General features: G+C 45.8%; 2 protein-coding genes and 1 pseudogene across 2 annotated transcripts; 1 reads left to right on the top strand and 2 right to left on the bottom strand.

The window, feature by feature from the left end:
• The first annotated feature begins 38054 nt into the window (after positions 1 to 38054).
• Positions 38055 to 39438, top strand: LOC109731625 (uncharacterized). Its single transcript, XM_020290796.4, has one exon. The coding sequence runs from the start codon at positions 38164 to 38166 to the stop codon at positions 39277 to 39279; it is 1116 nt and encodes a 371-aa protein (XP_020146385.1). The 5' UTR covers positions 38055 to 38163; the 3' UTR covers positions 39280 to 39438.
• LOC109731624 (purple acid phosphatase 18) lies at positions 39326 to 42465 on the bottom strand. Its single transcript, XM_020290795.4, has 5 exons — positions 42132 to 42465; positions 40547 to 41215; positions 40055 to 40243; positions 39856 to 39944; positions 39326 to 39766 (listed from the first exon to the last, which is right to left on the bottom strand). The coding sequence occupies exons 1-5, from the start codon at positions 42363 to 42365 to the stop codon at positions 39544 to 39546; spliced, it is 1404 nt and encodes a 467-aa protein (XP_020146384.1). The 5' UTR covers positions 42366 to 42465; the 3' UTR covers positions 39326 to 39543.
• Positions 42466 to 45444: 2979 nt separating this feature from the next.
• LOC109731623 (uncharacterized) lies at positions 45445 to 49798 on the bottom strand (annotated as a pseudogene).
• Between the last annotated feature and the right edge of the window lie 22291 nt (positions 49799 to 72089).

The following is a 72089-nucleotide window of genomic DNA, read 5'->3' as shown; positions in this document are numbered from 1 at the left end:
ATAGATTATGATTCTTTTAAACTTTTGTCTTTTCTTCTCGGTTTTACTGCTTGTTCCGATTTTTGTTGCATTTTTATTTTTCATTTAAAGATTTTTTGTTGCTTTGATAAAGGACATATAATTTTATTTGACCGGCATGTTAAATATTTTTAAAGTACATAACTACTTTTAAAACTTACTTGAGCATTTTTTGTAACACGTGAACACCTTTAAAATTTGACAAACTTTTTTTTCTAAGCATGAACAACAATTTTGGTGTATTAAGACATGGTCATTGCGGTTAATCCCGACAGTTGTTACTTCTACTCTATATTGATCACTATGGTTAATCATGATAATATTCCTTTTGATATACTTATATATACGTTGGCTTCATATTTTGTTCTTTCTTGCGTAACACGAGTACAATGTTTTGGTGAAGGTGGTATGTACACAACTATAGTTGATGCTTTGAGAGACCTGTATTTCCCAAGATGTAGTCCGTATTTCAACTTTTTGAGCCTTCTCTTCGCGTGAGGAATGTTAAAAAGAAGGAATGTTTTTTCCTCTTTCATTCTTAGCAACTAAAAACGATGATATTAGAAACTACCCAAGGGGATCACGTATGCGGCATTTACCCAGGTTTGGGTCGAAACATATGGTCGCCCTGATGGTTGAATGTTGTTTATGAGAACAGTAATTCACTTTTCTTAATAAATAATAGGACCTGGGGATTTCTTGGTTCATCATGCTATTGCGCTAGAATTGCATACAACATTTGTTTTACTCGCAAATACACTGCATGCGTATCTTTGCATTGATAGAAGGGGAGAAGTTACATGGTGCAATCTTCAGACCACATACACAGATAGGCGTCGCCGAGGATGCAAAATGACCAGTGGAAGGGTGTGCCCAGACCCAAAGTACAATGGTCGGGTTACATGCAATAGTCGGTCTAGTCCTTTGGTGTGAGTGGATGCCCAGTGTTGTGCCTCGTCAATGATTACAGCAATAAGCCTAGATGTGGAGGGGCGCGCACCATCGAAGATAGTGGTGTTGCGGTGCACCAGGTTTCCAAGCAGTGAGAATGACAATCGATGCCAAACCTTTACGCATTTTTGGGGGAGAAGAATTCATGGCCTTAGACCACCATCGAAAGAAGTCGAGAGTGCCATTAGGTGGATCACAGGTGAGGCGGCTCCAAGAGAGAATTTCATGCCACATGTTCCTGGAGAAGACGCATCCGACAAGCAAGTGGTGTAGAGTTTCCTCCTCATGCAAGCACAGAACACAGAGAGGCTCGTATTGCAGACCTCGGGAAGCAACACGATCTGTGGTCCAGCATCTTTTCTAGGAGGCCAACCAAACGAAGAACTTGACATTGAGCGACGCCTAGTTGCGCCAGATCAAGCGCCAAAAGGGGGCTATGGTAGATCCAAGGAACAGTGTGGTGTAGTAGGATTTAGCATAGTACGACCCATTGTGAGTCCAACACCAAGAGATCTTGGGGCTGTTTGGTTCTAGGCCTAACCATGCCACACTTTGCCATACAATGTTGCCACACTTGCCTAAGGTTAGTTCTTCAAAATGAGAGCCACAAGTTGGCAAGCCTAAGAAAATCTTGCCATACTTTTTGAGTGTATGTGATGTGAGACCCTAGTGTGGCTTGCCTACGGTGTGGCTTGAACCAAACACCCATCCAAGTGTTGGAAATATGCCCTAGAGGCAATAATAAATAGGTTATTATTATATTTCCTTGTTCATGATAATCGTTTATTATCCATGCTAGAATTGTATTGATAGGAAACTCAGATACATGTGTGGATACATAGACAACACCATGTCCCTAGTAAGCCTCTAGTTGACTAGCTCGTTGATCAATAGATGGTTACGGTTTCCTGACCATGGACATTGGATGTCGTTGATAACGGGATCACATCATTAGGAGAATGATGTGATGGACAAGACCCAATCCTAAGCCTAGCACAAGATCGTATAGTTCGTTTGCTCAGAGCTTTTCTAATGTCCAGTATCATTTCCTTAGACCATGAGATTGTGCAACTCCCGGATACCGTAGGAATGCTTTGGGTGTACCAAACGTCACAACGTAACTGGGTGGCTATAAAGGTGCACTACAGGTATCTCCGAAAGTGTCTGTTGGGTTGGCACGAATCGAGACTGGGATTTGTCACTCCGTGTAAACGGAGAGGTATCTCTGGGCCAACTCGGTAGGACATCATCATAATGTGCACAGTGTGACCAAGGAGTTGATCACGGGATGATGTGAGTTACGGAACGAGTAAAGAGACTTGTCGGTAACGAGATTAAACAAGGTATAGGGATACCGACGATCGAATCTCGGGCAAGTAACATACCGATAGACAAAGGGAATTGTATACGGGATTGATTGAATCCCCGACATCGTGGTTCATCCGATGAGATCATCGTGGAACATGTGGGAGCCAACATGGGTATCCAGATCCCGCTGTTGGTTAATGACCGGAGAACGTCTCGGTCATGTCTGCATGGTTCCCGAACCCGTAGGGTCTACACACTTAAGGTTCGATGACTCTAGGGTTATAGGGAAAGTATGTACGTGGTTATTGAATGTTGTTCGGAATCCCGGATGAGATCCTGGACATCACGAGGAGTTCCGGAATGGTCCAGAGGTAAAGATTTATATATGGGAAGTCCTGTTTTGGTCACCGGAAAAGTTTCGGGTGATATCGGTAATGTACCGGGACCACCGGGAGGGTCCCGGGGGTCCACCAAGTGGGGCCACCAGCCCCAGAAGGCTGCGTAGGCCAAGTGTGGGAGGGGACCATCCCCAGGTGGGCTGGTGCGCCCCCCCACCAAGGCCCAAGGCGCATGGGAGAGTGGGAGGGGGCAAACCCTAGGTCCAGATGGGCCTTAAGGCCCACCCTAGTGGCGCCCCCCCTCTCCTCCCCTTGGCCGCCCCCTTGGATGGGATCTAGGGCTGGCCGCCACCCCTTGGGGTGGGAACCCTAGAGGGGGCGCAGCCCCCTCCCCCCCTATATATAGTTGAGGTCTGGGGCTGCCCAACACATGAGTTTTCCGGTCTCTCTTGGCGCATCCCTACCTCTCTTCCTCCTCCTCTCCCGCGGTGCTTGGCGAAGCCCTGCGGGATTGCCACGCTCCTCCATCACCACCACGCCATCGTGCTGCTGCTGGATGGAGTCTTCCCTAACCTCTCCCTCTCTCCTTGCTGGATCAAGGCGTGGGAGACGTCACCGGGCTGCACGTGTGTTGAACGCGGAGGCACCGTTCTTCGGTGCTTAGATCGGAATCAACCGCGATCTGAATCGCTACGAGTACGACTCCTTCATCCGCGTTCTTGCAATGCTTCCGCATCGCGATCTACAATGGTATGTAGATGCACTCCCCTTCCCTTCGTTGCTAGATTACTCCATAGATTGATCTTGGTGATGCGTAGAAAATTTTGAATTTCTGCTACGTTCCCCAACAGTGGCATCATGAGCTAGGTCTATGCGTAGTTTCTATGCACGAGTAGAACACAAAGCAGTTGTGGGCGTAGATGTTGCCAATTCTTCTTGCCGCTACTAGTCTTATCTTGTTTCGGCGGCATTGTGGGATGAAGCGGCCCGGACCGACCTTACACGTACGCTTACGTGAGACAGGTTCCACCGACTGACATGCACTAGTTGCATAAGGTGGCTAGCGGGTGTCTGTCTCTCCCACTTTAGTCGGAACGGATTCGATGAAAAGGGTCCTTATGAAGGGTAAATAGAAATTGGCATATCACGTTGTGGTTTTACGTAGGTAAGAAACGTTCTTGCTAGAAACCTATACAAGCCACGTAAAAACTTGCAACAACAATTAGAGGACGTCTAACTTGTTTTTGCAGCATGTGCTATGTGATGTGATATGGCCAGAAGATGTGATGAATGATATATGTGATGTATGAGATTGATCATATTCTTGTAATAGGAATCACGACTTGCATGTCGATGAATATGACAACCGGCAGGAGCCATAGGAGTTGTCTTTATTTTTGTATGACGTGCGTGTCATTGAATAACGCCATGTAAATTACTTTACTTTATTGCTAAGCGCGTTAGCCATAGAAGTAGAAGTAATCATTGGCGTGACAACTTCATGAAGACACAATGATGGAGATCATGATGATGGAGATCATGGTGTCATGCCGATAACAAAGATGATCATGGTGCCCCGAAGATGGAGATCAAAGGAGCAAAATGATATTGGCCATATCATGTCACTATTTGATTGCATGTGACGTTTATCATGTTTACATCTTATTTGCTTATAACGACGGTAGCATAAATAAGATGATCCCTCACTAAAAATTTCAAGAGACGTGTTCCCCCTAACTGTGCACCGTTGCGAAGGTTCGTTGTTTCGAAGCACCACGTAATGATCGGGTGTGATAGATTCTAACGTTCGAATACAACGGGTGTTGACGAGCCTAGCATGTACAGACATGGCCTCGGAACACATGCGAAACACTTAGGTTGACTTGACGACCCTAGCATGTACAGACATGGCCTCGGAACACAAGAGACCGAAAGGTCGAACATGAGTCGTATAGTAGATACGATCAACATGGAGATGTTCACCGATGATGACTAGTCCGTCTCACGTGATGATCGGACACGGCCTAGTTTGACTCGGATCATGTATCACTTAGATGACTAGAGGGATGTCTATCTGAGTGGGAGTTCATTAATCAGATGAACTTAATTATCATGAACATAGTCAAAAGGTCTTTGCAAATTATGTCATACGCTTTAGTTCTACTGTTTAAGATATGTTCCTAGAGAAAATTTAGTTGAAAGTTGGTAGTAGCAATTATGCGGACTGGGTCCGTAAACTGAGGATTGTCCTCATTGCTGCACAGAGGGCTTATGTCCTTAATGCACCACTCGGTGTGCTGAACCTCAGCGTCATCTGTAGATGTTGTGAAACATCTGACATACACGTTTTGATGACTACGTGATAGTTCAGTGAGTAATGCTAACGGTTTAGAATTGTGGCACCAAAGACGGTTTTTTGAAACGTCGCAGAACATATGAGATGTTCCGAAGACTGAAATTGGGATTTCGGACTAGTGCCCACGTCAAGAGGTATGAGACCTCTGACAAGTTTCTTAAGCCTGCAAACTAAGGGAGAAAAGCTCAATCGTTGAGCATGTGCTCAGATTGTCTGAGTACTACAATCACTTGAATCGAGTGGGAGTTAATCTTCCAGATGAGATAGTGATGGTTCTCCTTAGTCACTGCCACCAAGCTATTAGAGCTTTGTGATGAACTATAACATATCAGGGATAGACATGATGATCCTTGAGCAACTCGCGATGTTTGACACCGCGAAAGTAGAAATCAAGAAGGAGCATCAATTGTTGATGGTTAGTAAAACCACTAGTTTCTAGAAGGGCAAGGGCAAAAGGGATACTTCATGAAACAGCAAATCATTTGCTGCTCTAGTGAAAAATCCCAAGGTTGAACCCAAACCCGAGACTAAGTGCTTCTGTAATGAGGAGAACGGTCACTGAAGCAGTACTACCCTAGATACTTGGTAGATGAGAAGGCAGGCAAGGTCGACAGAAGTATATTGGATATACATTATATGAATGTGTACTTTACTAGTACTCCTAGCAGCACCAGGGTATTAGATACCGGTTCGGTTGCTAAGTGTTAGTAACTCGAAATAAAAGCTGCGGAATAAACGGAGACTAGCTAAAGGTGAGATGACGATATGTGTTGAAAGTGTTTCCAAGGTTGATGTGATCAAGCATCGCATGCTCCCTCTGCCATCGAGATTTGGTGTTTGCGTTGAGCATGATTGGATTATGTTTATCGCAATACGGTTATTCATTTAAGGAGAATAATGGTTGCTCTGTTTATTTGAATAATACCTTCAATGGTCTTGCACCTAAAATGAATCTCGATCGTAGTGATACACATGTTCGTGCCAAAAGATATAAAATAGTAATGATAGTTCCACATACTTGTGGCACTGCCATTTGAGTCATATTGGTATAGAACGCATGAAGAAGCTCCATGTAGATGGATCTTTGGACTCAGTCGTTTTTGAAAAGATTGAGACATGTGAACCATGTCTATTGGTATATATGCATGAAGAAACTCCATGTAGATGGATCGTTTGGACTCACTTGATTTTGAATCACCTGAGACATGCAAATCATACCACATGGGCAAGATGACTGAAAGGCCTCGTTTTCAGTAAGATGGAACAAGAGAGCAACTTATTGGAAGTAATACATTTTGATGTATGCAGTCCAATGAGTGCTGAGGCATGCAGTGGATATCGTTATGTTCTTACTTCACAGATGATTTGAGTAGATGCTGAGTGTATTTACTTGATAAAACACAAGTCTGAATTATTGAAAGGTTCAAGTAATTTCAGAGTGAAGTTGAAGATCGTCGTGACAAGAGGATAAAATGTGTGTGATATGATCATAGAGATGAGTATCTGAGTTACAAGTTTGGCACACAATTAAGACATTGTGGAAAGTGTTTCACAATTAATACCGCCTGGAACACCACAGTGTGATGGTGTGTCCGAACATCATAACTGCACCCTATTGGATATGGTGCATACCATGATGTCTCTTATTGAATTACCACTATTGTTTATGGGTTAGGCATTAGAGACAACCGCATTCACTTTAAAAGGGGCACCACGCAATTCCGTTGAGACGACACCGTTGTCGTTTCTTAAAAGTTTGGGGCTGCGATGCTTATGTGAAAAAGTTTCAGGCTGATAAGCTCGAACCCAAAGCGGATAAATGCGTCTTCATAGAATACCCAAAACAGTTGGGTATACCTCCTATTTCAGATCTGAAAGCAAAAGTAATTGCTTCTAGGAACGGGTCCTTTCTCGAGGAAAAGTTTCTCTCGAAAGAATTGAGTGGGAGGATGGTGGAGACTTGATAAGGTTATTGAACCGTCACTTCAACTAGTGTGTAGCAGGGCACAGGAAGTTGTTCCTGTGGCACCTACACCAATTGAAGTGGAAGCTTATGATAGTGATCATGAAACTTCGGATCAAGTCACTACCAAACCTCGTAGGACGACGAGGATACGTGCTACTTCAGAGTGGTACGTGATCCTGTCTGAGATATCATGTTGTTGGACAATACTGAACCTATGAGCTGTGGAGAAGCGATGGTGGGCCCATATTCCGACAAATGGTTAGAAGCCATGAAATCCAAGATAAATGGATCTTTAATAAGAAGACGGACATGGACGGTAATGTTACCGTCTATGAAGCTCGACTTGTGGCTAAGAGTATTTCCACAAGTTCAAGGAGTTGAATACGATGAGATTTTTCTCATCCGTAGCGATGCTTAAGTCCGTCGGAATCATGTTAGCATTAGCTGCATTTATGAAATCTGGCAGATGGATGTCAAAACAAGTTTCCTTACCAGTTTTCGTAAGGAAAGGTTGTATGTGATACAATCAGAAAGGTTTTGTCGATCCTAAGGATGCCAAAAGGTATGCTAGCTCCAGCGATCCTTCCATGGACTAGAGCAAGCATCTCGGAGTCAGAATATACGCTTTGATGGAGTGATCAAAGTTTTTGGGTTTATACAAAGTTTGTTAGAAACTTGTATTTACAATAAAGTGAGTGGGAGCGCTACAACATTTCTGATAAGTATATGTGAATGACATATTGTTGATTCGAAATGATGTAAAATTTCTAGAAAGCATAAAGGGTTGTTTGAAAGGAGTTTTTCAAAGGAAGACCTGGATAAAGCTGCTTACATATTGGGTATCAAGATCTATAGAGATAGATCAAGACGCCCGATGATACTTTCAAAGAACGCACACCTTGACATGATTTTGAAAGAGTTCAAAATAGATTAGCAAAGAAGGAGTTCTTGGCTGTGTTACAAGGTGTGAGTATTGAGTAAGACTCAAGACCTGACCACAGCTGAAGAGAGAGAAAAGACGAAGGTCGTCCCCTATGCTTCAGGCGTAGGCTCTACAGTATGCTATGCTGTGTACCGCACATGAAGTGTGCCTTGCCATGAGTTGGTCAAGGGGTACAATAGTGATCCGGGAATGGATCACATGACAGCGGTCGAACTTGTCCTTAGTATCTAGTGGACTAAGGAATTTTCTCGATTATGGAGGTGAAAAGGAGTTCGTCGTAAAGGGTTACGTCGATGCGAACTTTGACACTAATCCAGATGACTCTGAGTAGTAAACCGGATTCGTATAGTAGAGCAATTATTTGAAATGGCTCCAAATAGCGCGTGGTAGCATCCACAAGATGACATAGGTATTCGTAAAGCACACACGGATCTGAAAGGTTCAGACCCGTAGACTAACAACCTCTCTCACAAGCATAACATGATCAAACCAGAACTCATTGAGTGTTAATCACATAGTGATGTTAACTAGATTGTAGACTCTAGTAAACTCTTGGACGTTGGTCACATGGTGATGTGACCTGTGAGTGTTAATCACATGGTGATGTGAACTAGATTATTGACTCTAGTGCAAGTGGGAGACTGTTGGAAATATGCCCTAGAGGCAATAATAAATAGGTTATTATTATATTTCCTTGTTCATGATAATCGTTTATTATCCATGCTAGAATTATATTGATAGGAAACTCAGATACATGTGTGGATACATAGACAACACCATGTCCCTAGTAAGCCTCTAGTTGACTAGCTCGTTGATCAATAGATGGTTACGGTTTCCTGACCATGGACATTGGATGTCGTTGATAACGGGATCACATCATTAGGAGAATGATGTGATGGACAAGACCCAATCCTAAGCCTAGCACAAGATCGTATAGTTCGTTTGCTCAGAGCTTTTCTAATGTCAAGTATCATTTCCTTAGACCATGAGATTGTGCAACTCCCGGATACCGTAGGAACGCTTTGGGTGTACCAAACGTCACAACGTAACTGGGTGGCTATAAAGGTGCACTACAGGTATCTCCGAAAGTGTCTGTTGGGTTGGCACGAATCGAGACTGGGATTTGTCACTCCGTGTAAACGGAGAGGTATCTCTGGGCCCACTCGGTAGGACATCATCATAATGTGCACAGTGTGACCAAGGAGTTGATCACGGGATGATGTGAGTTACGGAACGAGTAAAGAGACTTGCCGGTAACGAGATTGAACAAGGTATAGGGATACCGACGATCGAATCTCGGGCAAGTAACATACCGATAGACAAAGGGAATTGTATACGGGATTGATTGAATCCCCGACATCGTGGTTCATCCGATGAGATCATCGTGGAACATGTGGGAGCCAACATGGGTATCCAGATCCCGCTGTTGGTTAATGACCGGAGAACGTCTCGGTCATGTCTGCATGGTTCCCGAACCCGTAGGGTCTACACACTTAAGGTTCGATGACGCTAGGGTTATAGGGAAAGTATGTACGTGGTTACCGAATGTTGTTCGGAGTCTCGGATGAGATCCCGGACGTCACGAGGAGTTTCGGAATGGTCCGGAGGTAAAGATTTATATATGGGAAGTCCTGTTTTGGTCACCGGAAAAGTTTCGGGTGATATCGGTAATGTACCGGGACCACCGGGAGGGTCCCGGGGGTCCACCAAGTGGGGCCACCAGCCCCAGAAGGCTGCGTAGGCCAAGTGTGGGAGGGGACCATCCCCAGGTGGGCTGGTGCGCCCCCCCACCAAGGCCCAAGGCGCATGGGAGAGTGGGAGGGGGCAAACCCTAGGTCTAGATGGGCCTTAAGGCCCACCCTAGTGGCGCCCCCCCTCTCCTCCCCTTGGCCGCCCCCTTGGATGGGATCTAGGGCTGGCCGCCACCCCTTGGGATGGGAACCCTAGAGGGGGCGCAGCCCCCTCCCCCCCTATATATAGTTGAGGTCTGGGGCTGCCCAACACATGAGTTTTCCGGTCTCTCTTGGCGCAGCCCTACCTCTCTTCCTCCTCCTCTCCCGCGGTGCTTGGCGAAGCCCTGCGGGATTGCCACGCTCCTCCATCATCACCACGCCGTCGTGCTGCTGCTGGATGGAGTCTTCCCTAACCTCTCCCTCTCTCCTTGCTGGATCAAGGCGTGGGAGACGTCACCGGGCTGCACGTGTGTTGAACGCGGAGGCACCGTTCTTCGGTGCTTAGATCGGAATCAACCGCGATCTGAATCGCTACGAGTACGACTCCTTCATCCGTGTTCTTGCAACGCTTCCGCATCGCGATCTACAATGGTATGTAGATGCACTCCCCTTCCCCTCGTTGCTAGATTACTCCATAGATTGATCTTGGTGATGCGTAGAAAATTTTGAATTTCTGCTACATTCCCCAACACCAAGTTGATCAAATTTGCCTAACCTTAGGTGTGGCAACCTTAAGCAAACTTAGTCTCAAACCAAACAACCCCTTGTCTGGCACGGTGGTGAGGCTGACTTGCTGGATCCGCTGCCACAAGTCGACGTATTACACTATGGAAGTGGGTCCCAACGCGTCATGGATGTCTCCAATCCAGGTTAGATGATCAACGCTTTACAAGCCGCCGAGAGCTTTTGCGTCCGCGAGGAACGAAAGCTGTACAGATGGCACAATCTCCAAGATGGAGCGATCGTCAATCCAATGGTCAATCCCAAAACGGCAGGAACGACCATCTCTCATGGTCCAGGTCGTTCATGCGCGATAGAGATCTCGCACCTCGGGCTCACAGGGCAAGTGTACGTGTCACCAAGGCCAGAAATTGTCCTTTGCCTGAAGCCACAACCAGCGCGCGCAGGGCGATGCCCGTGCGCTGCAGATCCCAGACACCAAGGACGCGCCTAGCTGACCAGGCAACACCCTGCTTTGGTATCCTTGCATCCTTGCTAGAGAAAGTCACGAGGCACACTTGTGATTTTCTTGAGAATGGGCGGGGGGATCGTCATCACCATAAGGATGCACGTCGGCATAGCAGTGAGAACATGCCGGACAAGGGCCAGTCTTTCCCCACACGAAAGCAGCGACGCTTTCCAGGTAGCTAGCTTGCGGATGAGTTTGTTCACCAAGGACATAAGTGCGGTCAAAGAGACTTTGCGTGCGGACAAGAGTATTGGATGGAGAAGGTCGTCACCGGACAGGATATGGAGGCACTGATTTCGTCGGTAGTTTGCTGGTACCACCAAATTGGAGTGGCAGAGCATTTGGCGAAATTCGTGCACAAGCCAAAAGCCTTGCCCAACGCCTGCAGAATTGCGCGAATGGCAGCGAGCTCACCGTGATCCAGGTTGCACAAAACAACCATGTCGTCCGCAAAGAGCAAGACACTCGATGCGGTATGCCGCGTAGTGAGGCGTTGCAAGATTCCAGCACTCACCGCCTTAGATTCACGCGGTTACAAATTAATGTCGGATAAAAAAGATTTTGGATATATCAAGTAAAATTAATTTTTTGATATTTTACGTTTTCTATCCGTGACTAAAGATAGAAAACAACTATAGAACATGAATAAGAACTGATGAATAAAAGCTAAGTTTGTGTATGCCACATTTTGGGTAAGTTTTATCGCCATTTTGGGCAAGTTATGACTTTGACATCTTCTTCTTCACTCTCATCTGAGAAACTAAACGTTGGTACTCAAAAAAGACGGGCACAGCACCTACCGGTCCAATTCTCACGAGACAAACCGCAAAAGACGACGGCACCAAGCCACCAAGCATAATTCCAGTTAGCTAGCGCTTGTGTTGCCCACTGATATCCAAACCTGCCTATCGGCCATGGCTCCTTCCGAACCAACGGGCTAGTGCACCATCGTTAATACCAACGCCCCGACATCCATAACAAACTCTTTGTTTCTATCACCACCCTTGCCGCTAAGACTACTCACAATGGGAGTAACATAGGTAGTAACATCACACATATCTAGATAAAATAGATGATGTGGCAAGTAATAAATGAATAAAGAGTGGAAAGTGGTAACATAGCTAATTACTAATAGTAGTAGTAACATCACACATATCAAGGCAAGATGTGTCTATAGCCTAATAAATGAAGTGCTCCATGTTACCACACATATGTTACTCCCCACCATAGAGGTAGTAACATAGACTAGTAACATGTCAATGTTACTACTCTATGTTACTACCCATTGTGGCTAGTCTAAAACCACACATATCTTTGTACGCTTGCGCTCGCGATGCCCGTATTTATATCCAAGCTTAAGCCATGAGGTTTCAAACACTCGGCATCCCTCGGGTTTCTGCAGCCATGAGCAAGCCCCGGCCACTCCTCGAGCTGATGACGGCCGTGGACGCCGGCCTTGCAGCGGCGGACGTCGACGCAGCTAACGTGGCGTCCCGACGCCGTGGGAGCCGCAGCCGCAGCCGGTAGACCGCGCCGGTGGTAGTGGCAGTGCCGCAGACCCCGCCCGCGGAGACCGACGCCAGCTTCGAGTTCAGCGCCGCGATCAGCAACAGCTCGGCGTCGCCCGCCAGCATGGTGTTCTCGGCCGGCCAGCTCCGGGCGCACCAGTTCCCCGCCGTGCGGTCTTCACTGGGCGGCAGCGAGGTGGCGTCGCCGGTGCTGAGCTCATCCATGGGCGGCACGGAGCCGGCGTCGACCGGGAGCAAGAAACGTGTCAGCTTCACGGCGGACGGCGCGGGGAAGACGGCGGCGAAGCCCGGCGGCGCGCAGAAGAAAGGCGGCGGCCTGCTGGGGTGCATGGGGTCAGCGTGCGGGTTGTCGCGTGACGAGGTGGTGGAGCCGACCATGAACGCTAACCGTAAGGTTGCGTGTGCTTGATTTTTTTTCTTTCTTTTTGCCGGCGTGTGTGTTTGATTGCTGAATCTAACTCTTTCATAAACCAGTGAGAGGTTAATCACTTGATGAACCTGCTAATCACCGCAATGCTTTTTTAATCAGTGAGCTTTTGATCAAGAGTTTTGATTACAATCTTGCCTTAAAACCTCGGAAAGAAAAGGAGTTACTGTATAATTATGCCAAAGACATCTAAGCCTTGACTTGCTCGCTCTCTGAGCACAAAGATGTGCCGCGAAATTAGCATCCCTACGAACAAAGTTAAAACGTAAAGAACTAAAATTTGCACTCGATGCCTTAGCTTCATGCAGAAGAGCACCCACTTCCCTATCATACTTGTTATCTTCCCAAAGCTTTCTCTATCATACTCCCTCCGAAAAAAAAATCAGAGGGAGTACTTGTTATCTTCTCAAAGCTTGTTTACCTGTTGTGCGTGTCTCTATGTGCATGTTTTGTAGAGCTCGTTCCATGGCCATGAGGCCATCCCAACACCACCCCGAATAGCTTGTGCTTCTATTATCATGGCATTAGCAGCATTTTCATACCACGTACAATGCCCGCACATGCAAGAACTTGCATGTGTTATCTCTCTGAACCACACCCGTCGCGCCCATTCTTGACGACTCCAACAACGTCATATCGACATGTTGATTTTTTGTGTCTACTACATCTGAAGGTGTCCATTTCTGTTGAATCTTTGGTGCTTTAATTCGTAGCTCATTCCCTACTATAGACACGTCGGAGGTAGTATCAATCGCCCATCGAATCGAGGCCAAAATATCTCCGACTCTTTCGCCATGGCGCCGTGCATTGTATTCCATCTAGATTGCCCAACATCCATATTAAAGCATGCATACATTTGTCTGTGTGATCAAGACTCCTTCAATAATGTCCATGGCACAAGAGTCTGGGTGAAGAGACGGTACCTTGACACCCGCCAAAACAAACTTGCCCAACTGCACTCAAGCGACGTGTGATATGTTGTCTCTTGAGCCCCACAATCCTCACAAAAATCAATATGTCCTATATGTCGTGCTTTCAATATTGTTTTGCATGAAATTTAGTTTTTGGTAACTCGCCGCCACAAATTCCTCACGGGGGGGGGGGGGGGGGGGGGGGGGGGGGGGGGGGGGTACTCCAATCCCCATAGTTTCTTCCAAAAGCCTTGAACATCCCCCCTGATCCACCTGGAAGCATCTCTCTCTTTGATTAGCGATTACTGCTTTGTAGGCCGACCAACCCGAGAAGCTGCCATTTTTCTCAAGGTTTCATCCCCATGTATCTTCCATGTCTCTCCCAAAGGGCATCCTGCATATTGCATGCACTTCGGGGGGAAGGAAATTTATTTCTAAGTAATCAATGTTCCATTCTCCTGACTCCTATTGAATTAACTCGCTAACTCTATGCACTAGAGCTCTAGTTCTTCACCACTGGCTGGGGTTATCAGGAATCCATGAATCCTCCCATGGGTTGATCGATGAACCATCCCCTTGTTGGGAATCGTAGCATAATTTAAAATTTTCCCACGCTCACCAAGATGCATCTATGGAGTCTACTAGCAACGAAGGGAAATGAGTGCATCTACATACCCTTGTAGATCGCGAGCGGAAGCGTTCCAATGAACGTGGATGACGGAGTCGTACTCGCCATGATCCAAATTACCGATGACCGAGTGCCGAACGGACGGCACCTCCGCGTTCAACACACGTACAGTGCAGCGACGTCTCCTCCTTCTTGATCCAGCAAGGGGGAAGGAGAGGTTGATGGAGATCCAACAGCACGACGGCGTGGTGGTGGATGTAGCGGGTCTCCAGCAGGGCTTCGCCGAGCTTCTGCGAGAGAGAGAGAGAGGTGTTGCAGGGGAGGAGGGAGGCGCCCAAGGCTGTAGGTTGCTGCCCTCCCTCCCCCCCTTTATATAGGCCCCCTGGGAGGGGGGAGCGCCGGCCAGATCCCATCTAGGGTGGGGGGGCGGCGGCCAAAGGGGGGGAAGGGGTTGCCTTGCCCCCCAAGGCAAGGGGAAAGCCCCCCCACCCTAGGGTTCCCAACCCTAGGCGCATGGGGGGAGGCCCATGGGGGGGCGCCCAGCCCACTAGGGGCTGGTTCCCTTCCACTTTCAGCCCATGGGGCCCTCCGGGATAGGTGGCCCCACCCGGTGGACCCCCGGGACCCTTCCGGTGGTCCCGGTACAATACCGGTAACCCCCGAAACTTTCCCGGTGGCCGAAACTTGACTTCCTATATATAATTCTTCACCTCCGGACCATTCCGGAACCTCTCGTGACGTCCGGGATCTCATCCGGGACTCCGAACAACTTTCGGGTTTCCGCATACACATATCTCTACAACCCTAGCGTCACCGAACCTTAAGTGTGTAGACCCTACGGGTTCGGGAGACATGCAGACATGACCGAGACGCCTCTCCGGTCAATAACCAACAACGGGATCTGGATACCCATGTTGGCTCCCACATGTTCCACGATGATCTCATCGGATGAACCACGGTGTCGAGGATTCAATCAATCCCGTATACAATTCCCTTTGTCAATCGGTATGTTACTTGCCCGAGATTCGATCGTCGGTATCCCAATACCTTGTTCACTCTCGTCACCGGCAAGTCTCTTTACTCGTACCGCAATGCATGATCCCGTGACTAACGCCTTAGGCACATTGAGCTCATTATGATGATGCATTACCGAGTGGGCCCAGAGATACCTCTCCGTCACACGGAGTGACAAATCCCAGTCTCGATCCGTGCCAACCCAACAGACACTTTCGGAGATACCCGTAGTGCACCTTTATAGTCACCCAGTTACGTTGTGACGTTTGGCACACCCAAAGCACTCCTACGGTATCTGGGAGTTGCACGATCTCATGGTCTAAGGAAAAGATACTTGACATTGGAAAAGCTCTAGCAAACGAAACTACACGATCTTTTATGCTATGCTTAGGATTGGGTCTTGTCCATCACATCATTCTCCTAATGATGTGATCCCGTTATCAATGACATCCAATGTCCATAGTCAGGAAACCATGACTATCTGTTGATCAACGAGCTAGTCAACTAGAGGCTTACTAGGGACACGTTGTGGTCTATGTATTCGCACATGTATTACGATTTCCGGACAATACAATTATAGCACGAACAATAGACAATTATCATGAACAAAGAAATATAATAATAACCATTTATTATTGCCTCTAGGGCATATTTCCAACAGTCTCCCACTTGCACTAGAGTCAATAATCTAGTTACATTGTGATGAATCGAACACCCATTGCGTCCTGGTGTTGATCATGTTTTGCTCTAGGGAGAGGTTTAGTCAACGGATCTGCTACATTCAGGTCCATATGTACTTTATAAATATCTATGTCTCCATTTTGAACACTTTCACGAATGGAGTTGAAGCGGCGCTTGATATGTCTGGTCTTCCTGTGAAACCTGGGCTCCTTCGCAAGGGCAATTGCTCCAGTGTTGTCACAGAAGAGAGTCATTGGGCCCGACGCATTGGGAATCACCCCTAGGTCGGTAATGAACTCCTTCATCCAGACTGCTTCCTGTGCTGCCTCCGAGGCTGCCATGTACTCCGCTTCACATGTAGATCCCGCCACGACGCTTTGCTTGCAACTGCACCAGCTTACTGCTCCTCCATTCAAAATATACACGTATCCGGTTTGAGACTTTGAGTCATCCAGATCTGTGTCGAAGCTAGCGTCGATGTAACCCTTTACGACGAGCTCTTCGTCACCTCCATAAACGTGAAACATATCCTTAGTCCTTTTCAGGTACTTCAGGATATTCTTGACCGCTGTCCAATGTTCCATGCCGGGATTACTTTGGTACCTTCCTACCAAACTTACGGCAAGGTTTACATCAGGTCTGGTACACAGCATGGCATACATAATAGACCCTATGGCCGAGGCATAGGGTATGACACTCATCTTTTCTATATCTTCTGTCGTGGTCGGGCATTGAGCCGTGCTCAATTGCACACCTTGCAATACAGGCAAGAACCCCTTCTTGGACTGATCCATACTGAACTTCTTCAATATCTTGTCAAGGTATGTACTTTGTGAAAGACCAATGAGGCGTCTTGATCTATCTCTATAGATCTTGATGCTAATATATAAGCAGCTTCTCCAAGGTCCTTCATTGAAAAACACTTATTCAAATAGGCCTTTATACTTTCCAAGAATTCTATATCATTTCCCATCAATAGTATGTCATCCACATATAATATGAGAAATGCTACAGAGCTCCCACTCACTTTCTTGTAAACACAGGCTTCTCCATAAGTCTGTGTAAACCCAAACGCTTAGATCATCTCATCAAAGTGAATGTTCCAACTCCGAGATGCTTGCACCAGCCCATAGATTGAGCGCTGGATCTTGCATACTTTGTTAGCATTCTTAGGATCGACAAAACCTTCCGGCTGCATCATATAAAACTCTTCCTTAAGGAAGCCATTAAGGAATGCCGTTTTGACGTCCATCTGCCATATCTCATAATCATAGTATGCGGCAATTGCTAACATGATTCGGACGGACGTCAGCTTCGCTACGGGTGAGAAAGTCTCATCGTAGTCAACCCCTTGAACTTGTCAATAACCCTTAGCGACAAGTCGAGCTTTGTAGATGGTCACATTACCATCTGCGTCCGTCTTCTTCTTAAAGATCCATTTGTTTTCTATGGCTTGCCCGCTCATCGGGCAAGTCAGTCAAAGTCTAACAACATGATTTCCAGGACAGGGTTGCCGTACCACTCTGGTGTGGAACATGTCCTTGTGGACCTACGAAGTTCAGTGACTTGATCCGAAGCTTCATCATCATCATCATTAACTTCCTCCCCAGTCGGTGTAGGCACCACAGGAACATTTTCCCGCGCTGCGCTACTTTCCGGTTCGGAAGGGGTGACTATCACCTCATCAAGTTCCACTTTCCTCCCACTCAATTCTTTCGAGAGAAACTCCTTCTCTAGAAAGGACCCGTTCTTGGCAACGAAGATCTTGCCTTCAGATCTGAGGTAGAAGGTATACCCAATAGTTTCCTTAGGGTATCCTATGAAGACGCATTTTTCCGACTTGGGTTCGAGCTTTTCAGGTTGAAGTTTCTTGACATAAGCATCGCATCCCCAAACTTTTAGAAACGACAGCTTAGGTTTCTTCCCAAACCATAATTCATACGGTGTCGTCTCAACGGATTTAGACGAAGCCCTATTTAAAGTGAATGCGGCAGTCTCTAAAGCATAGCCCCAAAATGAGAGCGGTAAATCGGTAAGAGACATCATATATCGCACCATATCCAATAGAGTGCGATTACGACGTTCGGACACACCATTTCTCTGAGGTGTTCCAGGCGGTGTGAGTTGTGAAACTATTCCACATTTCCTTAAGTGTGCACCAAACTCGTGACTTAAATATTCTCCACCACGATCTGATCGTAAGAATTTTATTTTCCTGTCACGTTGATTCTCAACTTCACTCTGAAATTCCTTGAACTTTTCAAAGGTTTCAGACTTGTGTTTCATTAGGTAGACATACCCATATCTACTTAAATCATCAGTGAGAGTGAGAACATAACGATATCCTCCGCGAGCCTCAACACTCATTGGACCACACACATCGGTATGTATGATTTCCAATAAGTTGGTTGCTCGCTCCATTGTTCCGGAGAACGGAGTCTTGGTCATCTTACCCATGAGGCATGGTTCGCACGTGTCAAATGATTCGTAATCAAGAGACTCCAAAAGTCCATCTGCATGGAGCTTCTTCATGCGCTTGACACCAATGTGACCAAGGCGGCAGTGCCACAAGTATGTGGGACTATCGTTATCAACTTTACATCTTTTGGTATTCACACTATGAACATGTGTAACATCACGTTCGAGATTCATCAAAAATAAACAGTTGACCAGCGGGGCATGACCATAAAACATATCTCTCAAATAAATAGAATAACCATTATTCTCGGATTTAAATGAGTAGCCATCTCGAATTAAACGAGATCCAGATACAATGTTCATGCTCAAAGCTGGCACTAAATAACAATTATTGAGGTTTAAAACTAATCCCGTGGGTAGATGCAGAGGTAGCGTGCCGACGGCGATCACATCGACCTTGGAACCATTCCCGACGCGCATCGTCACCTCGTCCTTCGCCAGTCTCCGTTTATTCCGTAGTTCCTGTTTTGAGTTACAAATATGAGCAACCGCACCGGTATCAAATACCCAGGAGCTACTACGAGTACTAGTAAGGTACACATCAATTACATGTATATCACATATACCTTTGGTGTTGCCGGCCTTCTTCTTGTCCGCTAAGTATTTGGGGCAGTTCCGCTTCCAGTGACCACTTCCCTTGCAATAAAAGCACTCAGTCTTGGGCTTGGGTCCATTCTTTGACTTCTTCCCAGTAACTGGTTTACCGGGCGCGGCAACTCCCTTGCCGTCCTTCTTGAAGTTCTTCTTACCCTTGCCCTTCTTGAACTTAGTGGTTTTATTCACCATCAACACTTGATGTTCTTTTCTGATCTCTACCTCAGCTGATTTCAGCATTGAATATACCTCAGGAATGGTCTTTTCCATCCCCTGCATATTGAAGTTCATCACAAAGCTCTTGTAGCTTGATGGAAGCGACTGGAGGATTCTGTCAATGACCGCGTCATCCGGGAGATTAACTCCCAGCTGAGAAAAGCGGTTATGCAACCCAGACATTCTGAGTATGTGCTCACTAACAAAACTGTTCTCCTCCATTTTACAGCTGAAGAACTTGTCGGAGACATCATATCTCTCGACCCGGGCATGAGCTTGGAAAACCAATTTCAGCTCCTCGAACATCTCATATGCTCCATGTTTCTCAAAACGCTTTTGGAGACCCGGTTCTAGGCTGTAAAGCATGCCGCATTGAACGAGGGAGTAATCATTAGCACGCTGCTGCCAAGCGTTCATAACGTCTTAGTTTTGTGGGATTGGTGCTTCACCTAGCGGTGCTTCTAAGACATAATCTTTCTTGGCTACTATGAGGATGATCCTCAGGTTCCGGACCCAGTCCGTATAGTTGCTGCCATCATCTTTCAGCTTGGTTTTCTCTAGGAACGCGTTGAAATTGAGGACAACGTTGGCCATTTGATCTACAAGACATAGTGTAAAGATTTTAGACTAAGTTCATGATAATTAAGTTCATCTAATCAAATTATTTAATGAACTCCCACTCAGATAGACATCCCTCTAGTCATCTAAGTGAAACATGATCCGAGTTCAACTAGGCCGTGTCCGATCATCACGTGAGATGGACTAGTCAAGATCGGTGAACATCTCCATGTTGATTGTATCTTCTATACGACTCATGCTCGACCTTTCGGTCCTCCGTGTTCCAAGGCCATGTCTGTACATGCTAGGCTCGTCAAGTCAACCTAAGTGTATTGCGTGTGTTCCGAGGCCATGTCTGTACATGCTAGGCTCGTCAACACCCGTTGTATTCGAACGTTAGAATCTATCATACCCGATCATCACGTGGTGCTTCGAAACAACGAACCTTCGCAACGGTGCACAGTTAGGGTGAACACTTTCTTGAAATTATTATAAGGGATCATCTTACTTACTATCGTCGTTCTAAGCAAATAAGATGCAAAAACATGATAAACATCACATGCAATCAAATAGTGACATGATATGGCCAATATCTTTATGCTCCTTTGATCTCCATCTTTGGGGCACCATGGTCATCTTCGTCACCGGCATGACACCATGATCTCCATCATCATGATCTCCATCATTGTGTCTTCATGAAGTCGTCATGCCGACGATTACTTCTACTTCTATGGCTAACGCGTTTAGCAACAAAGTAAAGTAATTTACATGGCGTTATTCAATGACACGCAGGTCATGCAATCCTCCCATGGGTTGATCGATGAACCATCCACTTGTTGGGAATCGTAGCATAATTTAAAATTTTCCTACGCTCACCAAGATGCATCTATGGAGTCTACTAGCAACGAAGGGAAATGAGTGCATCTACATACCCTTGTAGATCGCGAGCGGAAGCGTTCCAATGAACGTGGATGACGGAGTCGTACTCGCCGTGATCCAAATCACCGATGACCGAGTGCCGAACGGACGGCACCTCCGCGTTCAACACACGTACAGTGCAGCGACGTCTCCTCCTTCTTGATCCAGCAAGGGGGAAGGAGAGGTTGATGGAGATCCAACAGCACGACGGCGTGGTGGTGGATGTAGCGGGTCTCCGGCAGGGCTTCGCCGAGCTTCTGCGAGAGAGAGGGGTGTTGCAGGGGAGGAGGGAGGCGCCCAAGGCTGTAGGTTGCTGCCCTCCCTCCCCCCCTTTATATAGGCCCCCTGGGAGGGGGGGCGCCGGCCAGATCCCATCTAGGGTGGGGGGGCGGCGGCCAAAGGGGGGGAAGGGGTTGCCTTGCCCCCCAAGGCAAGGGGAAAGCCCCCCCACCCTAGGGTTCCCAACCCTAGGCGCATGGGGGGAGGCCCATGGGGGGGCGCCCAGCCCACTAGGGGCTGGTTCCCTTCCACTTTCAGCCCATGGGGCCCTCCGGGATAGGTGGCCCCACCCGGTGGACCCCCGGGACCCTTCCGGTGGTCCCGGTACAATACCGGTAACCCCCGAAACTTTCCCGGTGGCCGAAACTTGACTTCCTATATATAATTCTTCACCTCCGGACCATTCCGGAACCTCTCGTGACGTCCGGGATCTCATCCGGGACTCCGAACAACTTTCGGGTTTCCGCATACACATATCTCTACAACCCTAGCGTCACCGAACCTTAAGTGTGTAGACCCTACGGGTTCGGGAGACATGCAGACATGACCGAGACGCCTCTCCGGTCAATAACCAACAGCGGGATCTGGATACCCATGTTGGCTCCCACATGTTCCACGATGATCTCATCGGATGAACCACGGTGTCGAGGATTCAATCAATCCCGTATACAATTCCCTTTGTCAATCGGTATGTTACTTGCCCGAGATTCGATCGTCGGTATCCCAATACCTTGTTCAATCTCGTCACCGGCAAGTCTCTTTACTCGTACCGCAATGCATGATCCCGTGACTAACGCCTTAGGCACATTGAGCTCATTATGATGATGCATTACCGAGTGGGCCCAGAGATACCTCTCCGTCACACGGAGTGACAAATCCCAGTCTCGATCCGTGCCAACCCAACAGACACTTTCGGAGATACCCGTAGTGCACCTTTATAGTCACCCAGTTACGTTGTGACGTTTGGCACACCCAAAGCACTCCTACGGTATCCGGGAGTTGCACGATCTCATGGTCTAAGGAAAAGATACTTGACATTGGAAAAGCTCTAGCAAACGAAACTACACGATCTTTTATGCTATGCTTAGGATTGGGTCTTGTCCATCACATCATTCTTCTAATGATGTGATCCCGTTATCAATGACATCCAATGTCCATAGTCAGGAAACCATGACTATCTGTTGATCAACGAGCTAGTCAACTAGAGGCTTACTAGGGACACGTTGTGGTCTATGTATTCGCACATGTATTACGATTTCCGGACAATACAATTATAGCACGAACAATAGACAATTATCATGAACAAAGAAATATAATAATAACCATTTATTATTGCCTCTAGGGCATATTTCCAACACCCCTACCCTCTTAGTCAGTCCAACATGCAGTGCCTCACGGCCATGCAGAATAGCTCCCCAAACATGTGACCTTCCCCTTCTGGTTTTTACGTCCACGAACTGATCGTTGCTGAAATATTTCCTTTTTAGTACCCTGACACACAAGGAATTGGGGTTAGTTAGCAACCTCCAAGCTTGTTTAGTGATCAAAGCCTGGTTAAAAGTGAGAAAATCGCAAAACCGCATTCCACCCTCCGATTTAGGAATAGTTATCTCCTTCCACTTTCTCCAGTGAATCTTCCTCTTATTTTCGTCTCCTCCCGAGAGAAACCTTGCCACCACACTCTTAAGCTAAGGCCTTGTTCGGTGTTGGGTGCTTGTGCACCGGTGCTTAAAGAAAGAGAGTATTGTTGCATCTCAAAGAAATTTTGTCACACAATGGAGAGTGCTTCGGATCGACGCTTAGTTGCTTTAAACTTGTCGCACCCATGAGGGAAGGAGAGTAGTTATCTCCCTAAGCATCGGCTGGAACCGAAAACCAAGGTTTTCTTCCGTCCCACTTCTAAGCACCTGTGTAAGCACTTGCAGAGAAAAAAGTCCTTTTTTCTCCGAGGCACCTATGTAAGCACCCGTGTTGTACATGGCCTAACAAGTGTGCATGCACTTTTCACTTTCCTGGCGCACACATCGTCTCTCACATGTAGCAGGAAAATCAGTGTGGTATCACATACAAACAAAATGTCAGTGACATACTGCAATATATTATAAATTTTAAAAAATAAGTTACTTTTGAACCGAGCGTTCAAATCAAACTCCGTCTTCACTGTTATGCTCACTTAACATGGTCTTCAAAACTAGATCCAATATTTACGTACTTCTACTTTTTTTTTGAAAAGCAACTTTGTCACATGAGTTTGTGGCACAAATATGTTTTTTCCATGTCGTCCCCATGAGTTAAGAATTGCTTGGACTAAAAGCTCAAAGCTCAAGCGAACTTTTAGTATATAGTTGAATGCATCCCATTAAAATGGTCTCTAAAATCCGCATTTCTCAATTTTCAAAGGGCAATGGTATTTTCTTTACATGTGCTATGGAAATCAAATTTGTGCTACAAACATATTTTTTTTCCACCAGAAATTGATAAGCCCACCATATGTTGTGAGTAGTCAAGGGTAAAAGGCCAATTTCTTGTATATAGATGTTTGCATGTCGTCAAATTGCTTTTCTACAATTTTCAGAGAACATACTAGTTTCTCAAATGCAAATTCGTATGAAGAATAAAGTTTTTCTTAGAAACTTGTTTTTCCATCACACTCATTTTGTATGTCATCCTTTTCCTCCGTGAATGTAGTTGCTTGCATATAATTAAAATTGTCTCTGTGGACTTTAAAGAGCATGCACTAGTTTCTTCAAAGCAATGTAGAAGAAAACATAAAAAAATGCACTAAAATCATGTGGGGCCCAGTTTTATTCAAAATAATTATTAACTTATTTTTTTGAACTCCCTCCGATCCAGTCGAGTACTAGAAAAGCATGTTCATATCAAAAACTTGTTGCTGGAGTTTGTTGCTGTTCTGTTAGCCAGTGATATTGGTGGGTCCGGTGGTTAAATGAAAACTATTTTTCACGTTCACAAAAGAAGTATAATAAACTTGTCCATTCTGCTGAACCTAGCAAGTTCTCGTGCGGCCCATGGGCCATGGTGTCGGCGGATCACCACCATGGCGGATCGAGGAGGGGAGGTAGGTCTTCCCACTCGAAAAATAAGGAGGAGAAAGCGACGATGAGCCGGCGGTTCCTGTACATGGTGCTCCAGGACGGCAGGGTGCCGGCCGCCCGATCATACACGCTGCACCGCATCGAGCCGTCGCTCCTTTTCTACCCCAAGGACTCACCGGAGCGCGCGGCAGCGGCAGCAGCCTCGGGCGCGACGGCGACAACCATGGAGGCAGCGGCGGCGGCGGCGGCAGCGGCGAGGGCGACGGAGAGGGCGATGTGGCGAGAGCCGGAAATTGCCGGGGAGAAGGCTCTACTGGAGCGCCCCATCATGACCTTCCCATCTCCCTACGTGTACATGGACTTCGCGCTCACCGGCCGCCGCAAGGACCAGATCGTCGCCTCGGAGCGCCGCGATTTCCAGTACAGGTTCGAAGTCCGGGCCCGGACCGCGCCGTCCTCTACGACGACGCCTCGCAGTCCGCCCGCGACCTCACATCGCCCGAGCGCGAGGACGTGCCGCTCGCCGCCGGCGAGGACGAGACGCCCGTCCGGGGTTTAATCCGTGAGCCCGCGTGCCGCCATGACTGGCACTGGTACACCTACCCGCCGTCGCCGCCTCCCTACCTGAGCGGCGACGCGTACGGCGCCTACGCGGCGCCGGTCGACGGCTGGTACATCTGGGCCTCCGCGCGCGGCCATGCTGGGACCTACTCCATGCACACGGTGACCGGCGAGTGGAGCAAGCTCAGCGACCGGGCGCTGCCGTTCCAAGGGCGCGCCGCGTGCGCCCCGGAGCACGGCCTCTGGTTCGGCTTCCCGGCCGTGGACAGCAGCCTCCTCGCCGCGTGGGACCTGCACGCCTCCGGGGGCGGCGCCGCCGCCGCGCCCGTCGAGGCGCGCGGCGCGTGGGAGGGCTTCACGGTGCCCCAAAGGAGCTGCAATCTTAAGTCGCACCTCGTGCACCTGGGCGACGGCGGTCGGTTCTGCGTCGCCAAGCTATTTCGGAATGATGTATCGTGGTCGAAGAGGTTCAAGCTAGCCGTGCTCACCGGCGTGGAGGTGGAGCGATGCGACTGCGGGGAGCTCCGCATGATCAAGCACCGGTCGTTCAAGTATAGGTTTGATGACGAGAAATCTCCCCATCTTGTACTTTAGGTGAGTAGAGTACTACACGCGCGCGCATCATTCCCACCCCCCCCCCCCCCCCCCCCCACCCCCCTCTTTTTTTTTTCAGGAAAACCCCCCTTTTTTCAGGAAAAAAGTTCCTTTTATTTAGTACTCTCTCCGTCCATAATGTAAGAACGTTTTTCAAGCTTGAAAAACGTTCTTATATTATGGGACAGAGGGAGTAGTTTGTAAGTACGTGCCACTTCCAATAACTTGTACTCCTACCATAGTTTCAAAGAAAAAATTGTACTCCTACGGTCCTACCATTGTTGTCGTATAACGAAATAAAACTAAATTCATCTTAATTAGTTCATTCATATATTTTTGCCAATTTCCTCAAGTCGGATGGATCTTAATGAGATACCACATCCTCATGAATTTATTTTGAATTGGGACCCTTTGGCTTAACTTTATCCTAATTATGTCAAAGGAGCAACCTACTATTCACTTCAAATTCGTCCAAATACTCAGAATTTCTGACTTTCCACGGAGGACTAGATCCAGTAACCAATGGTATTTGACTGATATTGCACACCATCATTTAGCTATTGTTATTCTTTACCTAATGGTAGGTTATGTGTATAGGACCAACTCAAGTATTGCCCATGGACTTGATTACTTGAAGATATTTTGAAGGCTTACAAGGGCCATTTGCAACCATAAAAGGTGTTCTGCTTTCTGTCTTATTTGCATTGTAGCTGCAGACAACCAACACTAAGAAACATGAAAACGAAAATATACATGAAACAAGTTTTAGTTGCTAAGAATGAAAGAGGGAAAATAACACCCCTAAGGCCAAGAGAATGCTCAAAATATTGAAATACAAAGCATATGTTGGGAACATACAAATCTCACAAATAGCTATAGTTGTGTACATGCCAAGTCTTTGTACTCGTGTTACGCACAAATCGACCAAATATGAAGCCAGTATACATATAAGTTCAACAAAAACAATACTATTAGGACTAATCACAGTGATCAATGTAGAGTACAAGCTAGAACTAGAACACATCTTATACTTATGGCCTCTTGACCGTAATTACCACGTCTTAATACACTATAATTCTTGTTCATGCTGAAAAAGAATTTTAATGTACAATTTTAGTGCACATAAAAAATACATTGTGGAATTTCTGACTACATAGCGGACATTTTTTAAACATGATGAACTTTTTTTAAACACAATGAACATTTAAAATACATGAACTCCCTCCTATCCGAATTTAATTGACGCAGCATCTATATAAATGGACATTGTATAGAGGTTGCGTCAATTAATTCGGGTCGGAGGGAGTAACATTTTTAAGGTACACGGTGAACATTTTTAATACACAACAAGCATTTTTTTAAGACACAATGATTTTTTTAAATAAACTATGAGCACTTTTTAATACCACGATGAACATTTTTAAAGTACACTATGAACATTTTTAATACCTGGCAAAAAATTAAGACTTTATTTTTGCTAAACTATGAATATTTTGTAAATACGTAATTAACATTTTCTAAGACATGATGAACATATTTGAAAAACACGATGAATAGTTTTTATTATTCAATGAACACTTTTGTAAACAATGAATATATTTTTTGAAATACATGTAAACATTTATTATATGCTAACAAAACACATGAACATTTTGTAAAAATACGTGACAAATTTTTAGTTACATTAATATTTTTAAATATATTATTAGCAATTTGTTGTACATGGTAGAAGTATTTAATTACATGCTGAACTTTTTCAGTAACTCCACAAATTATGAAAAAATTAGGACAACGTAAACAATCTGTATCACAGTAATGTTTAAAACATTCAACAATTGATCACGTTCCAGTACACGAGAACGAGAACAATTCACGCGGTGGACACTAAGTTTCTGTTTCTGCGCAGTACCCGTTTTTAGCAATCATTCAAATCATACTGAAGGTTTTACTTGACACAAACACTAATTAAAAAATAAAATCACAATCATTACAGTAACAATCATGTTGACTCGCAAAACAGAAGGAAAAAATAAATATAACTATTGAGTTCTCTCCCAACAAGCTCTTTCTTTATAGTCATTAAGATACGCTTGAGATTTTAATGATGTTCACATAAATGATAAGAATTGAAGCACAAAGAGAGCATCATATAACATGTAACAAACACATTTAAATCTATCATACTTCCCATGATAAGCATCTTATAGGAAAACAATGTTGGGGAACGTAGTAATTTCAAAAAAATTCCTACGCACACGCAAGATCATGGTGATGCATAGCAACGAGAGGGGAGAGTGTTGTCCACGTACCCTCGTAGACCGACAGCGGAAGCGTTATCACAACGCGGTTGATGTAGTCGTACATCTTCACGATCCGACCGATCAAGTACCGAACGCACGGCACCTCCGAAGTTCTACACACGTTCAGCTCGATGACGTCCCTCGAACTCTGATCCAGCCGAGTGTTGAGGGAGAGTTTCGTCAGCACGACGGCGTGGTGACGATGATGATGTTCCACCGACGCAGGGCTTCGCCTAAGCTCCGCAACGGTATTGTCGAGGTGTAATATGGTGGAGGGGGGCACCGCACACGGCTAAGAGATCTCAAGGATCAATTGTTGTGTCTCTGGGGTGCCCCCTGCCCCCGTATATAAAGGAGCAAGGGGGAGGCAGCCGGCCAAGGGGAGAGGCGCGCCATAGGGGGGAGTCCTACTCCCACCGGGAATAGGACTCCTCCTTTCCTTGTGGGAGTAGGAGAAGGGAAGGGGGAAGGAGAAAGAAGGAAGGGTGCGCCCCCCTTCCCTAGTCCAATTCGGACCAGACCATGGGGAGGGGTGCGGCCACTTTTTGAGGCCTTTCTCTCCTTTCCCGTATGGCCCATTAAGGCCCAATACAAATTCCCGTAACTCTCCGGTACTCCAAAAAATACCCGAATCACTCGGAACCTTTCCGAAGTCCGAATATAGTCGTCCAATATATCGATTTTTACGTCTCGACCATTTCGAGACTCCTCGTCATATCCCCGATCTCATCCGGGAATCCGAACTCCTTCGGTACATCAAAACTCAATAAAACTGTCATCGTAACGTTAAGCGTGCGGACCCTACGGGTTCGAGAACTATGTAGACATGACCGAGACACGTCTCCGGTCAATAACCAATAGTGGGACCTGGATGCCCATATTGGCTCCCACATATTCTACGAAGATCTTTATCGGTCAGACCGCATAACAACATACGTTTGTTCCCTTTGTCACCGGTATGTTACTTGCCCGAGATTTGATCGTCGGTATCTCGATACCTAGTTCAATCTCGTTACCGGCAAGTCTCTTTACTCGTTCCGTAACACATCATCCCGCAACTAACTCATTAGTCACAATGCTTGCAAGGCTTATAGTGATGTGCATTACCGAGTGGGCCCAGAGATACCTCTCCGACAATTGGAGTGACAAATCCTAATCTCGAAATACGCCAACCCAACAAGTACCTTTGGAGACACCTGTAGAGCACCTTTATAATCACCCATTTACGTTGTGACGTTTGGTAGCACACAAAGTGTTCCTCCGGTAAACGGGAGTTGCATAATCTCATAGTCATAGGAACATGTATAAGTCATGAAGAAAGCAATAGCAACATACTAAACGATCGGGTGCTAAGCTAACGGAATGGGTCAAGTCAATCACGTCATTCTCCTAATGAGGTGATCCCGTTAATCAAATGACAACTCATGTCTATGGCTAGGAAACATAACCATCTTTGATTAACGAGCTAGTCAAGTAGAGGCATACTAGTGACACTCTGTTTGTCTATGTATTCACACATGTATTATGTTTCCGGTTAATACAATTCTAGCATGAATAATAAACATTTATCATGATATAAGGAAATAAATAATACTTTATTATTGCCTCTAGGGCATATTTCCTTCAGTCTCCCACTTGCACTAGAGTCAATAATCTAGTTCACATCGCCATGTGATTTATAATTCACATCACCATGTGATTAACACACATAGTTCACATCTCTATGTGACCAACACTCAAAGGGTTTACTAGAGTCAATAATCTAGTTCACATCGCTATGTGATTAACACCCAAAGAGTACTAAGGTGTGATCATGTTTTGATTGTGAGATAATTTTAGTCTTCGGGTCTGTCACATTCAGATCCGTAAGTATTTTGCAAATTTCTATGTCTACAATGCTCTGCACGGAGCTACTCTAGCTAATTGCTCCCACTTTCAATATGTATCTAGACCGAGACTTAGAGTCATCTAGATTTAGTGTCAAAACTTGCATCGACGTAACCCTTTACGACGAACCTTTTGTCACTTCCATAATCGAGAAACATATCCTTATTCCACTAAGGATAATTTTGACCGCTGTCCAGTGATCTACTCCTAGATCACTATTGTACTCCCTTGCCAAAATCAGTGTAGGGTATATAATAGATCTGGTACACAGCATGGCATACTTTATAGAACCTATGGCCAAGGCATAGGGAATGACTTTCATTCTCTTTCTATCTTCTGCCATGGTCGGGTTTTGAGTCTTACTCAATTTCACACCTTGTAACACAAGCAAGAACTCTTTCTTTGACTGTTCTATTTTGAACTACTTCAAAATCTTGTTAAGGTATGTACTCATTGAAAAAACTTATCAAGCGTCTTGATCTATCTCTATAGATCTTGATGCTCTATATGTAAGCAGCTTCACCGAGGTCTTTCTTTGAAAAACTCCTTTCAAACACTCCTTTATGCTTTGCAGAATAATTCTACATTATTTCCGATCAACAATATGTCATTCACATATACTTATCAGAAATGCTGTAGTGCTCCCACTCACTTTCTTGTAAATACAGGCTTCACCGCAAGTCTGTATAACACTATATCCTTTGATCAACTTATCAAAGTGTATATTCCAACTCCGAGATGCTTGCACCAGTCCATAGATGGATCGCTGGAGCTTGCATATTTTGTTAGCACCTTTAGGATTGACAAAAACCTTCTGGTTGCATCATATACAACTCTTCTTTAATAAATCCATTAAGGAATGCAGTTTTGTTTATCCATTTGTCATATTTCATAAAATGCGGCAATTGCTAACATGATTCAGACAGACTTAAGCATAGATACGAGTGAGAAATTCTCATCGTAGTCAACACCTTGAACTTGTCGAAAAACCTTTTTGCGACAATTCTAGCTTTGTAGATAGTAACACTACTATCAGCGTCCGTCTTCCTCTTGACGATCCATTTATTCTCAATTGCTTGCCGATCATCGGGCAAGTCAACCAAAGTCCACACTTTGTTATCATACATGGATCTCATCTCAGATTTCATGGCCTCAAGCCATTTTGCGGAATCTGGGCTCACCATCGCTTCTTCATAGTTCGTAGGTTCGTCATGGTCTAGTAACATAACCTCCAGAACAGGATTACCGTACCACTCTGGTGCGGATCTTACTCTGGTTTACCTACGAGGTTTGGTAGTAACTTGATCTGAAGTTACATGATCATCATCATTAACTTCCTCACTAATTGGTGTAGGAGTCACAGGAACAGATTTCTGTGATGAACTACTTTCCAATAAGGGAGCAGGTACAGTTACCTCATCAAGTTCTACTTTTCTCCCACTCACTTCTTTTGAGAGAAACTCCTTCTCTAGAAAGGATCCATACTAAGCAACGAATGTCTTGCCTTCGGATCTGTGATAGAAGGTGTACCCAACTGTCTCCTTTGGGTATCCTATGAAGACACATTTCTCCTATTTGGGTTTGAGCTTATTATTAGGATGAAACTTTTTCACATAAGCATCGCAACCCCAAACTTTAAGAAACGACAACTTTGGTTTCTTGCCAAACCACAGTTCATAAGGCGTCGTCTCAACGGATTTTGATGGTGTCCCTTTTTTTGTGTGAATGCAGCTGTCTCTAATGCATAACCCCAAAACTATAGTGGTAAATCGGTAAGAAACATCATAGATTGCACTATATCCAATAAAGTACGTTTATGACGTTCGGACACACCATTATGCTGTGGTGTTCCAGGTGACGTGAGTAGTGAAACTATTTCACATTGTTTTAACTGAAGGCCAAACTCGTAACTTAAATACTCTTCTCTACGATCAGATCGTAGAAACTTTATTTTCTTGTTACGATGATTTTCTGCTTCACTCTGAAATAATATGAACTTTTTCAAAATGTTTCAGACTCTTGTTTCATTAAGTAGATATACCCATATCTGCTTAAATCATCTGTGAAGGTGAGAAAATAACGATATCCGCCACGAGCCTCAACATTCATCGGACCACATACATCTGTATGTATGATTTCCAACAAATCTGTTGCTCTCTCCATAGTTCCGGAGAACGGCGTTTTAGTCATCTTGCCCATGAGGCACGGTTCGCAAGCATCAAGTGATTCATAATCAAGTGATTCCAAAATCCCATCAGTATGGAGTTTCTTCATGCGCTTTACACCAATATGACCTAAACGGCAGTGCCACAAATAAGTTGCACTATCATTATTAACTTTGCATCTTTTGGCTTCATTATTATGAATATGTGTATCACTACGATCGAGATCCAACAAACCATTTTCGTTGGTGTGTATGACCATAGAAGGTTTTTTATTCATGTAAACAGAACAACAATTGTTCTCTAACTTAAATGAATAACCGTATTGCAATAAACATGATCAAATCATATTCATGCTCAATGCAAACACCAAATAACACTTATTTAGTTTCAACACTAATCCCGAAAGTATAGGGAGTGTGCGATGATGATCATATCAATCTTGGAACTACTTCCAACACACATCGTCACCTCGCCTTTTACTAGTCTCTGTTTATTCTGCAACTCCTGTTTTCGAGTTACTACTCTTTAGCAACTGAACCAGTATCAATTACCGAGGGGTTGCTATAAACACTAGTAAGTACACATCAATAACATGTATATACAATATACCTTTGTTCACTTTGCCATCCTTCTTATCCACCAAATACTTGGGGCAGTTCCGCCTCCAGTGACCAGTTCCTTTGCAGTAGAAGCACTTAGTCTCAGGCTTAGGACCAGACTTAGGCTTCTTCACTTGAGCAGCAACTTGCTTGCCGTTCTTCTTGAAGTTCCCCTTCTTCCCTTTGCCCTTTTCTTGAAACTAGTGGTCTCGTCAACCATCAACACTTGATGTTTTTCTTGATTTCTACCTTCGTCGATTTCAGCATCACGAAGAGCTCGGGAATTACTTTCGTCATCCCTTGCATACTATAGTTCATCACGAAGTTCTACTAACTTGGTGATGGTGACTAGAGAATTCTGTCAATCACTATTTTATCTGGAAGATTAACTCCCACTTGATTCAAGCGATTGTAGTACTCAGACAATCTGAGCACATGCTCACTAGTTGAACGATTCTCCTCCATCTTTTAGCTATAGAACTTGTTGGAGACTTCATATCTCTCAACTCGGGTATTTGCTTGAAATATTAACTTCAACTCCTGGAACATCTCATATGGTCCATGACGTTCAAAACGTCTTTGAAGTCACGATTCTAAGCCGTTAAGCATGGTGCACTAAACTATCAAGTAGTCATCATATTGAGCTAGCCAAACGTTCATAACGTCTGCAGCTGCTCCTGCAATAGGTCTGTCACCTAGCGGTGCATCAAGGACATAATTTTTCTGTGCAGCAATGAGGATAATCCTCAGATCACTGATCCAATCCGCATCTTTGCTACTAACATCTTTCAACATAATTTTCTCTAGGAATCATATCAGAAATAAACACAGGGAAGCAACAACGCGAGCTATTGATCTACAACATAATTTGCAAAAAATACTATTAGGACTAAGTTCATGATAAATTTTAAGTTCAATTAATCATATTACTTAAGAACTCCCACTTAGATAGACATCCCTCTAATCTTCTAAGTGATCACGTGATCCATATCAACTAAACCATGTCCGATCATCACGTGAGATGGAGTAGTTTCAACGGTGAACATCACTATGTTGATCATATCTACTATATGATTCACGCTCGACCTTTCGGTCTCCGTGTTCCGAGGCCATATCTGTTATATGCTAGGCTCATCAAGTTTAACCTGAGTATTCCGCGTGTGCAACTGTTTTGCACCCATTGTATTTGAACGTAGAGCCTATTACACCCGATCATCACGTGGTGTCTCAGCACGAAGAACTTTCGCAACGGTGCATACTCAGGGAGAACACTTATACTTTGATAATTTAGTGAAGGATCATCTTATAATGCTACCGTCAAACAAAGCAAGATAAGATGCATAAAGGATTAACATCACATGCAATCAATATAAGTGATATGATATGGCCATCATCATCTTGTGCTTGTGATCTCCATCTCCGAAGCACCGTGCTTGTGATCTCCATCTCCGAAGCACCGTCATGATCACCATCGTCACCGGCGCGACACCTTGATCTCCATCGTAGTATCGTTGTCGTCTGGCCAACTCATTGCTTTTACGACTATCGCTGCCGCTTAGTGATAAAGTAAAACTATTACATGGCGATTGCATCTCATACAATAAAGCGACAACCATATGGCTCCTGCCAGTTGCCGATAACTCGGTTACAAAACATGATCATCTCATACAACAAATTATATCACATCATGTCTTGACCATATCACATCACAACATGCCCTGCAAAAACAAGTTAGACGTCCTCTACTTTGTTGTTGCAAGTTTTACGTGGCTGCTACAGGCTTTAGCAAGAACCGTTCTTACCTATGCATCAAAACCACAACGATAGTTTGTCAAGTTGGTGTTGTTTTAACCTTCGCAAAGACCGGGCGTAGCCACACTCTGTTCAACTAAAGTGAGAGAGACAGACACCCGCCGGTCACCTTTTAGCAACGAGTGCTCGCAACGGTGAAACCAGTCTCGCGTAAGCGTACGCGTAATGTCGGTCCGGGCCGCTTCATCTCACAATACCGCTGAACCAAAGTATGACATGCTGGTAAGCAGTATGACTTATATCGCCCACAACTCACTTGTGTTCTACTCGTGCATAGCATCAACGCATAAAACCAGGCTCTGATACCACTGTTGGGGAACGTAGTAATTTCAAAAAATTTCCTACGCACACGCAAGATCATGGTGATGCATAGCAACGAGAGGGGAGAGTGTTGTCCACGTACCCTCGTAGACCGACAGCGGAAGCGTTATCACAACGCGGTTGATGTAGTCGTACGTCTTCACGATCCGACCGATCAAGTACCGAACGCACGGCACCTCCGAAGTTCTACACACGTTCAGCTCGATGACGTCCCTCGAACTCCGATCCAGCCGAGTGTTGAGGGAGAGTTTCGTCAGCACGACGACGTGGTGACGATGATGATGTTCCACCGACGCAGGGCTTCGCCTAAGCTCCGCAACGGTATTATCGAGGTGTAATATGGTGGAGGGGGCACCGCACACGGCTAAGAGATCTCAAGGATCAATTGTTGTGTCTCTGGGGTGCCCCCCTGCCCCCGTATATAAAGGAGCAAGGGGGAGGCAGCCGGCCAAGGGGAGAGGCGCGCCATAGGGGGGAGTCCTACTCCCACCGGGAGTAGGACTCCTCCTTTCCTTGTGGGAGTAGGAGAAGGGAAGGGGGAAGGAGAAAGAAGGAAGGGTGCGCCCCCCCTTCCCTAGTCCAATTCGGACCAGACCATGGTGAGGGGTGCGGCCACCTTTTGAGGCCTTTCTCTCCTTTCCCGTATGGCCCATTAAGGCCCAATACGAATTCCCGTAACTCTCCGGTACTCCGAAAAATACCCGAATCGCTCGGAACCTTTCCGAAGTCCGAATATAGTCGTCCAATATATCGATTTTTACGTCTCGACCATTTCGAGACTCCTCGTCATATCCCCGATCTCATCCGGGACTCCGAACTCCTTCGGTACATCAAAACTCAATAAAACTGTCATCGTAACGTTAAGCGTGCGGACCCTACGGGTTCGAGAACTATGTAGACATGACCGAGACACGTCTCCGGTCAATAACCAATAGCGGGACCTGGATGCCCATATTGGCTCCCACATATTCTACGAAGATCTTTATCGGTCAGACCGCATAACAACATACGTTTGTTCCCTTTGTCACCGGTATGTTACTTGCCTGAGATTTGATCGTCGGTATCTCGATACCTAGTTCAATCTCGTTACCGGCAAGTCTCTTTACTCGTTCCGTAACACATCATCCCGCAACTAACTCATTAGTCACAATGCTTGCAAGGCTTATAGTGATGTGCATTACCGAGTGGGCCCAGAGATACCTCTCCGACAATTGGAGTGACAAATCGTAATCTCGAAATACGCCAACCCAACAAGTACCTTTGGAGACACCTGTAGAGCACCTTTATAATCACCCATTTACGTTGTGACGTTTGGTAGCACACAAAGTGTTCCTCCGGTAAACGGGAGTTGCATAATCTCATAGTCATAGGAACATGTATAAGTCATGAAGAAAGCAATAGCAACATACTAAACGATCGAGTGCTAATCTAACGGAATGGGTCAAGTCAATCACGTCATTCTCCTAATGAGGTGATCTCGTTAATCAAATGACAACTTATGTCTATGGCTAGGAAACATAACCATCTTTGATTAACGAGCTAGTCAAGTAGAGGCATACTAGTGACACTCTGTTTGTCTATATATTCACACATGTATTATGTTTCCGGTTAATACAATTCTAGCATGAATAATAAACATTTATCATGATACAAGGAAATAAATAATACTTTATTATTGCCTCTAGGGCATATTTCCTTCAAACAAATTATCAATACAAGCAATATCTAGCATATGCAAGACAGAAGGGCGAAAATTAACAATTTGAACATCAAAAGAGGTAATTGAGTAACATGAAGATTTCTATGACCATAATTTCCTCTCTCTAAATAATTACATGTAGAATCATAAGCAAATTCAACAATATCGATATCATATAAATTATTCTTTCCATAATCCACATGCATGCAAGTTTTATAATTTTTCAAGATAGTGGGATTAACATCAACTAAAGTCACGACCTCTCAAAAACCACTGTTATCCAAAAATTCATATGATTGATTGTTCTCCAAAATAGTGGGATTTTCTAAAGTTGACACTCTTCCAAACCCACTTTTCATATGCATAGCATTATGATCGTCACCCCAATCATGATCATTAGCACAACTGACTTTCATGGAATTAATATTGCAAGCATGCTTTTCATTCAATAAATGTATCCAATGGCATTTTCTTTTATCACTTCTTCATTACTACTATTGGTTTACAACATGCAGCAAGTTTGAAAAGATTAGCAAGTGGATGGGGATTCATAAGTCTTTCTTTTTATTTTATTGAGTCAACATGATGGCAACAAAAGCAGAGATGACACACAAGAGATTTTTTTTGTATTTTTGATTTTTTAATGGAAACTAATAAAGGAAAATAAAATCAAATAAAAAGTAGAACAAGTAAATAATAATGTGTGTGAAAGGACCTTTGATTGTTTGATGAAGTCTCCCGGCAACGGCGCCAGAATTTTTTCTGCTACTTGTGATAGGCGTTGAAATTTCCCCGAATAAGAAGGGTGAAGTAGTATAGTAGCAGAAAGTATTTCCCTCAGTTAAGAACTAAGGTTAATCGAATCAATGGGAGATCCACACAAATGACCTTTAGCAGTACCTAAACACACAAACAAATACTTGCACCCAACACGGGCAAGAGGGTTGTCAATCCCCTTATACTCGTTAATTGCAATGACTAGTTCTGATAGTGGAAGATATATAAATTACAAATTAAATAAATTACAGGAAGGTATTTTGGGTTTTAGCAATATGATTTAGATGGACCCGGGGCCATAACTTTCACTAGAGGCATCTCTCTCAAGAACATAGCAACGGTGTGTACACAAATTACTGTTGGGCAATTGATAGAAAAGTGCATATTTATGATGTTATTCATGGCATGATCAGTACATAGGCATTACGTCCTTGACAAGTAGACTGGAATGATTCTGCATGCACTATTATTAGAGCATCTACAACCGGACTTGGCAAATTCGGCCCCAAAAAGCCCGCGAGCGCGTCCGCGGACAGTGACCGGGCACGCCTCAAATTAGCCACTTTGCATCCGCCTCTCTCATATTTCATCCCCTAGATCCATACAAAGCATGCAAAGAAATCCCTACGTACTGCCCTAACTAGTCTTCGTCGTCGGAGATGCCCACAACGACGGTGCTGGGCCCCGGCTGGACGGGTGAGGAGGAGGGCTCCGGCTCATCCTCCTCGTGCTCGACCTCATCCATGTAGGCGAGCATCTTCGTCTCCTCCGCGGCCTGCTGCGCCTCCATCTCCTGCCGGCGACGACGTCTTGCCTCCGCAGCCGACTCCGGGCAAGGCAGTCGATTTAAATAGCCGGGCAAGGCACTACGCGGCCCGCCAGAGCTGCACCATGCGGCGCCACCGGTCCGACGGAGGAGACGAGTTTTGGACCGCCGGGTTTGAGGGCGTTTTCGACTGGGACCCCTTCGCCAGTCTGACGTGGCGAGCGTGCCCGGGCGCCCACATACCTACCCCATATTTGGGCTGGATATGAGGCGTGCCAGTCAACCCGGACGTTTGAGGGCCGTTTGAGGCGTCCGTCTGGGTTAAAAAAATGTGACCGGTCAGTGACCGGGCGGCCCGCCTGGGCATATGAGACGGGTTTAAGGCGTCCGGCTGTAGATGTTCTTCCTAATAAATTCCTACTGGAGCATCGTTTCCTTCGTTTCATGATTTCATCTCATGTCACCGACAGACAAATGGACCCCACATTTTTGAAGGCGAGGAACAAATCTTCTTGTCGCCCCATCCACTCGTTTGAAGCAGCAAAGCAAAGCGAGCTTCCCGCATGCTGCTGAGATCTCTTTTTGGCAAAAATGCCGATCTTCTGCACTACTAATTCTTTTGGAACTTCGCCAATCCGAACGCGGCCTCGGTTCAGATCCTCCATTTTCCTACCGCATCCAAAGCCCCCCTACTCGGCCGCCACCCCCACCAGAGCAGCAGCGACACCGCCCACCTCGCCGCCCATGGCCACGGCGGCGAGCGGCCCGCAGCTCCTGGAGCCGGGCCAGCGCCGCCGCCGCCCCATGTGCGCCGTCTGCACGAAGCCCCTGCGCGTCTGCCTCTGCGGCCGCCTCCGCGGGCCCCCGCTGGACACCGCCGTGGGCGTCACCGTGCTGCAGCACCCCACGGAGGCCCGGCACCCGCTCAGCTCCGTCCGCGTCGCCCGCCTCGGCCTCCGCAACCTCGCCGTCACCCAGGTCGCCGACGTCGCCCACCGCGCCAGCTTCCTCCTCACGACGAATCTTGGACTTGGCGGCGGAGAAACTGAAAATGCCGAAGCCGGTGCCGCCATTGGAGAAGCTTGGACGGTGGAAACCATGGACAAGTGCTCCATCGCTTACACGGAGAAACAGCTCCGGATCGACATCGAGCGCGGCGTCGGCGCGAACCCCAAGATCAGATGGCCGTCAAGAAGTTCTCCTCTTGCCAAACTCGCCGTCTCCAACGGCTTCACCGTGACGAAGACACAGAAGAACAAGCCCGCACGTAGCACAGGCGAAGAAGCCTCGCCGTCGCCGGAGCTCCAACATGAGTTCACCATCGCCATACCGCCGCACTCGGCCCTGCTGTTCCCATGCCAGCGCGCGACCACCATCGACGCAGCTTCAGACTGTCAGGTACTGGTGAAACATCTGATCGTGCTGGATGGCACCTGGGCGAAGGCACACCGGATGTACCACGAGAACCCATGGCTGCAGCTCGTGCCGCACGTGAAGGTGGAAGCAGATAGGGTCAGCCTGTACGGCGAGGTGAGGCATGAGCCCAAGGCCGGGTGCATGTCGACCATCGAGAGCATCGTCGTCGCCATGAAGGAGCTCGGGGAGGACGAGACGGGGTTGGATCGTGTCCTGGCCGTCTTCGAGTCGATGATCGCCGAGCAGCGGCGCTGCAAGGATGAGAACTGGAAACCAAAGCTCAAGTCATAGTAGTAATTTCTCTGGACTTCTTCTGGATGCAGTTTCAGTCCAGATGTTGTTTTCTGAATCGCCATTTCATATCATACTGAGCGGTTAAAACATGCCAACTATGACATGGAGTACATGTTCTCGTTGATTAACCCATATACAGCAAAAAGCTTATCAGTTTATGGTTTAGCAAGTAGTCTTAGACACACATATATACATATACAGTACTGCTACATGGCAAGCCCTTTTTTCAGACTAAGGTATATATCGACCCGAATGATCGTCTCAAGGGGACATGAGTATCTTCCTGAACTCAGGGCTGCTGCTGTCCTGGACGCACTGCGAACCAGCCAGCGAGGTTATCCACACGTCATCTGTTCTCACCGGCTCTTCGTCGTCGTTCCTGTGCCAAGTCCAGTGCGCGTGCGTGGAGTTGATGATCTTCAGCTCACCATGCCCAAAGCTTGCTTCCCGGAACACCGACCAGAGGGGTTTCGGGTTATGATACCTGAAGATACCAAGATAGGCATTCAATCTAGTGGCACTATAGCGATTTCGAATTGGACGTGTTAACAATGAGGAGGAGGACAAAGGTACCTGCGGGCCAAGCCTTCCCGGTTTCCACCATCACCAATAGTTATATGAACAGCACCACATGGATTAACCCCACCTTTGTAGACTCGCTCCTGCACAAACAGCGAAATGATCATCTGAAACCTTTACGTAAATGAGTTACATGGCCAGAGGCTCAAATTTGATCGGTGGTGTGCTACTGGTGATCTGCAAGGAGTCATACCGTGCGTTCATAAGCGTGCACGTGACCTGAGATTATAATATCCACATGAGCGGCATGTAGCAAAGGCTCCATCGCACTCATCATACTGTCACCTTCACCCTGATGAGCCCAGTTGCTGTTATACCATGGCACGTGCAACAGAACAACGAGCCATGGGGTCCTCTTTCTATCTATGTTGGCAAGATCAGACTGTAAAGCAGAAAAGATGGTCATCTGTCAGCCAAAATGACAAGGACGACTTAACTTGTAAGCTAAGCGCATCGTGTTTAAGGTACAGAAGAATACACCAGCCTAAAATTAACTCGTAGTCACATAAGATTTAAGATAAGTGCTGAGTGTAGGTCTGCAACTATGAGGAATGGTCACTATACGTTTCTAGAAAAAGTACTATTAAAGAAATAGTTTAATTCTTTGAGAGAACATCCTTAATTGATGTACAAAAAGTAGCAGTAACTACAATGCAACATGAAATGGAGTTAGGAAGTTACGAACCTTAAGCCAAGCATACTGATCCGAACTCTCATCATAATCTGTATAAGAACCTAGCATTATGACATGCACCCCTGCAACCTCAAATGAGTAGTACAAATTTGATGTGGAACCACTCTCTTCATAAGGCATCTTCCATCGCGCATTATATGATTGAAATCCAGACTTGAAAAATGGTATCCTCTCCTTTTCATGGTTGCCTTGTGTCACCATCCAGGGCCGGGTGCTAGCAAGTGGCTCCACCAACTCACCAAAGGAATCCCACAAATGTTGCATATAATCAGCATAAGAGAGATCACCGGGAAGTAAGAGCATATCATATTCACATTGCTTAATGTGGTTTAATGTTGATGTTGTCCAACTGGTCTGCCCAAGATCGCCTACAACAGCCAATGACAGCGGGAACTGGGAGGGGGGTGTCTTAAGTTGGAATTCTGAACCTCGTCCTCCGCATCGGTAGTAGTATATAGTGTTGTCTTCAAGAGGTCCAATAACAACATGGTGGATCTTTCCTGAGCTGTACATTAAGTAGCTGTAGGACGTGCTTTCTCCATTAGATGAGGATGTGTATGCGTTGGACTTAGTTCCATAGTCCACAACTGAGGGGACAGAGTTATCATCTGTGACCCATGTAATTCTCATGTGCTTCTCTCCAGATAGTGAAATGTGCACCTGTAAAACATATTATAACATAGGGTTCAGCAGTTGATGAACTTGTAGTAGCAAAAAACTGTCTAAAACCAAAGCTATGAATGAGGACTTTGTAAGTACTGTAGGATAACACACAGGATCTGGTACATAAAACTGTAACCTTCTGGGATCAAGTGAATTCAGGAAACTGAACATTGTGGAACTAGACGTGTTCCGGGTATCGGCCCCAACGCAAGAAATAAATCTGTCCGGGACAGGGGTAGATTAAATTAACTGGAAGGTAAATGAGCCTGTGTCTGTGTGTAAGGCCAAACATAGATAAAATACTACTATGCGACACGATCAAATACAAAATCAAGATGATGCCAATTCAACATAACCTGCAGTATGCATACTTCCATCATCTGTATTTGTGTATGACAAATTGATCAGTTCAATCCAGGCTACAGGGCATAATTAGAATAGCACAGACGCACAGTAGTCCCAAATACTCAATAGGCACACAAAAAACATTGAACCTCACCATCAAAATAGACTATCATCCGAACTAAGATATGTCCAGCAAATTGTCGAACTAGATATCTGAGGACAACTAGGGGTCTAATAAGACACCCACTGTTTAGTACTACTAGTTCAGAGCTGATCTATTGTATGGTGAATTGTAGTACTCCATATAGATCAGCTAGATCCCTGTAATTTAACCCCATATATATACACTTAACCAGGGAGTGTACCAAGAAATGGCCAGCCACACCACCGAATCGTCGATTCAGCTTACAATCACAGGAAGAAATAACCTCGGAACGATCTAGCCGCTAGCTCGCAGTCTAATCAAGAAAGAAAGAAAGAAAAAGTCCATTTTTCTTCTTCCCAAAGCGTCGCCAATCCCCTTGGGATGGACCGATTCAAGAGCGACGAGCGCGAGAGGACACGTCACCTGCTGGGGATCGGAGGCGGAAGCGGAGGCCTTCTTCTTGCTCCAGGGGAAGAGGCCGAGGAGGGCCTTCCGCTGGCCCGCGCGGGGCCGGGCCGGCGGCCGGACGTAATCCTCCCCGACCGGAGCCCCGGAGGCGGAGGACAGGGCGAGCGTGAGGAGGAGGAGCAGGAGGGTGAGGAGCGCGGGCGCGGCCATGGCGGGAGGCCTCCTCCGCGCTGCGCCCGGGGGTTCCATCGCACCGCCTGGCTTGCTCAGTGCTCTCTGGTTGTTGGAGGCTTGGGGCGCTGCTGCAAGCAACCTGGTGGTTCTCTTTTTCTTTTACTATTTTTGTGTGAGCGCGTTTGTCATGATTTCAAGGGTGGCTTTTAAACATGACAAAAGAAAAGAAAAAGGTTGGCTTTTAGAAAAGATTTTAACTAGTGCCACCTCCTATTCATGATAATATTGATTAGTTTTGGATTTTATGAGGTAAACATTTGCATGTTTGGTCATTTGTTACTATCACAAGAAAAATATCAAAATAACATACTTTCATAGTGCATAACTATATTTATGCGAAAAGGCAACTTGTTTGCACACTGATTGATGATCAAAATATCATCTTCAAGACCGTGTTATGTCATAAAAGACATTAAAGTTAGTAAAATACGCAAAGAAATCTATGCTAGTCGCCAACGGGGGTTTTGGGACCATCATTGAAACAGTGGTGGCCATGATTACACGGCTCTTCTTTTTCTTTTTCTTTTGACAAACTTTTTATTTATATTTATTTTTGGAAAACGATCGGATAGCTAAGAATCTCATATCGTGTAGCCGTAAGTCTCCTCATAGAACCACTCCCAAACATGTCATCCATTAACCGATGGTAGGGGCTCATGTTGCGTGTGCTCTTTGCATCATGTTCTTGTCATCGTTATCTTCTTCATGGTGAGGCTGCCTACAGGGCTTGAGAGACAACGATCCTCCTGGGTTATGACGCAGGTGCAGTATTGCGTACAGAATTTGCTTATTTGCCATCAACAAACTTGCAACTTGCTGAATTGCCATCGAACAAACACCCTTTGCTCATATGCCACCACCGAACTCAACAAATGTCCTATCTGCCATAACTATGAACTAACCGGAGAGCATGTGAAATGTATGAGTAAAACGATAGTCATGCCCTCATGACATACAAGAAAATGTCTGTAGAGAAAAACCAACCTCTTTCTCCTTTGTGACAACATGAAACTTATTTATGGAAAGAAAATTTGGGCAGCATTTCCCTTGTAATTTCAGCATGACAAGTCAGAGAAAATTTAACATGACAACTCAATCATATACTCCCTCCGTTCCTAAATATTTGTCTTTTTAGACATTTCAAATGGACTACAAGATACGAATGTATGTAGACATATTTTAATGTGTAGATTCACTCATTTTGCTTCGTATGTAGTCACTTCTTAAAATTTCTAAAAAGACAAATATTTGGGAACGAACATAAAGAAGTTTTAGCATATACCACAGAAGTTCATATAATCAAGTTCCATACATGTCCCTACATACAACCAAGTTACATATAAAGTCCATACCCAATTTACCACAAAATAATCAAACCATGATAGCAAGCATGTCGGCGCGATGTCAGGCCGGTGGCCGGATGTAATCCTCTCCAACCGGAGCCCCGAAAGCGGCAGTTGTACCACAGGAGGACAAGGCGAGCATGAGGAGGAACATGAGAGGGAGGACACGGGCACGACCATGGTGGGAGGCCTCCTCGCGCTACACCTAGGGGCAATCACACCGCCTGCTTGTTCAGTCCTCTTAGTTGTGTGAGCGCCTTTGTGATGATTTTTTTTTTGAAAATGTATTAGTCGGCTGATCGAGCTTTTGTCGTTGTAAGAAAAAAAATCATTCTAAGAGCTACTGTATTACTAGTTTCTTCCAGGAATCACCGAGGGAGTTCCCTCACCTGAATATATTGCTTAGAAGTTGTAACCATGGTACAAATGATTACAAAAAAGAAATTACAAAAGCACGGTAGATCGTGCGGAGAGGTACTATGACCGACATGAGAAGGCAACCCCTTTTGAGCCTGCTTTTTAAGCCCGGGACTCCAAAGAGGCATGTCCTCAACAATCAGTCTAAGAGTGATGGAGCTATGGTGGTCAATTTTGTTGAACGGCATAGCATTTCAGGACGCCCATATCTTCCAACGGATGATGAGAAGCACCGCGGACCATATGGACAGATCGATTCAAGGCAGACTCTCGCACACCCAAAGCTCATCGATGTAGTGAGGTGGACTGATGCCAACACGTTGTCAAACCATGTCAGCATGCGAACATAGGATGAAAATATGCAGAGCGTCCTCACAGGCATGCCCATAGCCCACACGTAGGGCATCGAGCATTGGGCGTTATTTCTCTTCTTTTATTAACTAATTTTGAATGGGTATCAATAGCTTAGTGGAAAAGGCAACAGTAATTGTACTACTAAGCAGTTAACGCTATGGCTCAACTTTTCTATCATCATATCTTAAAATGCTGTAGCTCTATATCTAGGTTCAGGCAAATCAAAGATTTATCCTTTAGGACCTACTTCATTTTTAAGTTTACATTTTCACCAAAGTTTTACCTAATCCTTTGCTTTCCTCTAAAGAAATCAGAATGGACGGTTGTGAAAGGGAAAGTAAGAATATTACTCTTAAATTTTCAAGCTACTATGAGGCATGTTGTAAAGAAGAATAAATTCGATATAATTCCAATTGTAGTATTCTTTAAAGAACATAACACTAACAAACAACTATTACGCATTAGAAAATTTAATAATTTTTTTCTAACTTGATAAAGATGGTGCCCGCGCATTGCGCAGGCGACTGTGCTAATTATAAGAAAAGAAAACACAGCCATCATTTCTCCCATGCGCCAACCAAATTAAAAAAATTATGAAATCTCAACAACATCAATGGCGCAGCGAAGCGCGCCCAACCCTTCTAGTGTTATGCATGAAGCTCAAATGAATGGACCATAAACATGTACCCTTTCAGCCTATTAGGAACTACTGTGCAGCCACTGAAGCTGGAAAAATATCAAAAGATTCCATTATAAAAATTGCAGCTCCACGAAGTTATATGCTTCTGTTTCTGGGTTTAAACATATTGCAGTTTCCGTTTAATGTTGTGGCAATAAACCAAATTCTGGTGTTTGCTGATGTCGTTGTCTGCATTAGTGACATAACTTAGTTGTGGCTTTTTACTTTATAATGCACATCGTATACTCCTGGCCAGTTTATACCAGAGCAGGACCTGGCTGGAGCTTCACTCCTTTGAATATAACTAGCTCTCAACATGGATATTATTTGTCTGAACCGCACCAGGAGCAGATACAATCTAACAACCCCTAAAATGTTCTTGCGTACAAATAGGATGATACAATCAAGCAAACCTTCAAAGAACGCAAGGGACATGTTGCTAGGCTGGTTTACCTTTTGAATAGGTAACAAACAGTACTTTCATTCAGGTATGCTATTCATGCACAGGTGTTGCACTAGAATCCTTGAAGAATGACCTCCGTTGTTGCTGCCCATGTCAAAGAAGAAAAACTTAGTTCTAAAGAACAACTAGCATCGTTCTGATGCAGAGGCCGGGGAGTCCCCCCTTTTCGGAAAAAAAGAAAAGAAAAAAAAGAACAACTAGCTTTTTTGTTTGAGTTAACTAAAAGTAATTCCTCACCAAAAGATAATGCATTATTACCTGTCACGAGATGAGGATACTTGGGATATGACAGATCTTGAACCAATCCTTGCCTGTCCCTTTTCTGCAGTTCTCAGTCAGTGCAGAGCCACAATCACTGACAATCAACTCCTCCAGTGCAGTTAAGGAGCGCAAACCTTCTGGCAGTGAGACCAACTTCCGGCAGCAGCTTATCTCCAGATGCTCAAGTGCTACGAGATCACCTAGCCATTCTGGAAGGACTTCCAAATCAGTGCAATTATCAATCTTCAGCTTCCGGACCATGCTAAGGTGCTTGATGGCCTCTGGCAAAACACGTAGCCTTTCACAGTACTCAATGGTCAGATCCTCAAGTTTTGGCCTGTGCCGCAGTAAGTTCCAATCACACGACGATGCATGGCACTTTCTAATCCACAGTCTCCTAAGAAGTGACGCCGATTTGGAAGATGATGGCCCGAACACCCTACCAACTGATAACATCTCACTGCTGTTGGATAGTGACAAATCTGCTATAGCATCTGGGAGGCATGGTCTTGGTCTCATCTTTGGACATCCACTTGCAGTGACAGTTTTAAGGACTGGAAACATGAATACTGTTGTTGACTCTCTTCACTGTCCCCTGCCAATGAGGTTGGCCAGATCTCCAGATCAGGCATGTCTTCAAAATGGAGTTCCTTGAGTGACTGGTACAATGTGTTCTTCTGTCCCTTGGCAAGTATTTCAGGTCCAATGCTACGGACACCACTAATGCAGCGGAGCTCAAGAGAATGGAGATTGGGAATATGACCAAGAGGTGGGAGGCATATACAGTTAGGGATGTTGCCTAAACTTAGGAAGGTAATATTTGGAAGCCAGGATTCCATGCTCTCCATCATCCAGCTGGGAAATTTAGTGCCCATGTAGCCATTTATTTCAAGGACCTCAAGGTTTTCAGGTGGCAAGAGAACTTCAAGAAATGTTTCGACGTTCTTCAGCTCATCAGAAGAGCATGAACTGGTCCATGACACAGTCAAGTTGCTTAGTTTCCTCTTATCCCTCAAGTTTGCTCTCTTGGCATCGATAGTCAAATCCTTCTTGTGTGAGAGGCATTCAATTCTAAGACAGCCACTCAGAAGAATAAGGTCTTTTAGCTCCGCAATACTGCTGCATGTGTCACCTATAATGAGCAAGGATAATGTTTCAAGTTTAGTCCATTGCCCAAATCCATCAGGTAGTCTCTCCAAAGATGGGCACTGGTCATTTTGTAGGTGCTTCAGATTAGTGATGGTTGTCATGCCGTCAGGTAGCGTGGCTAGATCTGCACACCCAACAAGGCTTAACCTCTCCAGCATCATGAGGTTTGCTATAGACTCAGGTAGCTTATGAAGATTCCAGCACTGGAACAAAATAAGCTCCTTCAAGTTATGAAGATTACCAATTGATTCAGGCAATTCCTCCAGACCAATATTCAATGAGAGATCCAAAATCTGCAAGTTTGGTAGGTGACTGGTTGCTATGGGCAATGCCAAACTCCGTGCATGATGTGATAGAATGAGAGTTTGAAGCTCCAGAAGGCCACCAACGGATCGAGGTAATTCCGACAAACTGCTACAGTAAGACATGTCCAGAGTATGCAGCCTTGTAATGCAGCCTATCGAGTCAGGGATTGCCTCAAGATCACTGCATTGCGATAAATTCAGATGCAGCAAATTTGAGAGATTCCCAATATTTTTGGGCAGTGCTCGGAGAATTCCACACTGTGAGAGGTTCAAGAAATGCAAACTTTGCAGTCTGCACATAGTGTCAGGCAGAATCTTAAGATTGACACACCCTTTAAAATTCAAGTCTTGCAAACTTTGGAGTTCACCGATGGAGCTGGGTAATGTACAGAGGAAACTGCAAAATGACATGTTAAGATTTTGCAGGTTTTGAAGATGCCCTATGGAATCTGGCAAGGTCTGAAAGTGGCAAGTGGAAAGATTCAGGGTTTCCAGATTCTCAAGACTGCATATTGACATGGGAAGCACATATAGATTGCCACAATTGGACAAATGAAGTGTTTGCAGATTGTGGAGGTTACTGATGCAATTGGGCAGACTTGTGATAGGGGATGAAGAGACGTCCAAGTACCTCAAGTGTTTTAATCTGCCAACTGACTTGGGAAGCTCCGTAATTTGGCTGCCTCGCAAATCTAGTACTCTCAAGCAGCTGGAGTGAAGAAAACTGGACATCAAGAGCATGACCCCAGGAATGCAACGCGCGGACTTTACGGAGCGTGCTCCGGAGAACTTTAGAGGCCCTCGTGTCATCAGCCAATGATGCATAGTGGCAGCATGCTTCGGCGCGCCCATTGACATTCTTAGAGTTGATGATCTGGACTTCATCCCCGGCAACAGACTGAGCAAGGTCATGCACCAAGTCATGAATCTTGTACTTAACATTGCGATCTTCCTCTAATTCTTTCTTTGACAAATCGTGCTCCACTACTTCTTGAAGGAAAGACATCCACAGCAAGTGCTCGAAATAGTCGTTGGCTTGATCGAAAACCGATTGGCAGCCATACTTTGTGGGTTCAATGAAACCAAGAGCAATCCATCGCTGAATAAGCTTGTCCCTGTCAATCTCATAGTTTCTAGGAAATGATGCACAATATGCAAAGCACTGCTTCAGACCAGGTGGCATTTGGTCATAGGTGAGCTTGAGAGACGGCAAAATTGTGTCCTCCTTATCCAGCTGCCATATCTCACTGTCCTTGACAGCAATCCATGATTCCTCGTTCCTCTTGAACCGCAGCATGCTCCCAAGAGCCTTGGCGGCCAACGGCACGCCGCCGCATTTCTGGACAATCCCCTTCCCTAACTTGACTAGCTTGGGATGCATATGCTCCTCCCCTTCCTCAAAAGCCTTTCCCTTGAACAGCTCCCAACAATCATCATCAGAGAGGCCTTCGAGAACGAATGGCGGCACGGTGCGCACCATCATGCCGACCTTGCGGCTCCGTGTGGTCACCATGATCTTGCTGCCTCGCTTGCCATCCTTGAGGAGAAGCTTCAGCCGCTCCCACTCCTCCTGGCTCTCGCTCCACACATCATCGAGAACCAGCAGGTACTTCTTCCCCGTGAACGTCTCGGACAAGAAGTTTGCGATGGCCTCCAGGCTGGTTAGATCGCGCTTCAGCTTGGTCGCGCTCACAATCGGCTGGATGAGCCTTCTGAGGCTGAAATCCACGGACATGGAGACCCAGATCCGGAGGTCGAACACCTCGTCGTTGGCCCTCCGGTCGTTGAACACCAGCTGCGCCAGCGTCGTCTTGCCGAGGCCGCCGAAGCCGACGATGGGGATCACGGACACGTCCTCCTCGCTCGCCGCGTCGAGGACCAGCTTCATGAGCTTCTCTTTGTCCGCGGCCCTCCCCACCGTCTTGGCCTCGTCGACCTTTGAGATGGTCTCCCGCTTCGGGGGAGCGACCGGGTGCGCCGGCGGAGAAACGTTGGGATTCAAGCGCAGCCTGTCCCTCCCCGAGGCGACGGCGTCCAGCTTGCGCCTCAGGGACCTCAGCCTGTGCGCCATGACGACGGAGCTGACGATGCAGGTGGCCGTGGAGCCGCACGCCGGGCTGCCCCGGCTCCGGCGGCGGCGGCCAGCGCGCAGGTCGGAGTGGCAGGCGTCGAGGAAGTCGTCGATGTCGTGGGCGAGGTTCTTGAGCCTGCGCAGCCAGTCGCGGACGGCGCTGTCGCCGCTGCCGCCGCTGCCGCCGCGCACCTCAGCGTCCGCAAGCACGCTCCGGATGGTGGCGAACTCGTCCTCCATGGCCTTCAGGTCAGTCCTGAAGCTCCTCAGGAGCGCCAGCTCTCCCCAAACCGAGGACCCGAACTTCGCTAGCACCGCCTTCACGATGCTGGAAGCAAGCACCCCCTCCGCCATGGATCTCGATCTCGCGCGCGCTCTCTTTCTCTCTCTCTACACACAGTCAAACAAAAACCAAAGAGTGCCGCGGTGGCGCGGTGCGGGTCACTAAATCTATACAGAAAAGTCAAGTCAACAGTCAACACAACGAAACCTAGTGAAATCAGCACTTCCGCAGCCCGTTGGATGACGTGTCCTTAATTCTAAAGAGTGTAACATCATAGCTAAGAAAATGTAGGAGATTATTAAAAATATTACTTTAACTTTACAATTTTCTTCGTCGGAAACTTTCAATTTATTCATTTTCAATCATATAGTAGTACAAAGAACATCAGAGATAATAAAAATTACAACCACCTTCGTGGACCACCTTCGTGTACCGTCCTCATCACCCATCTCTCTCCGGAGTCGGACAAATCTTGTTGTAGTAGACAGTCGGGAAGTCGTCGTGCTAAGTCATTATGGACCAGCGCACTAGATTAGTAATTATCGCCGATGAAGAAAGTTGCAGATCGGAAAAATCAAACATGTAAACACCCAAACGAAGACGAACGAAGACCGGATTCAAACATATCCACTGAAGACCAGCACTGATTGAATCCCGCGAGATCTGATTGAGACACACCTCCATATGCACTCCGAGGCCGCTAGACGCAACGTTGGGACACGGATGAAACGTAAGAGACATTATTCCTACGAAGGGACATCACCGCTGACACGAAGCCTCAACCAAGACGCTAAACCTAATAAGTACAAGAAAATGAGTGTCCATAATTTCACAGAGTATACAATCACAGTTAAGAAAATTTAGTAGAAGATTATTAAAATAAAATTTAAGTGCTTTATCTTGACACCTTTGTAGCGTTTCTTTATTTGTGTAGCAGATGAGCTGGCAGCTCATCTCTTTTTTCTTTTTTTGGTGGGGAACTGGCAGCTTATTTTTTTTCCGAGAAATAACTTTCAATCTATTGAACATGACATATTCGTATTATTATTTCTATCTTCTCTAGCCTTGTATAGTTGACTCCTAGAGATAAGGATTAATTTCCAAGACATCATGTGTATATATTGTGACCAACTCTAAGGAATACAATTGAGTCGCATTCCACATCTTTTTACATGATATCAGTTTTCCTCCATCGCTTCCGCCCTACGCCGCCGCCGCACCTCCCTGTAGCCGCCGTTGCGCCCTCCTAACCCTAGGCCACAACCGCTCCTCTCTCCTACTGCCGCCGCCGCAACTCACCAAACCCTCACAGCCGTCGCTGCTTCCCTCCTGTAGCCGCTGCCGCCCCTTCCCAAACCCTAAACCGCTGCCGCTAGCTCCTCACGTAGCCGCCGCCGCTCCTCCTCAAAACCTCACAGGCGCCGCTGCTTCCCTCCCGTAGCCGCCGCTGCCCCTTCCCAAACCCTAAACCGCTGCCGCTACCTCCTCACGTAGCCGCCGCCGCCGCTCCTCCTCAAACCCTCACAGCCGCCGCTCTCCTCTCCCTCCACCACCACCCAAACCTTAACGCCGCCGCGCTCCCCTCCCTCTCCCACCATGTCTCGCTCCAAGGCCGAACCCTCCGACGCCGGCTCCTTCGCTGGCGCCATGTTCACCTCTGATCGCCTCAACGAGCTCCACATCAAGGATCATGTGCCCGTCATCCTCGACCTCGACTCGCCGTCCTACAATGCATGGCGCACCTACTTCGGGCTTTTGTTCCGCTCCTACCGTCTCATCGAGCATGTTGATGGGAGTGTCGACTTCCGCGACATGAAGGACGACGACAAGTGGTTGCCGTGGACGCCTGCATCATCAAGTGGCTCTTCCTCACCATCTCCCAAGGTCTCTTCAACATGGTGAACTCCCGTGACCCCTCGGCGCACGCCATGTGGACACGGTTGTGCGATCTCTTCCTCGACAATCAACTCCAACGCCATGTCTTCCTCCAAGGGGAGTTCTTCACTATGCAGCAAAATGATCTTTCGATCGAGGAGTACTGCACGCGGCTGAAGGTTCTCGCCGATGAGCTGCGCGATGTCGGCATGACCATCCACGACTCCGTCCTCCTCACCAACCTCCTGCGGGGCCTCCACCCCGACCTCGGCCAGTCCGCCGCCAACCTCTCCCTCGTCACGCCGACATACGCCAAGGCCGTCACGTACCTGCGCATGGAGGAGAAGCGCCTTCGCCACTCTGCTCGGCAGGCGACCCACGCCGCCCTCCACGTCGGCCTCGCCGCCGGCCATGGCGTGTCTCCAGCCCCGCCCGCGCCGCGGGCTCCTGCTCCGACCACGCCACCCGCGCCGCGGGCTCCTGCTCCGACCACGCCACCCGTGCCCACTCCTTTAGTGGCCGCAAGCAGAAGGGTCGCGGGGGTCGGCCTCGCAACTCCAACATGGTGCACCCTCCTGTGAACCCTGCGACAGCTCCTACACCGCCATGGCTTTCAGGGTACAACCCCTGGACGGGCTTCGTGCATGCTTACCCCATGCCCGTCCCCCGTCCCCCGACTCCGGGTATTCTTGGGCCACGGCTGACTTCTCATCAGGCGCTGCTGACCGTGCCGGTTCCGGCGGCATACGGCAACGCCACGACCTACGGTGGCCCTTCGCCCTACGGTGGTCCTCCGGCCTACGGCGCATATGGTGGCGCCCCTGGTGGAACATGGGACCCGACGCTCCTCTCCGCTCTTCATGTTGCACCCTCGCCGAGCACCTACAACGGAGGTGGCGATCGGTACATGGACACCGGGGCCGCTGCTCACATGGCCTCTAACCCCAGTATCCTCTCCCGTGCCTGAAGGAAATATGCCCTAGAGGCAATAATAAAGTTATTATTTATTTCCTTATATCATGATACATGTTTATTATTCATGCTAGAATTGTATTAACTGGAAACATAATACATGTGTGAATACATAGACAAATAGAGTGTCACTCGTATGCCTCTACTTGACTAGCTCGTTAATCAAAGATGGTTATGTTTCCTAGCCATAGACATAAGTTATCATTTGATTAACGAGATCACCTCATTAGGAGAATGACGTGATTGACTTGACCCATTCCGTTAGCTTAGCACCCGATCGTTTAGTATGTTGCTATTGCTTTCTTCATGACTTATACATATTCCTCTGATTATGCAACTCCCGTTTACCGGAGGAACACTTTGTGTGCTACCAAACGTCACAACGTAAATGGGTGATTATAAAGGTGCTCTACAGGTGTCTCCAAAGGTACTTGTTGGGTTGGCGTATTTCGAGATTAGGATTTGTCACTCCGATTGTCGGAGAGGTATCTCTGGGCCCACTCGGTAATGCACATCACTATAAGCCTTGCAAGCATTGTGACTAATAAGTTAGTTGCGGGATGATGTGTTACGGAACGAGTAAAGAGACTTGCCGGTAACGAGATTGAACTAGGTATCGAGATACCGACGATCGAATCTCGGGCAAGTAACATACTGATGACAAAGGGAACAACGTATGTTGTTATGCGGTCTGACCGATAAAGATCTTTGTAGAATATGTGGGAGCCAATATGGGCATCCAGGTCCCGCTATTGGTTATTGACCGGAGACGTGTCTCGGTCATGTCTACATAGTTCTTGAACCCGTAGGGTCCGCACGCTTAAAGTTACGATGACAGTTTTATTATGAGTTTATGTATGTTGATGTACCGAAGGAGTTCGGAGTCCCGGATGAGATCGGGGACATGACGAGGAGTCTCGAAATGGTCGAGACGTAAAGATCGATATATTGGACGACTATATTCGGACTTCGGAAAGGTTCCGAGTGATTCGGGTATTTTTCGGAGTACCGGAGAGTTACGGGAATACGTATTGGGCCTTATTGGGCCATACGGGAAAGAAGAAAAAGGGCCTCAAGGGTGGCCGCACCCCTCCCCTTGGTCTGGTCCGAATTGGACTAGGGAAGGGGGGCGCCCCCTTCCTTCCTTCTCTTTTTCCCTTCCTCTTTTCCTATTCCATATGGGAGGTGGAATCCTACTAGGACTAGGGAGTCCTAGTAGGACTCCACACTTGGTGCGCCCCCTCCTAGGGCCGGCCTCCTCCTCCCTTGCTCCTTTATATACGGGGGCAGGGGGCACCCCAGAGACACAACAATTGATCCTTGAGATCTTTTAGCCGTGTGCGGTGCCCCCCTCCACCAAATTACACCTCGATAATATCATTGCGGAGCTTAGGCGAAGCCCTGCGTTGGTAGAACATCATCACCGTCACCACGCTGTCGTGCTGACAAACTCTCCCTCAACACTCGGCTGGATCGGAGTTCGAGGGACGTCATCGAGCTGAACGTGTGTAGAACTCGGAGGTGCCGTGCGTTCGGTACTTGATCGGTCGGATCGTGAAGACGTACGACTACATCAACCGCGTTGTGATAACGCTTCCGCTGTCGGTCTACGAGGGTACGTGGACAACACTCTCCCCTCTCGTTGCTATGCATCACCATGATCTTGCGTGTGCGTACGAATTTTTTTGAAATTACTACGTTCCCCAACAGTGGCATCCGAGCCAGGTTTTATGCGTTGATGCTATGCACGAGTAGAACACAAGTGAGTTGTGGGCGATATAAGTCATACTGCTTACCAGCATGTCATACTTTGGTTCAGCGGTATTTTGAGATGAAGCGGCCCGGACCGACATTACGCGTACGCTTACGCGAGACTGGTTTCACCGTTCGGAGCACTCGTTGCTTAAAGGTGACTGGCGGGTGTCTGTCTCTCTCACTTTAGTTGAACCGAGTGTGGCTACGCCCGGTCCTTGCGAAGGTTAAAACAGCACCAACTTGACAAACTATCGTTGTGGTTTTGATGCGTAGGTAAGAACGGTTCTTGCTAAGCCCGTAGCAGCCACGTAAAACTTGCAACAACAAAGTAGAGGACGTCTAACTTGTTTTTGCAGGGCATGTTGTGACGTGATATGGTCAAGACATGATGTGATATAATGTGTTGTATGAGATGATCATGTTTTGTAACCGAGTTATCGGCAACTGGCAGGAGCCATATGGTTGTCGCTTTATTGTATGAGATGCAATCGCCATGTAATAGTTTTACTTTATCACTAAGCGGTAGCGATAGTCGTAAAAGCAATAAGTTGGCGAGACGACAACGATGCTACGATGGAGATCAAGGTGTCGCGCCGGTGACGATGGTGATCATGACGGTGCTTCGGAGATGGAGATCACAAGCACAAGATGATGATGGCCATATCATATCACTTATATTAATTGCATGTGATGTTAATCCTTTATGCATCTTTATCTTGCTTTGATTGACGGTAGCATTATAAGATGATCTCTCACTAAAATTTCAAGATAAAAGTGTTCTCCCTGAGTATGCACCGTTGCAAAAGTTCTTCGTGCTGAGACACCACGTGTTAATCGGGTGTGATAGGCTCTACGTTCAAATACAATGGGTGCAAAACAGTTGCACACGCGGAATACTCAGGTTAAACTTGACGAGCCTAGCATATACAGATATGGCCTCGGAACACAGAGACCGAAAGGTCGAGCGTGAATCATATAGTAGATATGATCAACATAGTGATGTTCACCATTGAAACTACTCCATCTCACGTGTTAATCGGACATGGTTTAGTTGCTTTGGATCACGTAATCACTTAGATGATTAGAGAGATGTCTATCTAAGTGGGAGTTCTTAAGTAATATGATTAATTGAACTTAAATTTATCATGAACTTAGTCCTGATAGTATTTTGCAAATTATGTTGTAGATCAATAGCTCGCGTTGTTGCTTCCCTGTGTTTATTTTTGATATGTTCCTAGAGAAAAAATTATGTTGAAAGATGTTAGTAGCAAAGATGCGGATTGGATCCGTGATCTGAGGATTATCCTCATTGCTCCACAGAAAAATTATGTCCTTGATGCACCGCTAGGTGACAGACCTATTGCAGGAGCAGATGCAGACGTTATGAACGTTTGGCTAGCTCAATATGATGACTACTTGATAGTTTAGTGCACCATGCTTAACAGCTTAGAATCGGGACTTCAAAGACGTTTTGAACGTCATGGACCATATGAGATGTTCCAGGAGTTGAAGTTAATATTTCAAGCAAATACCCGAGTTGAGAGATATGAAGTCTCCAACAAGTTCTATAGCTAAAAGATGGAGGAGAATCGCTCAACTAGTGAGCATGTGCTCAGATTGTCTGGGTACTACAATCGCTTGAATCAAGTGGGAGTTAATCTTCCAGATAAAATAGTGATTGACAGAATTCTCTAGTCACCATCACCAAGTTAGTAGAACTTCGTGATGAACTATAGTATGTAAGGGATGACGAAAGTAATTCCCGAGCTCTTCGCGATGCTGAAATCGACGAAGGTAGAAATCAAGAAAGAGCATCAAGTGTTGATGGTTAACAAGACCACTAGTTTCAAGAAAAGGGCAAAGGGATAGAAGGGGAACTTCAAAAGAACGGCAAGCAAGTTGCTACTCAAGTGAAGAAGCCCAAGTCTGTACCTAAGCCTGAGACTAAGTGCTTCTACTGCAAAGGGACTGGTCACTGGAAGCGGAACTACCCCAACTATTTGGTGGATAAGAAGGATGGCAAAGTGAACAAAGGTATATTTGATATACAGATTATTGATGTGTACTTTACTAGTGTTTATAGCAACCCCTCGGTAATTGATACTGGTTCAGTTGCTAAGAGTAGTAACTCGAAACGGGAGTTGCAGAATAAACAGAGACTAGTAAAAGTGAACAAAGGTATATTTGATATACAGATTATTGATGTGTACTTTACTAGTGTTTATAGCAACCCCTCGGTAATTGATACTAGTTCAGTTGCTAAAGAGTAGTAACTCGAAACGGGAGTTGCAGTATAAACAGAGAGTAGTAAAAGGCGAGGTGACGATGTGTGTTGGAAGTAGTTCCAAGATTGATATGATCATCATCGCACACTCCCTGTACTTTTGGGATTGGTGTTGAAACTAAATAAGTGTTATTTGGTGTTTGCGTTGAGCATGAATATGATCTGATCATGTTTATTGCAATACGGTTATTCATTTAAGTTAGAGAACAATTGTTGTTCTGTTTACATGAATAAAACCTTTATGGTCATACACACCAACGAAAATGGTTTGTTGGATCTCGATCGTAGTGATACACATATTCATAATATTGAAGCCAAAAGATGCAAAGTTAATAATGATAGTGCAACTTATTTGTGGTACTGCCGTTTAGGTCATATTGGTGTAAAGCGCATGAAGAAACTCCATACTGATGGGATTTTGGAATCACTTGATTATGAATCACTTGATGCTTGCGAACCGTGCCTCATGGGCAAGATGACTAAAACGCCGTTCTCCGGAACTATGGAGAGAGCAACAGATTTGTTGGAAATCATACATACAGATGTATGTGGTCCGATGAATATTGAGGCTCGTAGCAGGTATCATTATTTTCTAACCTTCACAGATGATTTGAGCAGATATGGGTATATCTACTTGATAAAACACAAAGTCTGAAACATTTGAAAAGTGCAAAGAATTTCAGAGTGAAGTGGAGAATCATCGTAACAAGAAAATAAAAGTTTCTACGATATGATCGCAGAGGTAAAATATTTGAGTTACGAGTTTGGCCTTCAGTTAAAACAATGTGAAATAGTTTCACTACTCACGCCACCTGGAACACCACAGTGTAATGGTGTGTCCGAACGTCATAACCGTACTTTATTGGATATAGTGCAATCTATGATGTCTCTTACCAATTTACCACTATCGTTTTGGGTTATGCATTAGAGACAGCTACATTCACGTTAAATAGGGCACCATCAAAATCTGTTGAGACGACGCCTTATGAACTGTGGTTTGGCAAGAAACCAAAGTTGTCGTTTCTTAAAATTTTGGGGTTGCGATGCTTATGTGAAAAAATTTCATCCTGATAAGCTCAAACCCAAATCGGAGAAATGTGTCTTCATAAGATACCCAAAGGAGACAGTTGGGTACACCTTCTATCACAGATCCGAAGGCAAGACATTCGTTGCTAAGTATGGATCCTTTCTAGAGAAGGAGTTTCTCTCGAAAGATGTGAGTGGGAGGAAAGTAGAACTTGATGAGGTAACTGTACCTGCTCCCTTATTGGATCACAGAAATCTGTTCGTGTGACTTCTACACCAATTAGTGAGGAAGTTAATGATGATGATCATTTAACTTCAGATCAAATTACTACCAAACCTCGTAGGTAAACCAGAGTAAGATCCGCACCAGAGTGGTACGGTAATCCTGTTCTGGAGGTTATGTTACTAGACCATGACGAACCTACGAACTATGAAGAAGCGATGGTGAGCCCAGATTCCGCAAAATGGCTTGAGGCCATGAAATCTGAGATGAGATCCATGTATGAGAACAAAGTGTGGACTTTGGTTGGCTTGCCCGATGATCGGCAAGCAATTGAGAATAAATGAATTGTCAAGAGGAAGACGGACGCTGATAGTAGTATCACTATCTACAAAGCTAGAATTGTCGCAAAAAGGTTTTCGACAAGTTCAAGATGTTGACTACGATGAGAGTTTCTCACTCGTATCTATGCTTAAGTCTGTCCGAATCATGTTAGCAATTGCCGCATTTTATGAAATCTGGCAAAGGGATAAACAAAACTGCATTCCTTGATGGATTTATTAAAGAAGAGTTGTATATGATACAACCAGAAGGTTTTGTCAATCCTAAAGGTGCTAACAAAATATGCAAGCTCCAGCGATCCATCAATGGACTGGTGCAAGCATCTCGGAGTTGGAATATACGCTTTGATAAGTTGATCAAAGCATATAGTTGTATATAGACTTGCGGTGAAGCCTGTATTTACAAGAAAGTGAGTGGGAGCACTACAGCATTTCTGATAAGTATATGTGAATGACATATTGTTGATCGGAAATAATGTAGAATTATTCTGCAAAGCATAAAAGAGTGTTTGAAAGGAGTTTTTCAAAGATAGACCTCGGTGAAGCTGCTTACATATTGAGCATCAAGATCTATAGAGATAGATGAAGACGCTTGATAATTTTTTCAATGAGTACATACCTTAACAAGATTTTGAAGTAGTTCAAAATAGAACAGTCAAAGAAAAGAGTTCTTGCCTGTGTTACAAGGTGTGAAATTGAGTAAAGACTCAAAGCCCGACCACGGCAAAAGATAGAAAGAGAATGAAAGTCATTCCCTATGCCTTGGCCATAGGTTCTATAAAGTATGCCATGCTGTGTACCAGATCTATTGTATACCCTACACTGATTTTGGCAAGGGAGTACAATAGTGATCTAGGAGTAGATCACTGGACAGCGGTCAAAATTATCCTTACTGGAATAAGGATATGTTTCTCGATTATGGAAGTGACAAAAGGCTCGTCGTAAAAGGTTACGTCGATGCAAGTTTTGACACTAATCTAGATGACTCTAAGTCTCGGTCTAGATACATATTGAAAGTGGGAGCAATTAGCTAGAGTAGCTCCATGCAGAGCATTGTAGACATAGAAATTTGCAAAATACTTACGGATCTGAATGTGACAGACCCGTTGACTAAAATTATCTCGCAAGCAAAACATGATCACACCTTAGTACTCTTTGGGTGTTAATCACATAGCGATGTGAACTAGATTACTGACTCTAGTAAACCCTTTGGGTGATGGTCACATGACGATGTGAACCATGGGTGTTAATCACATGGTGATGTGAACTATTCATGTTAAATCACATGGCGATGTGAACTAGATTATTGACTCTAGTGCAAGTGGGAGACTGAAGGAAATATGCCCTAGAGGCAATAATAAAGTTATTATTTATTTCCTTATATCATGATAAATGTTTATTATTCATGCTAGAAGTGTATTAACCGGAAACATAATACATGTGTGAATACATAGACAAACAGAGTGTCACTAGTATGCCTCTACTTGACTAGCTCGTTAATCAAAGATGGTTATGTTTCCTAGCCATAGACATAAGTTGTCATTTGATTAACGAGATCACCTCATTAGGAGAATGACGTGATTGACTTGACCCATTCCATTAGCTTAGCACCCGATCGTTTAGTATGTTGCTATTGCTTTCTTCATGACTTATACATATTCCTCTGACTATGAGATTATGCAACTCCCGTTTACCGGAGGAACACTTTGTGTGCTACCAAACGTCACAACGTAAATGGGTGATTATAAAGGTGCTCTACAGGTGTCTCCAAAGGTACTTGTTGGGTTGGCGTATTTCGAGATTAGGATTTGTCACTCCGATTGTCGGAGAGGTATCTCTGGGCCCACTCGGTAATGCACATCACTATAAGCCTTGCAAGCATTGTGACTAATAAGTTAGTTGCGGGATGATGTGTTACGGAACGAGTAAAGAGACTTGCCGGTAATGAGATTGAACTAGGTATCGAGATACCGACGATCGAATCTCGGGCAAGTAACATACTGATGACAAAGGGAACAACGTATGTTGTTATGCGGTCTGACCGATAAAGATCTTCGTAGAATATGTGGGAGCCAATATGGGCATCCAGGTCCCGCTATTGGTTATTGACCGGAGACGTGTCTCGGTCATGTCTACATAGTTCTCGAACCCGTAGGGTCCGCACGCTTAAAGTTACGATGACAGTTTTATTATGAGTTTATGTATGTTGATGTACTGAAGGAGTTCGGAGTCCCGGATGAGATCGGGGACATGACGAGGAGTCTCGAAATGGTCGAAACGTAAAGATCGATATATTGGACGACTATATTCGGACTTCGGAAAGGTTCCGAGTGATTCGGGTATTTTTCGGAGTACCGGAGAGTTACGGGAATACGTATTGGGCCTTATTGGGCCATACGGGAAAGAAGAAAAAGGGCCTCAAGGGTGGCCGCACCCCTCCCCTTGGTCTGGTCCGAATTGGACTAGGGAAGGGGGGCGCCCCCTTCCTTCCTTCTCTTTTTCCCTTCCTCTTTTCCTATTCCATATGGGAGGTGGAATCCTACTAGGACTAGGGAGTCCTAGTAGGACTCCACACTTGGTGCGCCCCCTCCTAGGGCCGGCCTCCTCCTCCCTTGCTCCTTTATATACGGGGGCGGGGGGGCACCCCAGAGACACAACAATTGATCCTTGAGATCTTTTAGCCGTGTGCGGTGCCCCCCTCCACCAAATTACACCTCGATAATATCATTGCGGAGCTTAGGCGAAGCCCTGCGTCGGTAGAACATCATCACCGCCACCACGCCGTCGTGCTGACGAAACTCTCCCTCAACACTCGGCTGGATCGGAGTTCGAGGGACGTCATCGAGCTGAACGTGTGTAGAACTCGGAGGTGCCGTGCGTTCGGTACTTGATCGGTCGGATCGTGAAGACGTACGACTACATCAACCGCGTTGTGATAACGCTTCCGCTGTCGGTCTACGAGGGTACGTGGACAACACTTTCCCCTCTCGTTGCTATGCATCACCATGATCTTGCGTGTGCGTAGGAATTTTTTTGAAATTACTACATTCCCCAACAGTGCCTCCCCCTACCATTTCTCCTCTCGCATCGTGGTCGGTGATGGCAGTTCTCTCCCCATCACCCATCACGGTTTGTCCTCCCTCCCGTTACCTTCTTCCTCTTTAACACTCAATAATGTGCTTGTCTCACCATCCTTAATCAAAACCTATGTTATGTTCGTACTCTTACTCGTGAACATCCTGTCACTATTGAGTTTGACGCCCTTGGTTTCTCTATTAAGGATGCTCGCTCTCGGAGGGTTCTGCACCGATGTGATTCTCCCGATGATCTCTACCCATGCGGCCCTACTACGCGCGGTGGTCCGGTTGCTCTTCATGCCGATGTTTCACTTTGGCACGCTCGACTTGGTCATCCCGGCGCCGACGCTCTTCATAAAATTTTGAGCACTTTTCCCTTTTAATGTAATACATCAGCGGCTCATACTTGTCACGCTTGCCGTTTTCTTCATCTTCATCAATTTCCACTATTCCATTTGATGTTATTCATTGTAATGTTTGGACATTTCCAGTGCCTAGCAATTCGGGTTTATCATATTACCTTGTGATTTTAGATGATTTTTCTCACTTCACTTGGACTTTTCCGTTACGCCACAAATCCGACGTCGCCTCCACTCTTCACTCTTTCTATGCTTATGTCAAAACCCACTTTCACTGCCGTAAGGGCATCTTCTGCTTTAGGGTTTTGGTGATGATGACAACACACGTGTGGACTAATCGTGCGCCATAGTATTCTCAGGTACACATTGTGTGGCGCAAGACGGTTAGGATTTCCCTCTATGCGGAAAAGATCGAAGACGAAGTTTTTGACGTTTTTATTCCTTTGGTCGTAGGATATACGTACTATTAAGAGGGAATCCACATCGGAAGGTATTGGGTGAATCACTTCACGTACACATTCTCTGCACCCACCATATACCCTCCGTTCGAGGAGAGAGAGGTTCCCCATCCTCTGTCCTGTGCAGTTCTGCCCATGGCGGTAGTACCGCTGGCCGGTAGTTCCGGTCTCACCACCACTCCAAGTACCGCTCAGAGGTGACTCCCTTCTGTACCGGGTACGGTGGTAGACCGGTGGTGGAACGGTAGTTCCGGTTTGTCTTGATAAACCGGTACTACCGGTGTTCAGGGCGCTAGTACCGCCTCGGACTCCACCACCCAGGGACTGCTGGCCCAGCGGTAGTTTCGGCCCAACCTCCTCTCCAACTACCGGCCCGAGGGGTTTACTTTCTGTATGTGGCACGGTAGTCGAGTGATGGTGGTGCGGTAGTTCCGGTTTATTTCGATAGACCGGTACTACCGGGTGCGCCACTGGAAGTACCGCCCTGGTGCCCTAGCAGGGGTTTCCCGCATTCACCGGTTGTACCGGTGTCTATTGTGGAAGTACCGCTCCTATGCGTTTCTGCACATAACGGTTGGATCTGTGGGGGCCCTATTTAAGGAGGTGCTTCTCCTTCCTCCCACCTACCTCTTGCCTCTCTCTCTCTCTCCTCCATTACTGCCATTAAAGCTCTCTTGCCCAAACTCTCTCTAGCCACTCAAACTCGTTGATTTGCTAGGGATTGAAGGAGGAGACCTAGATCTACACTTCCACCAAAGGATATTTGATTCCCCCATACTTTCTTGTGTGGATTTTGTTAATCTTGGGTGCTTGGGCGCCCTAGATGGAAGAGGTCACTTCGGAGCCACATTCCATTGTGGTGAAGCTCCGGGGTTTCATTGGGAGCCTCCAATTAAGTTGTGGAGAGAGCCCCAACCTTGTTTGTAAAGGTCCGGTTGCCGCCTTCAAGGGCACCAATAGTGGAATCACGGCATCTCCCATTGTGTGAGGGCGTGAGGAGAATACGGTGGCCCTAGTGGCTTCTTGGGGAGCATTGTGCCTCCACACCGCTCCAACAGAGACGTACTTCCCCTCAAAGGGAAGGAACTTCAGTAACACATCCTCGTCTTCACCGGCTCCATTATTGGTTATCTTGTGCCTTTACTTGTGCAAGCTTATCTTGTGTAGTATTCCTTGCTTGCTTGTGTGCTTGTTGTTGTTGCATCATGTAGGTTGCTCACCTAGTTGCATATCTAGACAACCTACTTTGATGCAAAGTTTAAATTGGTAAAGAAAAGCTAAAAAGTGTTAGTTTCCTATTCCCCCCCTCTAGTCAACTATATCGATCCTTTCAATTGGTATCAGAGCCTCGCCTCTTTATTCAGGACTTTACCGTCCGAAGAGTATGGTTGACTCCATAGACGGTGAGGAGGAGCACCCGTGTGATTCCGTCCTCATCTACGGCCGATGGGGGAACCTCGATCTCACGCGAGGAGTTCAATGTGGCTTTGGACACATTGAAAACTTCCATGATGGCCGAGGTCAAAGGCATGCTTAAGAACTTTCTCGATGGTCTTAAATTGTCCACTGCACCGTTGGACGTGGTCGATCCCACTAACAAGGTGACAGATGCTAACTCCGACAAGGGGGAAGCTACTAATGACAAAGTTTCTTTATCTAGTGGTAGAAGTGGAAATGGCATCTTTGCCCATGTGGAACCCCCGCTTACTTATGGTGGACCGATTCCTTCCACTCACTTGAATCATGCCGGTCCTCCCCCTAAGATTGTGAAAAATGAGGACTTTGATGCTTGGGTTTATCGCTTCAAACGTCATTTAAATCATGTTAGTACTAACCTTTGGAGAATCATTGAGCAAGGTTTTTATCCTCATGACCCAAGCAACTTCACTCCTGAGAAGCCGCAGATCATCAATTCAACGAGAATGCTCTCTTCATCATCCAAGATGCAATTCCTTCAGAAGATCTTGCACATCTCCGACCTTTCACCATGGCCAAGGAAGCATGGCACCATGTTGTCTCTCTTTACAAGGGAAGCGCAAGCATCCAACGCTCCAACTATGAAGTAGTGCAAGATGAAGCCGATGAGTTTGCAATGAATGAAGATGAAGAACCTCGGGTGCTTTATCGGAGGTTAACCACCCTCGCGGTCTCACTCCGAGATCACGGGAGAAAGGATACGAATGACAATTGGATTAAGCGCAGGTTCCTCAAGGCCATGATGCCACACCATAAGGCCATGTCCTCTGTCATTCGCCAAAGGCCGGACTTCCACACCTTGTCCTCAAGTGAAGTGTTGGATGAGTCTGTGGCAATGAGTATCTTGGACAAGACCGCCGACAATGCGGTGTTGCGCTCTCAAAGAGCTAAGAAGCCCAACCTTGCTTTGAAGGCCAAGGTTAGTGTGGAAGAAGAGGATGAAGAGGAAGAAGAGGAGAGCAACCCCGAAGATACAAAATATGCTTATCATGAGCACATGGCTCTCGCTTCAAGGCAATTTTGGAGCAAGAAGAACTCAAGGCCCAACTTCAAAAAAACAACTCAAGTGGCATGAAGAGCAAGCAATGAGTGAGGACTTGCTATAATTGTGGCAATGTGAGTCACTTTGTTGCGGAGTGTCCTTATGAGAAGAGGGAAGACAACGGTGGCAAGCTCATCAGAAAAGACAAGGCCAAGTCCTTCCCCAACAAGAGCAACTTCACCAAGAAGACTCCTCCCAAGGGATTGGTGGCACAAGAAGAGTACAATGAGGATGATGATGATGATGAAGACGGTGAGTCCGTTGCCATGGCCTCCGTTGCCATTGCGACAACTCCACGTGTGTCTCTCTTCGACTCACCCAATGAGAACATCACCGCCAAGTGCCTCATGGCCAAAGCCACGAATAAGGTAACCCCAAACATCAAAACTACCATCATTACTAATCCTTCCTTGACAGATTGCATTGATGAAACTGAGGGGTCCAATGTGGAGGAAAATGAATTTGAGTCTTTTATGAGTAAGCTCAAGGGTAAATCCAAGAAGCACTCCGTTGCTCTCTTGGAACAACTTGGTGAAGCCAATGACATGATCGAGGCTCACGAAGATACCATCTCTAAGATGGAGGGGCATAGTCATGACTATGCCGATGAGATTTCAGATCTCTCCAATGCTCTTGAGGAAGAGCGCGGTCATCGTTTGGCTCTTAAGGAGTCATACAACGAGGACCATGCTAAAATGAAGAAAGATCTTGATCATGCTCTTGTTGTATCTCGTGTGCTAAACTCCGAGAAAGCCAAGCTTGGGGTTGATCTTGCTAGGCTCAAAGAGGAGTTTGATCTACTTGACAAGGCTCACAAGGTCTTGAAGGGTGCTCATGCTAGCCTCAAAGAGTCTCATGATCAACTCCAAGTGGAGCTAACTAAGGAGAAAGCCACTTTTCCTCATATGGTCTTAATTGATAATGCAAATGCTACTAACCCGTGTTGTGAGCATGTGCATCTTGTTGAGGAGAATGCTAAGTTGAAGAAGCAACTTGAGAAAGGCCTTGTGCGTGCATACAAGGTGAGAAGAACCTCAACGACTTTTTGAACAATCAAAAGGAAGTTGTGGCCAAGGAAGGGATTGGGTTCACACCAAAACCCAAGAACAAGAAGAAGAATGACAAGGCCAAACGACCTCCTCCTCTCAAGCAAACCTTTGTGAAAGAGGGAGAGGGCGCTCCTAAGGAGAAGAAGAACAATGTGAAGGGTGGTGGTGCCAAGAAGGGCAATGCACCCCTTCCAACAAAGCCAGCGACTTTAACCCTTCCTATGTGTTGTGCCGTGCTAGTGATGGGCATGTTTATGCTAAATTTGTTGGTTCTTCTTATGAGTACATTGAATGGTCTATTTGGGTTCCTAAGACCCTTGTCACTAACATCAAAGGACCCATTACAAAATGGGTACCTAAAACCAAGCATTGATCTCTTGTAGGTGTTTGCTTCCGGTGGGGGATCATGGTTGCTCGATAGTGGAGCCACTAATCATATGACCGGAAGCAAGGACTTGGTGGTGGACGTGCACAAGATTCCATCTATGCCCACCAATGTCGAGTCGGGTGACGCCTCATCCTCTAAGGTATTGGGACTTGGCAAAGTGGTCATCTCTCATGATCTCACGATCGAGAAGGTCATGCTTGTTGAGTCCCTCGCATACAATTTACTTTCCGTTCGTCAACTTGCAATCATGGGCTTTGCCACTTTCTTTGATATTGATACCGTGGCCCTCTTGGGGAGCAAGACTCTTAAAGTAGCCTTTGTTGGGCATGTCGAGAACGGTCACTATGTGATTAACTTTTCGGAGCAACCCACTAAGACCGCGACATGCCTAATGGCTAAAGTTGATGTGGGATGGCTTTGGCATCGCCGTTTAGCCCATGTCAATATGAAATCTTTGTAAAGTCTTCTCAAGGGGGGCCATGTCCGTGGACTAACAAATGTTAGTTTTGCCAAAGATCATGCTTGCAGTGCTTGTATTGAAGGAAAGTTACATGAGAAGGCTCACCCTCCCACGACTATCATTTACTCAAAGAGGCCTTTGGAGCTCCTTCACTTGGACCTCTTCGGGCCTCCATCCTTTGATAGTCTTGGGGGTAGAAAGTATTGCTTGGTTATTGTGGAAGACTATTCAAGATTCACTTGGGTGTACTTCTTCAAGAGGAAGAGTGAGACCCAACAAACAGTCATCGACTTTGCAAACGAAGCTCAACGCCAACACAATGCAAAGATCTTGACAATAAGAAGTGACAACGACACCGAGTTCAAGAACTACACCTTGGATGAGTTTCTTAGTGATGAGGGGATCAAGCATCAATATTCCGCACCTTACACCCCTCAACAAAATGGTGTGGCGGAGAGGAAGAACCGGACGTTGATGGATGCGGCAAGGACCATGATGGCGGAGTTCAAGTCTCCATACAACTTTTGGGCCGAAGCCATCAACACCGCGTGTCATGCATCCAATCGGCTCTATCTCCGCAAAGGCTTGAACAAGACTCCATATGAGATTCTCACCGGTAACAAGCCCAACCTCAAGTACTTCCGGGTGTTCGGGTGTAAGTGTTTCATTCTCAAGAAAGGTGTTCGTTTGTCTAAATTTGAGGCTAGAGCTTATGAGGGCATATTTGTTGGTTATGCTACAAACTCTCATGCTTACCGTGTAACGTGGAGTTTGATGAGAATAACGGCTCCCAAGTGGAGCAAAGTGGCACTTGTGATGTAGGTGATGAAATTCCTCCCCAAGCCATAAGAAGAATGGGTGTTGGTTTTATCCTACCCATTGAGGAACCCCTTGTGGCCGAAGCAGAAGGACAATGTTCCACTCAAGTGGAACCATCACCAACCCAAGGCCCACACGCTTCCGAAGAACAAAGTGAAGGCCCTCAACCTCATGAACAAGGTCAAGGGCAAGATCAACCTCAAGATGGTGTTGAACCACCAAGTGATGCCCAAGGTCAAGTTCTCTCCTCCGACCAAGTTCAAGATCAAGAGCAAGCTCAAGATCAAGAACAAGCTCAAGACAATGCTCAAGATGATCAAGTAACCGCTCCTCATCTCACTCCTGAGGAGGAATTGGAGCGTCGTGCCGCCAAGATTGCATCCAAGCTCTCTACCAAGGGCCATCTCATGACAAATGTGCTTGGAAGCATTCGAAAGGGGGTAAGCACTCATAGACAATTGGCAAACTATTGTGAACATCACACGTTTGTCTCTTGTGTTGAACCCCAAAAGGTCTATGAGGCGCTCGAAGATCCGGATTGGCTTAATGCCATGCATGAAGAACTCAAAAACTTCGAGCACAACAAGGTGTGGAGTTTGGTGCCAAGGCCAACGGGGAACCATAATGTCATTGGAACCAAGTGGATATTCAAGAACAAGCAAGATTCTCATGGGATTATAGTCCGCAACAAGGCTCGTTTGGTAGCACAAGGCTACTCCCAAGTCGAGGGTATCGACTACGGTGAAACCTTTGCTCCCGTTGCTCACCTTGAATCTATTTCTTTGTTGATTGCTTATGCTTCTCATCATAATTTAAAGTTGCAACAAATGGATGTGAAAAGTGCTTTTCATAATGGTCCTATTAATGAGTTGGTGTATGTCAAACAACCCCCGGGGTTCGAGGATCCCTATTTCCCCGATCATGTGTACCATCTCGATAAGGCACTCTATGGCCTTAAACAAGCCCCACGTGCGTGGTATGACCACCTTACTGAGTTGTTGCAAGATCGTGGGTTTGAAATTGGGAAAATCGACCCCACTCTTTTTACTAAGAAGGTCAAAGGGGAGTTGTTTGTATGCCAACTATATGTTGATGATATTATCTCTGGTTCCCCTAACAAAGCTTTCAATGAGGAATTTGCTGCTCTCATGACCTCAAAGTTCTAGATGTCCATGATGGGAGAGTTGAAAGTTCTTTCTCGGGTTCGAAGTCAAGCAAAGAAGAGAAGGGACCTTCATCAACCAAGCCAAATACACTCAAGACATGCTCAAGAGATTCAAGCTAAGTGATTTCAAGCCGGCTTCCACTCCAATGCCCGTCAAATGCCAACTTGACATAGATCGCAATGGTAAAGCGGTGGATCAAAAGGTATATCGCTCCATGATTGGCTCCTTGCTTTACCTTTGTGTATCTAGACCGGATATCATGTTGAGTGTGGGAATTTGTGCACGGTTTCAAGCCGCACCTAAGGAAAGCCACTTTGTGGCGGTCAAGCGAATCTTTCGATATTTGGCTCATACCCCAAACTTTGGCTTATGGTACCCAAGAGGAGCAAGCTTCAATCTTGTAGGATATTCGGACTCCGATTGGGCGGGAGACAAAGTGGATAGGAAGTCAACTTCTGGAGGGTGCCAATTCCTTGGTTGCTCTCTGGTGAGTTGGTCTTCTAAGAAGCAAAGTTGTGTGTCTCTCTCGTCCACCGAAGCGGAGTATGTGGCCGCCGGCAGTTGTTGTACACAACTTCTTTGGATGAGGCAAACTTTAAAGGATTACGGTGTCATTTGTGACAAAGTGCCTCTTTGGTGTGACAATGAAAGTGTGATACGTCTCCAACGTATCTATAATTTTTGATTGCTCCATGCTATTATATATTCTGTTTTGGATGTTTAATGGGCTTATTTATACACTTTTATATTATTTTTGGGACTAATCTATTGACCCAAGGCCCAGTGCAAATTGCTGTTTTTTTTGCCTATTTCAGTGTTTCGCAGAAAAGGAATATCAAACGGAGTCCAAACGGAATGAAACCTTCAGGAGCGTGATTTTTGGAACAAACTGATCCAGGGGACTTGGAGTGGACGTCAAGCAATCAACGAGGAGGCCACGAGGCAGGGGGCGCGCCCTCCACCCTCGTGGGCCCCTCGTGGCTCCACCGACCTACTTCGTCCTCCTATATATACCTACATACCCCGAAACCATTGAGGAGCACCACGAAAACCTAATTCCACCGCCGCAACCTTCTGTACCCGTGAGATCCCATCTTGGGGCCTTTTCCGGCGCTCTGTCGGAGGGGGCATCGATCACGGAGGGCTTCTACATCAACACCATAGCCTCTCCGATGATGTGTGAGTAGTTTACCACAGACCTTTGGGTCCATAGTTATTAGCTAGATGGCTTCTTCTCTCTCTTTGGATCTCAATACAAAGTTCTCCTCGATCTTCTTGGAGATCTATTCGATGTAACTCTTTTTGCGGTGTGTTTGTCGAGATCCGATGAATTGTGGGTTTATGATCAAGATTATCTATGAACAATATTTGAATCTTCTCTGAATTATTTTATGTATAATTGGTTATCTTTGCAAGTCTCTTCGAATTATCAGTTTGGTTTGGCCTACTAGATTGATCTTTCTTGCAATGGGATAAGTGCTTAGCTTTGGGTTCAATCATGCGGTGCTCGATCCCAGTGACAGTAGGGGAAACGACACGTATTGTATTGTTGCCATCGAGGATAAAAAGATGGGGTTTATATCATATTGCATGAGTTTATCCCTCTACATCATGTCATCTTACCTAATGCGTTACTCTGTTCTTATGAACTTAATACTCTAGATGCATGCTGGATAGCGGTCGATGTGTGGAGTAATAGTAGTAGATGCAGGCAGGAGTCGGTCTACTTGTCGTGGACGTGATGCCTATATACATGATCATGCCTAGATATTCTCATAATTATGCACTTTTCTATCAATTGCTCGACATTAATTTGTTCACCCACCGTAATACTTAAGCTATCTTGAGGGAAGCCACTAGTGAAACCTATGGCCTGTGGGTCTATCTTCCATCATATTAATCTCCCGTCCACAAGCTATTTCTGTCACCGTTTATTTTGCTTTCTTTACTTTTAGTCTTTATCATAAAAATACCAAAAATATTATCTTATCATCTCTATCAGATCTCACTTTTGCAAGTGGCCGTGAAGGGATTGACAACCCCTTTATCACGTTGGTTGCAAGGTTCTTATTTGTTTGTGTAGGTACGAGGGACTTGCGTGTGGCCTCCTACTGGATTGATACCTTGGTTCTCAAAAACTGAGGGAAATACTTACGCTACTTTGCTGCATCACCCTTTCCTCTTCAAGGGAAAACCAACGCAGTGCTCAAGAGGTAGCAAGAAGGATTTCTGGCGCCGTTGCCGGGGAGTCTACGCACAAGTCAAGACATACCAAGTACCCATCACAAACTCTTATCCCTTGCATTACATTATTTGCCATTTGCCTCTTATTTTCCTCTCCCCCACTTCACCCTTGCCGTTTTATTCGCCCTCTCTTTCCGTTCGCCTCTTTTTTCGCTTGCTTCGTCGTTATGGCTAGTCCTTTATCTACTCCTTTGTCTCCCGAGTTTGAAGTTTTTCACTTCAAACAAGGAGAAAACTTAAAAGATGCTTGGTATAGGATGATGGAATCTTATCGTAATTGCACCTTAGAGGCGAGTTTTAGAATCTTGCTTCACAATTTTTACGTTGGACTAAATATGTCCCATAGACAACTCTTGGATTGTGTTGCCAAAGGAAATTTTATTGAAATTGATCCCAGTATTGCGCATGAAATCATAGAGGGGGTAGTGGGAACACTACCTCAACAAAAGGGGCCACAACATACCCAGGAAGATACCCAAGTTTTTGAAAAGATTTGCGAAGTAACTAAGATTTTACAAAAGTCTCTTGAACCTCTTAAGAGTGTTAGCGGAAATCTTCACCGCATGAACATGTTGATTACCCTTTGCAATAAGCGGTTGGATTCTTTAGATCTAAAAATTTCTGAATATGAAGGGAAATGTAAAGCCACCTCCCAGATTCGAGCATGACTCCGCTAAAAAATTAAAAGCCAAAGATGGCAATACCTAGATCTATCCTTGCCTTTATGCCTAGCTAGGGGCATTAAACGATAGCGCTTGTTGGGAGGCAACCCAATTTTATTTTAGTTTCTTGCTTTTTGGGTCTGTTTAGGAATAAATAATCCATCTAGCTTTTGTTTAGATGTGTTTTTGTGTTTTAATTAGTGTTTGTGCCAAGTAGAACCTTTGGGAAGACTTCGGGAAAGGCTTTGCGATCTTGCTGTAAAAAACAGAAACTTTAGCGCTCACGAGATTAGATACAACGTTTTACTGGAGAGCGCTATTTAGTTGATTCTTTTTGCAGATGATTAATAGATAAATTCCTCACGTCCAGAAATTTATTTTAGAATTTTTGGAGTTCCAGAAGTTTGCGTTAGTTACAGATTACTACAGACTGTTCTGTTTTTGACAGATTCTGTTTTTCGTGTGTTGTTTGCTTATTTTGATGAATCTATGGGTAGTAATGGAGTTTACGAACCATAGAAAAGTTGGAATAAAGTAGGTTTAACACCAATTTAAATAAAGAATGAGTTCATTATAGTACCTTGAAGTGGTGTTTTGTTTTCTTTCGCTAACGGAGCTCACAAGATTTTCTTTTAAGTTTTGTGTTGTGAAGTTTTCAAGTTTTGGGTAAAGATTTGATGGATTATGGAACAAGGAGTGGCAAGAGCCTAAGCTTGGGGATGCCCAATGCACCCCAAGGTA

The sequence above is a fragment of the Aegilops tauschii genome, chromosome 6, assembly GCF_002575655.3.
Source record: "Aegilops tauschii subsp. strangulata cultivar AL8/78 chromosome 6, Aet v6.0, whole genome shotgun sequence".
Taxonomy (NCBI): domain Eukaryota; kingdom Viridiplantae; phylum Streptophyta; class Magnoliopsida; order Poales; family Poaceae; genus Aegilops; species Aegilops tauschii.
Note: the sequence above shows the minus strand (reverse complement) of the source record. Positions and strands in the feature narration are given on the sequence as shown.

Bases quoted from the DNA above. Each gene is read 5' to 3' on its own strand.
- LOC109731624 (XM_020290795.4), bottom strand. From the start codon at position 42,365: ATGGAACCCCCGGGCGCAGCGCGGAGGAGGCCTCCCGCCATGGCCGCG. The intron at 41,216-42,131 runs GTGACGTGTCCT...TATGTTTTACAG, and splicing joins CCGCCTCCGATCCCCAGCAG to GTGCACATTTCACTATCTGG. The intron at 40,244-40,546 runs GTTCGTAACTTC...TCTGCTTTACAG, and splicing joins ATCAGTATGCTTGGCTTAAG to TCTGATCTTGCCAACATAGA.
- LOC109731625 (XM_020290796.4), top strand. From the start codon at position 38,164: ATGCCGATCTTCTGCACTACTAATTCTTTTGGAACTTCGCCAATCCGA.